Raw genomic sequence first — 67513 nt, forward strand, 5'->3', positions numbered from 1 at the left:
AATCATATCTTTAAGTGCATAGCTACTTATAGCTGTCTCAGTTCAATGTATCATCATTTAAAGTGTCAAGTTTCCTCAGGACACTTTGAAGTCCAAGCTACACTTTATAAGAGAAAAACTGGTCCCAGAAAATAAAAAACGAGCAAGCGTTTGGCAACGGTGGCAAGGTAAAACTTCCTTTTGACGGGCAGAAACCTTGAGCAAAATCGGGCTCAATGTGAAGCACAGGAGTGTTAGTTAGAACTGTAAAAACGTACTGATATCATTACCATCAAACCTAAAACATGTTTGACTTCAACTGTTTTGCAGAGTAACAGGCCTCATGGATGTTACAATAGATGCGTGTACACCTTACATGTATCCTCCATGGAAACAGATCATGAGAAAATACAAAAACCTTTGGAGAAGGGTATAAGATTGTTCTTGGGAGAAGGAGAACAGTCGCTGTAAATCGGTGACTGTCAGATCCTCCTAAATCATTAATAATATTGATCTATAACTTGACCCAAAAATGATTCTCACACTGCGATGGTGAGAATTAGGTTTCCCTGCAGATGTAGGAGACAATGGAGATAAAGTGGTGGAAGAATTGGGAATAAAACATCTAAGAGCAGAAGGCAACGTGGCCACGATGTTCGACTGCTTTTATTTGTATGGAAACAGCTGTCAGTGTGTGCGTGTGTGTGTGTGTGTGTGTGTGTAAAGGAGGGAAAACCTCAGCTCTGGCATGTGTTTCTTTGTTCTCCCAGAGCCTTAAGAATCATATTCTTGTGTTAATAGCTTCACAACATATTTGAAAACTCAACAGCCATGACAGAGCTCAGATCTGAGCTCAGAGTTCAAACAAGATCTGGCAAGGAATGTCTGATTCGTGTCTTCTCGCACCAGCCTTGATCTAACGCAAAGCCTCACATTGGCCGCCTGGAACTGGCTTGCATAGCTCTAGCCCCATCTTGTGGCTTATTGACACAACTATTTCTCAGTAAGTAAGTAAGTAATTTGTATTTGTAGAGCGCTTTTCCAGACCAGGGTCACAAAGAGCTTAAACAATCAGAACAATACTCAATAAAATATATACTTTAAAGGTCAAGCTAATACTGGGAACAACACAAGAGTTCCAGAAAATCAAGGCTGAACCATCAATAGATTCTGATCCACAGACCTCAGAGCCCGAGCTGGGGCGTAAGGCTGGATCAGATCAGTGACCTAATGTCAATTGTTTCACCGTCACCCTTTTCTGTCCAGGTAAATGAAGGTATCACTTGTTAGCATGGTTTACATTTTAAAGGTTTTGCTCACCCACAGACATGGACAAGCTACATTAAAATGGCAATGGAATATATATAACCTATTACTCCCGTTTCAATGTAATTAGTTACATTACAATATTACTGTCTTTAAATTGTTCGATGTGTTTTTTTATGACATTTGCGTTGTTTTCACAAACATATTGTTGTGGTGTTTCAACACAGCAATTTAACGGCTGTGTTTATGGCTCATTTATGAAGAAACTGTAACTATTGCTGTATAACACATTCAATCAATAGAACTACAGGTTATGAATATAATAAATATAAATATATTAACAGATGCTAAAACTCACTTCTTCCTCCTCTTCAGACTCAATGAGAAAGTCCTTGAAACATTTACCAAAGTAACTTCTTTATCTTTAACACATCCCCACTTCTCAATATTTTCACAAATTCACATTAAATAGATAAACACTCAGCAATGTTCTGTGTGTAATACATACGGATGTGAGAGAGCGGATGGCCAACATTCACATTCCACATTCGCTCAGTTCACTGTGGACGCAAAACGTGATTAAAAAATACCAAGTAGACTTCTGACCTCTCGGTGGTTTAAGTTGGAAGGTCAACTACATCATTCAAAGGGACGCAAAAGACCCTCATGTCATGGAAATAATTTCCAATTACCAAGAAAGAAATGCTAACCATATTTAATACATATTAAATAGGGGTGATGTCCATATTTCTTCTTTTGACAATTTTAAGACCCATAATCTGAACCTCTCTTCTCCCCCTATATATAGTCCACTCGGTTTTCTTTTTCATCTTTCTTTTTAACACAAAATATAGTGTACATGGCTCATTTATAATACATGCAGCGTAAAATAAACGTATTTTCGTTAAGACCAGTAAAGCAGAAAAGCGAAGAGTCTATTATTATTTATATAATTGTCCAGTTTATTCACACTGTTTTTGTTTGATGAAGCATTGTTGATGTAGGAGAAGTTGTTGTTTTGGGTGATCCCATCACCGACTCAATCCAGTTCCTGTACTGGCACAACTTGGTGAAGACGTTGGGGTTGCCTGGCTGCTCACAGCCCAGACTGAACCACTGCACACCCTGAAGCTGACCGTCACACACCAGCACAGAGCCTTGACCAGTCTGGAACAGAGACGTTTGATATTGCAGTCAGTATAGAGATAATGTTTTGGGTAGTTTTTTTTTTCCTCTCACCAAGCATGCAGTGGAGTTGAGCTGACCGGCACAGACCATGCCGGGGCTCCAGTAGATGAAGTCAGGGAAGGTTTCTTCGCAAGTGTCCCTGTCTACGACACTCATGGGCACACACTTCATCAAGCCGTTCCACTGGTCTGTCGCACAGAAGAAACAGGTGTTACACAACATGCTAACAACATGATAACTCACTCCTCTCCGTTTTAGAGTTCAAACTTTTTTTAAAAATTGCTGTCTCTTATCAACATTCATCCTGTGACAAAGCCTCCATCCCAGAATGGATGTATTACTCACCAATTTTCTGCTTTGCTACTTCCTCAACTGAGGCGAGGCTGCTAATGAAAAAAACATATCAAATGTCACTCTCCTCGTGGGAGTGAAATTAGTTTTAGCAAAGACTGCGTTTTTTTTTGCGATCACTGAATGTTTTGAAAGGTGAATTAATGTGTCTCGGAACCAGTTTAAAATAACATCCCATTATAATCCAACCATCATCCAAATAGTCTGAAAATCCAAAGGAAAAAAAATCTTCATAATGTGCAGAATCCCGTTATTTTCTTCTTGGTTTTACTCAGACTGATGAAGGAAAAAAAAAAGATGGACACTCTGGAAAGGTTGCTGGACGGACAACAACTGCAATTCCCAGTGAACTAACCAGTAGTTAGTCGTGTTCCTTATCCTTCAAATAAAAGCTGTTTATTACATTAGTAATGACAGAAACAGGGCCCAGTCTTTCAGGACACTGCACTGTAGTGAAATGTTGATTTTGCTTAATATTGTTTTCATGGTCTAGCTTTTTCAATCAGTCCTGATCACTGTCTGCAAATCTGATTACATCGACGCCTCGGATTTGTTTAAAGTGATGAACAAACATTACCGTGTTTGAACTCTGTGACCAGAATGTTGATGGGATTTGTGTCGAGTGCAAACTTGTGAGCCACTTTTGTGAGTCCAGATGCAAAGTAAGAGAAACTTTTTAACATCTGTCTAGGTCAGTTTGATCTCAAGGTACTGTGTCGATGAAGCTCCATTAAGCATTGTCCTTCTTGTCAAGGCCCACCAGAGGGCACTGTGCGAAGGTTACGGGTTTGTTTGTGAGGTCTTCCTCTGGGCACGACACTATCTTTCAACTGATTCATTTACTTTTCTGGTGCCGTGTATGCATTGGTTATACAATAGGGATCTATCAAAAATGCATTTTGCCCCTGGTGGCTGGGATACCAACTGGACCCAATGGATGGACGAATGAATGACGAGTATTCCAAATCCACCTACCTTGACTCGGGTCCGTGGAGCCCCAGCCGCTGACCACGCAGGCCTCCCCCACAAGAGGGCAGCGGCGCGGCAGAGCGATGGGCTGGACGAACTGGTTAAACCTGGCGGGTTCAGCGAGCCGGACCAGTGCGAGGCTGTGGAGCGGCGAGCGATACGGGCTGTGAGGGATGATGGCGGCGACACGGATGTGCTGCTCTGTGCCTTCGTCCATTGTCAAATCATGGTCCCCCAGAGTTGCAATTGCATTGTGGGCGCTGAGGCACAGATTAGAGGAGATTTAGACATACAGTAAATAAGCAACCGTACGTGTGCTAATATATGTTTTCGCTTTTTTTATGGAAGCCAAAAATACAAAAAAAAAAGGTTGCGTTTAGAAGCCAAGTATGTGGAAAGATTTTAACACCTTATTATTTTCTAAAACATTTATTATTAACATATCTTGATACCAACTTGACCTTTTATAAAACATGATATTTGGGGCGTCAATTATGATAAGAGATTAAAAAAAAAAAATGTAAGTCTAATTTTTTTAACCAGAACCCAGCAGTGAGTCATATATTCTAACCTGGATAAAGCAGTAAAAGCACCCGCATCCAAGAGAAATACTACAAAATGACGTCATCCTGTAGTTCATTTTCTTAAAGAAACAGCGACTCGAAAGTTACCCCTGAATTTCTATTGGTCCTACTCTGACACAAATATCATTTTATAAACGCCACGAAAGGTTTTTTCTACTTTTTAACATGTATTTGTACTCATTTTCAAAGTCTAGTTTTAATGGTTTGATACATCTTTATCTATCTTTATATATAATCTGTGTGCACCAGTAGCATCATATACATTTACATACTTCATAGCATATTCAAAGGAGGTAACAATCCACCACTGGTTGACTAAGACCCCGCTGGAGGAAACTCCATCACCGTGCAGGTAGACCTGCCAGGGCCTGGAATTAGGTTGACAGGCATCGGGGTCCTCCAGTGGATACGCTCCTGCAGAAAAACAAAATTCCTCCATTCATTTAATAGATTTTAATTTTCATGAAGAGAATATACATTTACCTGTGAGACCGATAACAGCCAGAAGAACGAGGAGACTCATGTTGTTCTCGTGTTTAAGTCTTTTGTGCACCCTTGCTTCTTTTTATACCTGAAAACACTTCCTTTTCGCCTCCTTTTTTCCCATCCATCCATTAACTTTCACAATCTTATCAGCAGTGAAATGATATGATTCAGTATGACACAACTATTGTGCGTAATTTCCAGGCTGTAACTAGGTGTGGACAAGTGACTTACATAAGTGGGCCTTTTTTGTAAGGGGCCGTCAATCCAAAAGACAAATGGAAACATTCATCCCAAACTCTGCTATTGATATACATATAAGCAGTGTGAGTTCATTGGGAGGTTAATTTTGTCAATTCAATTCAATTCAATTCAATTCAATTCAATTCAATTCAATTCAATTCAATTTTATTTAAAGTTCAATTCAATTTTATTTAAAGTGTCTTATCATAACAAAGTTATCTTAAGACACTATACAGTTGAAGTACCAGTTGAATATCTGGATGTTCTGTTCTATGTTAGTCTCTGTATCCTTTGTCTTTGTTGTTTTTCTTTTTTTTCCTTGATCTATGTTCTTTGTCTTTATCTTTAGACTTAGATTGTGTCATTTTGTTCTTTCCCTTTATGTTCTTGTTCTTATTTTATTTTTATTTATTTATTTATTTTTATTTTAAAAAAATTGCTGTATGTATTGGCTATTGGAAAAAAACAATTTTACCTTACCTTACCTTACCTTAAGTAAGACTATAGTTGATTAAGGAAAAATGGATCCCAGCAATTCAACAAAGAGCAAGAAGCGAAACAACTAACTAAATAACTATGAAGTTATTTAAAAGGTTTTAACTTGTCTAGGTACTCTGGGGTACAGGCGTGCTGATGAAGCCTCATGAAGCAGTGTCCTTTTTAGCACAGTAGGTGGCGCCATCGTTTTTTGTTTTTTTTAAAGCAATGAGGTGTAAAAGTTGGATTAACATGAAGTTATCATTTATTAACAGGATCTTGGCTCAAACCCTCAAGAAACACGTCATTCAATCAGGAGCAAACACCAGTTACACAATCGTTCCATTGATCATTTATAAAGGTACAAACTTCTCGTGACCAATAATACAGTTGAGAAGTGTTCAAAGAAGTCAGTGGCGTAACAGGTGAATGGGTCAGATGAGGTAGGTAAGCAAACGTCACAACCAGGTATAAATACTTTATTTGAAAAGGTTTCATTGATGTCTGATTCAGAATATATTTCAATCATTATAGGTTTTTCTCTTCTGTCTGTTCTGCTTCAGGTGGAAATTCCCTTTTTTTTAAGGGCGTCACATGGTGGTAATGAAGTGAGTCACGTCATGTTATTGATCCAGATGGAAAAAAAACAATCATTTAATGCTGGGAGGAGAAAATGTGGTAAATCTGGTCTTGAACGATTCCGCTGTAGGTACCCAGGACTGTGGTGGTGTCGGTGTAAAAATTCCTGCAAAGTAAATAAAGAAAAAAAACACTTTAAGATAGTGATGTTGTCCACTTGCTTGTTGTTGAACATTCCCTCATAACAATCATTCATTTTTTAAAAAAAAGGGAGACACACTGTGAACAGGTTCCAGGGCACATAAAGAGACACAACTATTCCTACACGCATCTATTAATTGTAGGAGGAAACTGGTGTACCCCGGGTAAACCATTGCAAACAAGGAGAACATACAGACTTAAACATAGTTGTAGTTAAGTAAATGTAAATCCATCCATTTAACTTGGTTGATCTGATCAAATCAGAGAGAAAACTATACTCTAAGATACAATTACTAGACATGTATTCAAGGATTGTCGACTGTTGTGAGTAACAAGTAACCACTTACTTTGCTTTCTCCTCCAGTTTCAAGCCCTTGACGCTCTCCACATACCCACTGACGGTGTCGACGGCGCTCGAGTAGTAGGACTTGACCGTGTCGGCAGCCTTCGTGAGCGTTCCCTTCTCCTCCTCCGCCTGCCTCAACACACGGAATCCCTCGGCATCTGTGACGAGATGGTTTGTTTTGTCATAAGTCGTTCACGTTCAGAGCTTCGGCTGAACTCACTGATGGCGAGGAGGGCGACCAGCACCGTGAGAACCACAAGCTTATTCATGTTGACGAAGACCTGCGGATGGTAAGGGTTGAAGGGTCACAATTGTATCCTTCTGGGGTTGAGATTCTTTTAAATCCAGGTACTTGTATATGAACACAAACATACTCACTTGCGTGTTTTTCTCTCCACAAATCAGAGGCTTGGCTGGACTGTTTATATAGATGTGTGATGTGTTGACATGTCGCTCAGGGAGCCAAAGTCTACTCTCAACTGAGATAAACATGATTGGGCTTTTTTTTACTTGTCTTTTTGATGACAGAACAACAACATGTTGAGTTGATTTTCCTCCTTTTAAACTAATTCAATTATAGTGACTGTCCAAAAGAGTTGTTTTGCTTTGACGCACTTATTGTTGCAGCGGCTTGCATAGTGGTGGTGATGCGTTCAAGACACATCACAATAGTCCTAAGTCCTCACACTCCAAGGCCGACACGTCATCTGGCTGTTTCGGGTTATGAAATATTTAGGTGACAGAGATAAGATTAATAATTCATGTGATACGTTGAATTTATGTTTGAAATGAAAAAATCTACATCGGTTGTTGATTTGGCTTTTAAAAAATGTTTTATAAACATAAATCTGGCACTGTGGCAAATATACAACACTAGAAACATCAAGTCATATTTCAGTTGAATCACAAGGTGGCAGCACTTCCCTTCAACTCCAACAACAAACGCAGGACAAACATTTAAATTAGAAAACTAAAACAAAACAAGTCCTCATCTTTTTCATTTAACATTATAAAATAATAATAGAAAAAAGAAACACGAGGAAACAAAATCACCAAATTAATTAAATTCTAACCATAATTTATCTAAGTACGTAAGATCGTAAGTAAGTAATTTTTATTTGTAAAGCGTTTTTTCGCAGACCAGGGTCACAAGACGCTTAAACAACAAAACAAAACACAGTTAAAAAACATTAGGAAAAAGCCTGCACAAATAAATGATTTCAAAAGCTTAGGAGCAACAGCCTGGAAGGATTTCTCTCCTCTGGTCCTGAACCATGTTCGACACCATCAGTAGATTCTGATCCACAGACCTCAGAGCCCGAGCTGGGGTGTAAGGCTGGATCAGATCAGTGATGTAAGGAGGAGCCTGACCATGAATAGATCTGAAAGTAAGAACCAGAATTTTAAAGTTGATCCTGAAAGAAACTGGAAGCCAGTGAAGAGTTTTAAGGATCGGAGAAATGTGAGTTCTTCTACTAGAGCGGGTCAGAATTCTCGCTGCAGAGTTTAGGACTTAACTACAGGCGAGACAGATCCTTCTTGATTAGACACAAAAATATACTGTTGCAATAGTCCAGACGAGAAGACACAAACACATGGATTACAAGCTCCAGATCATGCTGTGACAACATTTTACCAATTTTAGAGATTTTTCTCAGTTGAAGGAAACACTTTCTGGTCAGTTTTCTGCAGTGTTGAACAAGAGACATGTCTTTGTCAAATACAACACCCAGGTTTCTAAGGCTCAGTTTGACAGACTGGCCAAAGTCTCCCTCAACCCTGGAAACTTATCATCAGCAATAACCAGAGTTTTAGTTTTGTCCACATTTCGCTGCAAACGGTTTTCACTCAGCCCTTGTTTGATTTCTAACAAACAATTGACTAAGTTGCTCAGTGTCTGGGGCTCGGTTGGATTGGAAGAGCAGTAGAGCTCGATCCATGTCCATAGAAGATCCCATTTTTATCACTACTACTAAAATTCTATTTACCTATTAAGCCTTTTAAATACAGGTTAGAATCAGTGTTTAGAAAGAATCTTCAGCAAGAATGGAAAAAAACTATTTTTTCTTAATTAACCGTTCAGGATTTATTTATATGCCTTTTAAGGTAATATCTCTTACTTTATTTTAATTTAATGTATTTGTATTGTATTATTCTCTTTTTATTTCATTCTTATAATTCTGATTCTGATAATTGTAAAATATGAATTTAAATATGAAGGTATTATTCTGTTGTCTCAAATAGAAAGTATGAATAAATAAATAATTCTATACTCATTTTTTAATATTGATGAATTTGTGGCGGTGTACATATAAAAACTTGTACTCAAACTTATATAAAGGACGAGATGAGATTGAAAGGAAAGAAAAGCTGTTGCAGAAAAATCCATTGATATTTCTGGAGCAGAATAATAAATTAAATAAAAAACATTTTGCTAAAAGAGTAAACATTTTTGTTGCTTGGATCCACAATGTCATACTTTTGGTCACCTCCAACAACTAATGACAATAAGTATGTTGTTTTTTTTTCACAAATTGTCTGGACTCTCCCTTAGATATATGGTGAAAAGCACAACCATCCGACAGAGAAACCCGGTAGAGCTGCTGCTCCTCCATGTTAAGAGGAGTCTGAGGTGTCTTGGACATCAGCCTTTTAGTTTTGATTTTATAGGTAAAGACAAATAATAAGTGAATAAACGCAGATTTGTATACCATTACTGGGCTTCACTGTATTTAATCGAAAACTGTCCATGAGATGTACGATACAAAAGTTATTGATTTGACTATTGGACAGATATAAATGTCAAAAATAGATCATTCATTCTTCTTCTTATATTTCAAAAAAGCTGTTTCTTAATGTTTGGGAAAAGCTCCCATTCTACTACGTTTCGGAAGAAAAAATGTGCAATATTTCAATCAGAAGTCGAGGTAAATCGGAATACAATAAAACATCAACATACAAAAAAAGAGTCACTATTCTATATGATCTTTGTACAATAATTGCAGACTAAACTGATTTCATCTTTATAGATGAGTTTTTCTATCAATTAAAATGTTTTTGTAACTCAAAGAATACAACAAAGATAATATCACTATCAATGTCAATTTTGAAGGATTCCAAATGATTATTATTTACCAGCAAATAACGCAAACTTTGATCTTTTTCATTCAGTGACAATTTATTTGTTATTAACCATTATGAAAGTACTCTAGTATTTACCTTATTCATCAGTACTGAAATTGGTATCATCTGCAAATAATATTGGACATACAGTGTTAGAAACTTGTGCAACATCATAAATATGAACAATAGAGGTGCTAAGACAGACCCTTGTGGTACCCCACACATGTCCTGCTGATTCTAGCATCTAAAAAAAAATCAATGGAAAAGGGAGAAGACGCAGCCTCAAACTTTTGTTGTCTCTTTCCTTGGCTCTCTGTCACTTTGGTGCTACGCTGTACATTGTGGACACGCAGACCGGGATCACCTAGCAAGGGTTGTTGGTGAAACTCTAATATCATAATGTCGCAGAGTGATGATGCCTGACTTATGTTAAAGGTTAACTTCCATGTATGTAGCACACACGTCCTGGTACAGCTAATGTATGGTGAACAAACTCATAAAACTCAAATACATTTGTGTTGACATTTGTCTTCATAGTAGGGAGGAATTTAACAAAGTAGACTTCTGTTATGGCCTTGAACCCACTCTGCCTTTTTAAAACCCTCAACCTGCCAAGTAGATGTTCTAATAATCCTGTAAACAACCATGATGTGGAAATATATTCTCAGTTGTGATGCTAGCGTATCATCAGGTGAGGTTCCATAAACCGACGCAGTTGATTTTCAGTTTCTTTTATTGAACAAACTCTCTCACATGCACAAACACACACGCGCACATCGACACAAAACTAGGATTAGTTCATCAAACAATAATACTGTACATGCACATTTCTTGCATCGATGACTTGACCTTTGTTTCTCTTTTCAGGAAAGGAAGCAATAGTTTTGTGCATAGTTCTTCTCAGTGTTTTCTAGAGTTGTCAGCTATGATCTATCATCTCGTTCTACCTCGCCGACCTCGCTTGACCTTAATTAGCGGGCATGACCTTGTCCAGGATTTCTTGCATGGATTTGATGAAGGTCTCCACTCTGTCTTTTGCAACTGGGCGGATGTATTTTCCGTACAGACCCAGCGCTCCGTTACGAACTGTTTGCACTTGACCATCCATTTCTCCAGCCAACACTCTGTATCACAAGGAAATTAACACATTTTTGAGTGTTTCTATTATCAGCAGTATTTCCTGAAAACAAAGTGTTAGCACTCACGCTGCCACCTTGGCGATAGCCTTGAATTCCTCGCCCTCAACTGCTTTGTTGAGGTAACCCACGGCAACCTTGCCCTCTTCTATACCTCCCCCGGTCTGCACCACCGGAGAGCTGGAAGCGGTGTTGACCAGGTTCTTCAGCCTCGTGATGAACTTTTCTCTGAGCTGATTATATGTTTGGACCAGCTCTGCGCTCGGTTCCGGAACGTCACACAGGCTCGAAGAGACTTCGAAGAAAAGAGCAGAGGGATTCTTCAAAACCAACATATTGAAGATAAAACAGTTCGAATATTCATTTCATTTAATACAAATATGATCAGCTCTCCTCAGACTAAAATAATAATAAATGAAAAGTGAATTATAGAAAAACAAAATGTAATACAGTTAGTTTGACTTACCCTGCAGAGTAAGAATGAGGGCAACCACTAATTTTGCATTCATCTCTGCAAAGAAAAAAAAAAAAGAAATCAGCATAAAACAAGTGAATATAGCTGCATGCAATGTCCAGGATTGAATTCCAAATTCCCGAGGATTACCTGCAGTTGTGTCGGAGGTGCAGGACCCAGAAGTGACAGTCGACTCTGCAAACGAAGTGTCTGTAACTGCGAGCTCCCATCTGGACTGGATGATATAAGGGGGGACAGCAAACATACGTCACCTGATGAGCCCACGCACGCACACACACACACACACACACACACACACACACACACATAGCTTGCACGTACATACACACATATGTACACACACACAGACAAAGTCCACTGTACATGATCCTCAGTAAAATACTATATGTGGAGAGACTTTTCAGTTGTGCAATGTTGTGCAATGAATGTCTGAAGAAAATAGGTATCTTCTGGACGAGGGTCCGAGTTGGGTTTGCATGAACGCTGCAGGTAGTTGATGTTTCATAATGATACAATTGACTTGTGCACTTTTCCAGCCAGTATCACCAAAGGTCATCATAGAAAAGAGTCTAGACTTGGTGTGTTTGCTCTTTCACCTTTCACCTAATTCCTAACCATTCCCATGCACACTTGCAGACCTGGCCCGTCGATGATGTATATTGTTAAATTGAATTATTTAAAAACATCAACTCCAGACCAGTTATTATTGTGATTATAAAGAATAGCACCACCACCTTTTTAGCACTTGCAATTTATCTAATAGGAATGATCCCAATGGGACAGCAGGTGGCAGTAGTGTCCCCAAATTCTCTCGAACAGAATGCGTAGAAATCTCAAGCGTGAACCTGCCCAACCGAAAGCTGCATATCTTCAAATTAATTGTGGATCCAGATGGATTTCCTGAAGATATCACTGTATTACGATAATCGGTTTCTTAGTCGTCTGACAGAAAAACTCAATCTCTAACCCTAACCTTAACTCTAACTCTAATCCTAACCCTAACCCTAACCCTAACCCTAACTCCAACCCTAACGACAATGATTAATAGTCCAAATTTGCTTGTATATTTTGCATTGAAAAAAAGCAGCCGCTGAGGGCTGGAAGACAATTACCATTAGGGTGTGTTCTCTTTGTAAGTGTCTTTTGACACTTGGACCAAAAGCTAACCAGCAAAATTTCACACTCAGGTTATCTGCATCTCTTTAACTATCCCCACAAACAATGGCTCAAGAGCAGCACCATAAGGTTGGCCTTCACAGAGAAGCCACCTGGACAGTAGGTCCGGAAGGGCAAAAGTTACACTTGATACACAAAACTCAACCCAAAATTCAGTATATTTTTTCAGGTTGAAAAGTAAGACTTGACCATTGATTTTGTCGTGCTGCATGACCAGGTAGAGAAAGACCAGATTTGAAATTAGGAAATTGAGTTTTAGTCCAATATAAAGCATCGGCGAAGAGATTACACATTGTTTGTCTCTTGAGCTCCAGTCACTAGACCTATATAAAAGTCAAACCTTATATTAAAGAAGATCAGTGGATCACCATCCTTCAGCGATGGTACGTGATGGTCTGATTTTGTACTTTGAGGATGGATTTTTTCTTGACATGTGGAGCCAAAGCTTTTACAAGGTCATTTTCCTGCCACTTTTACCTCTGCTAGCTCCGGTTTCCTCCCACGGTTCAGAACATACATAAATATTTAAGGCTAACTTTTATTTGTGGATAGTTGCCAATGTGGTTTTACTGACTGATAGTAGTCTAAATGTGTAAGCTGACAAACTTTTAAGACTGTTTCCCATCTGCCACCCTAGCTGGGATAGACTTCAGCCCCCCATGTACAGTATACGTCTTTCATAAGTTTCGAGTGAAAGTATTTTGACCCTTAGTTGTATTTGTAATGTCATTTTGAAATGATCAAGGGGTTCAATACTCGTGGGTGAGCATGTTCCCCGTGTGTGGGCATTGTCTGCAAATAAGTGAAATCAATTACATTAATGATTAACCATATGTCGAATCTTCACATCCGGACCCGACCCCTGAAAATGAGTATTATGTCATAAGTCGTCTCAACAGTTTGTCACTGGCCACATCAGCTGGCTATCCTGTGGCAATTTTCTGCAACAACAAAAAAAGATATTGAAAAAAATAAAATAAAATTGAATTGGTGTTCCTTAAAGGTTGTTAAAGATCGTCATGAAACATTTTCCCCAGAGACGAGGGATGTCAGAAGATTAACCCATGAAATCATTTTATTAACGTCCAATTCAACAGATTTAATTCAACTGGTCATGTGACTTGGTATGTCACAGTCATTGCGGAAAAGGGTTCCCATTTTGCTTTTGTGATAAAATAAGGAAATTTCGTAAAGAAGAAATTTACTCCTTAATGGGTTTTTCATTCTGGTGTTTTTCATTGCACTTTTCAAGGGTAGGGTGAGTTTTGGTTTAAATGCATCTGTAGAACTGCTCATATTTTGGGCACCAATGAACTCATGAATTCAACTAAACAAAACTAAACTAAATATTTATTTTAAAAGTACAAAGTATTTATAATAGTAGGTTGATAAAGTTGTCTCAAGTATTCAAGTAGTGGTATTCCATTAAAGAATAGATGCAACAGATGCTTCAGATGTTTTATAGTAAAAAGAAAGATGAACATGTTATTGTTAAAGGGTTAAATCCTAGACATTTATTTGAATAAAATAATCTTCAGTGCAGCAAATGTTGAGGTAATCAAAGGCAATTGTCCGGTAATTGTGGCGAGTAAGATTTTAAATACTGCTCTAGATCAAAACTAGCTGAGTTGACGTTCCAGATGCACTTTGAAACTGGGATCTTGTTCCTCTTTATCTCCCATATGTATACAGGCCAGTCAAAGTCTCAGTTCCAGTAAGAGAGATATGGGTTTTTAGGATCGGAGGAAGGTCAATTAGATAAACAGAATCAGGGGAGGACAAAAAAGTAATTTGGACAAAGTTCATTGGAAAATCAATTACATTTAATGAAAAACCAAAAGGATTCAGTCACATGCAGCTTTATTTTCTGAACCTAGTAGAGAGAAGATTCAATTTCTGTTTTTATTATTTTAATGTTTGTTCGTACGGAGGGACGCCGAGGTCGCGTCATTAAGCCATTACACAAACCTCTTCTCTGGCCTCAGAATGTTTTTTTTTAATTGTAAATGTCACTTCCCTTTGACACCAATGTTCTCAAAACAAACACGGCATACCAGGTTCTCCTGCTTCCTGCTGATCACAGATGCTCTCAGCCTTGTTTGCACGATCCCTGCAAACTTAAACTCATTCGTCTTGACAGCGCCTCCATATTTTAGACCCACATCTGAGACTACAACACAACCCTTTCCCTGGTCAAAATGTTACTTCTTTCTTGTATTTGACAAATATTACATTGGAATTCTTTCTGAAAGAAATGTGTCTGTACTTTTTGTTGCTTTCCTTTCTTTTTAATCATTTATTTTTTTTAAATGTTGCCTCTTTTTTGTCCATTGTCTCCAACAAAGCTTGAACGTTTTATACAATTTTCTTGAAATTTATGTTTGATTTAAGTGTGTTTCAACATATGTGCTGGAGAATTCTGCCCAGGCCCATGTTATTCAGTTATTTAACCCTTTTTATGTTTGTTTATTTTCTTTCTACAGTATACTTTATCTTTAGGTACATTTTTTATCTATGTACAAAATAACCTCCATTGGAATCGTCATTTTTTTCTTCCTTTGTTTGATTTAAGACAACTATACTCAGTTTATAAACATTTTTAACGTCCTGGTTTGAAAAAGAGTAATCTAGGAGAGACTCAAAGTAGAGCTGTACTTCCTGTGTGTGGAGAGAGTGAAGGATTCTCAGGTGTTTTGTCATCGGTGAGAGAGGAGTCTCTTTACCTGAGTCGTGCCTTTGAACCATATCCAATAATTTAAAGAGATGCACAAATTATATCAGCCAAAAATTAAGCTTTCGTTATTGTTTCATGTATATGTATATGTATTAATGTGGTACTTGTTAAATATTTTTCGTGATTAAAGTACTTTGAGCGCCGTGTCACTGAAAATAAACATTTTTTCAGCTCAACTTGAAGTGGATCATTAAACAGAAATAAAACATGACTTTAGCCCGGAAGTTGTGAAACATACCTGACAGCTGCCATGTTGCCAACTGCCCTTTGGGACTATTGACACAGAGAATCAATGGGTGGCATGATGAGGTTCCAGAGCGGGTCAAGGTACTTTCCAGTCAACTTAATGATCTACTGGAGTCTCTCTTGTCTGTGTTTGGATCACATTATTCCCATTTTAAATGGATAAAAAAGTTTTTAAAAATTGCTTTAAAGAAGCTTTTGTTCTCATTCATGTGATCAAGATGTTACATTGTTTGTAGTTATTTGGTTTGTTGATCAAACCTTCTTGTTGAATAAACTTCAGAGCCATGATTCACACACCACAGGAGGTTTTATTCACATTTAAACATTCCAGACAAGCAGACAACAGTAGTTTCACAAACACGTAAATAAAATGATTTAACTCTTCACAGTCCACATGAGGAACGAGATGTGTGGGCAGCTTGGGGTTGAAGTTTACTGTCCCTGGAGCTTCTCCTTGATCTTTGCAAAGTTTTCATTGAACCAGTTCCTGTGGTAGAGAGAGAGAGAGAGAGTTAGAGAAGAAGTGCACTGGTGTCGTCGTGTGGAAGAACAGAACGCACTTGACGTCAGTTGGGAAGTTGCTGTTCTGAATGGTCTGAAAGTGGTTTTTTGCCTTCTCTGCAATAGTCTGGCTCAGGTCAGAAAACTGCTGGCGGATTTCATCAAATTTCTGCTCCATTTCCTGAGCGTCTGTGGTGCCAAAAAAAAAAAGTTAAGTTATTTGAAATGTTGGCAGAGTCACAAGTTCAGGGCAACTTGCCTGTGTAGGCCACGAGGGCCAGCAGCAACACGGCGACTGCGATGTAAAGTTTCATCTTGGCTCTGAGGAGAAAACACATATTCAACACATCTATTCAGTGGAATTGAAATGAACAACATACCCTTTATTGTGTCTCGGACAGAGAACAAAAGTCGAGTGTGTTTTTTGTGGGTCCACGTGTGGCTTTTTATAAAGCGCCTCCAGGAGGAGGATTACGCAAACAACAACATTTACATGCAACAGCCCCCCCACCCGGAGCTACGCTCAGCAGAAACGACCTGCTGATTAGAACAATTGAGACAGAGCTCAAGTCAGAGTCGCTTTGCATCATCATTACCAGGTAGAGTCGAAGAATTGTCCGGCACCTAACAGGCACAGCAGGGAATGATCCTGGAGTTGAAAACACAACACAGTTTTTTATATTCACTTGTGTTTTGTGAACACGAAGGCTACGTTCTTTTTTTCTGTAAACTATTTTCACTATTTCACACAACTGTTTTTCCCCTGCATCCTAAAGTATCTTGTCAAAAACTGGTGCAAATAACAATAATATTTATTTAAAAACATGATTTAAATTAATCCTTTTTTTTTTACCTTAAATCAAAGAGCTAACGTGAGATCCAACAGTGCTTTCAAAATAATAATCGTCTTTATCTAATTCATATTATTTGAATATGAAATCTAGAAATATAAACATAACTCAGTTTTTATTTACTTTTTTATTATGATGGTGTCGTATGAAAAAAAAAGAAGTGTTTATATAGTCGTTTATTATTTTTAACAAATGCTGTTCTGGTCGTTTTCATTCTGCTGTATTTGAGACTCAAACTGTTGTAACCTTTAGTTTCACCAGCAGCTGAATATTGAAACAAAGAAGAGCAAGAAAGTGATTTTACAAAAAAAAATCACATGCGAACATAAACAGTAAAACAAGAGAGATTGATTTATAGATTATATTATATTTATTAACACATTTTAAATATTCTGCAACATTTTTCAAGAGGCATTAAGGGTAGTATATACATTAAAAAAACAACTAACTTTTGTGCACTGATTTGATCTCATTCATACAAATATTAGGATTGAATCCTTCAGCCATGACATACTCGTCTCTTTACTGTTAACTAACTAATAACAACTTTGACAACCTTTAAGGACACATCTGGTCACAAGGTGTTAAATCATGACTGGATTACTTTAACATCAAAGCTTGTACAAGCCTTCTTTAATAGACAGATTATTTTTCTTTTTTAATCTGATCAATCCAAGTTTTGTGGCGAATTAAGTGACATGTTAAGTGCAAACATTTTATACAAGAAACCTTAAATAACCCTCAAGGACTTTTTTTTGTTGTAGTTATTTTCCCTCGAAAAGACAAACATGAGTGTAGAACCTTTGACCATTTCTTGTGGATTCCTGTCTCTCTCAGCCCGATCATGTGACCTGATCAGTGCAACACCAGTGAGTGATCAGCAGTAACTTCATCACACGGACGGTGATGAATAAACAGGCTTCAGTGTTGAACCGAACTTTATATTCATTGACGATGTTCTTTTGTCGTTCATGAGGTTACATTTCTGTGGAGATACGACTTGTGTGTCTTCATCAGTATCAACGCAACACAAGATAAACACAATCAATAGATAAAGTGAGCTGAGATAGACATGTGGAGGATCCTTTGGACCTGGGGAGTCTTGTTTAAGTACTTGAGTACTCATACGCACAAAAAAACACGTTCCTGTTAAAGGTACTAGGACTGGAGTAGTATCTCTGATATGACTTTATTTCGACAAGAACCTGACATAAACCAAAATAATTCTCGACATATCAAGTCAAAATAGCCAGAATAAACAACAAGAGGATCAATTTCAGTTAATATTTAGGATTTTTCTGTTGATACAAAAGCATGTGACCTTACAGAACGTTTCATTCTTGTTACCATCATCGATTTGTCTTTCATCAGCAGAATGTTCTGTTCAGCTCTGGTGTATTTTTACTTGAACTCCTTCGTTGCCACATCCTTCACACTTTCACTGATTTAAAAAAGGAGAAATAAGGCAGACAAACGTGTGACCAGAAGGTTCTGAGAAAGAGACAGGAAGTCTGCGACACCATCTGACGCTTCTGCTTTCACACCCTCACAGCCAACAATGGCGGCCATTTGCCGTTAACGACTCGACTTGGATTGGGTTATGAATATCGGGCCATACATGCCCCGGCAGGAGCACATTTACCTATCAAAGGGTGACTTTCCATCTCTTTGCGACCGGCTTTATGTATGAGCCGAGGCTTGCGTGCCTGTAAGCTGCTCTTGAATGATTGCAGGAAGCACGGGGCGTGAAAGTGCACGTCCCGCCTGCTCTTAATTCGAAATAACAAGCCCTGAAAAAATTATGTTTTTGTGTTTGGCTCAAGGGTCCCCGCGGTGGCAAGAACCGGAGTCGAAAACCCCTTCAGGGGTCCTTGATTGCGGGTTACTCTGTGTCAATTTGCACACACCTGCTTTCACAGTTATTTGGTCGAAGCGAGAGGCGAGATCCTGCAGAAGTGCTGATCCTGCAGGATTATCAAGTGAGAGTGTGATTCATGTAGAGGGAGACTGAACTGGGCTTCTTGAAAACAAGCCCTTTCAGACTCTGAGTCATTCTTTCATTGTGCTCTTTGACTTGGTAAACATGTTTTTCATTCCCTTGCATCATCAGCTTGTTTTTGTACAAAGGACCAAAATTCACTGGATCAGAAAACAGATCCTAAAATGTTAATTTACTTAAAAATGGTGCTGCAAGTAAATGTTACAATTCTGAAAATATCTTTTTTTTAAATATATATACATATGTTTTAGCTATAATACAGTTTTTGTATTACTGTATTTTATATGCAGCTGGAAGATAATAAATCAATTTAATTAACAGTAATATATTTATTTACAATATCATTTTACAGAATAAAAAACACAATTATTTCTGATGAGATCAATGATACGTTGCAGTGCCTTATGGGACTTGGAAAGCCGAGAGTGCCTCTTAACAACTGGTCATGCAGTAGATTTAAACAAAAGTATTTTCTCAGGCTATAAAATAAATACAAGTTTTGATGTTTTCCATACTTTTAAATCGAGTGAATAAATACATAGTTCTATGTACTTAAACATTGTGTAACGTAATGCTACTCAAGGAAACTTTAATCTTGGATAATGGATCTGATCCCAGCTGCTAATGTTCAAGACCATAAGAGTTAAGACATACGTTTTTGTTTTCTTTCATCACAGGACTGCACTTAATCCAAAAGAAAAGAAAACACAGCTGCATCATCACTGCCGCCCGGACCCCAATGGTGGGACACCGAGCAAATGGTGTCCCCTACTGGCCTCTGTTCTGCACTTCAAAGTGAAGTTGAGTTCAGTCACAGCTCACTTCCAACAACAACAACAACCACGACTTTCTCAACTTGTCTTTTGTTTTTTTAATTATTATGTCATTTACACAATAAAGGCTTTTAAACACTCTAGGTCCGGAGAGGATCCAGATGTCGCATGACTGGTAGGACACCAGGTCACGATTAATGGGTAGGAAACAGCAGCAATTTTTATTAAATATATAAAATAGATTTTTATTTTAAAAATTAATTGTGAGCTGATAAAAAACTGAGGTTCCACCTACTGTATGTCTGCAGCCATCATAACATGTAGTGGTTGAGGTTTTTTCCCAAAAGGATCTCTAAGCTCTTCAGAGCTACTTTGTTATTTCTGACAACCAAAGCTTTCAGGTGAGATGAAATAAAATAAATCTGGAAGCAGATCTAGGCGAGTCTGGACGTGAGTTAAAGGTGGGCGGTTGCATGGCAGCAACAGTAGGAACATGGTTCGGATATCATTCATGAGTCACCTAATAAATGAAGTCCTGGGAACGAGGAGATGTTTTCCAACTATTAAAATAACTTTTTCTACAGAAACGCTTTCTTTCACAATCCTAGATAAAGACTAATATGACTTGTTCACGTCTTAATTGAACCTCAATCATAGTGTGTGTGGGTTTTATCAGACATTTTCAACCGAATCTTTAGGAGGAAATAAAAGTGCAAAGACCACTATGTATTTTCTTTTAAAGTTAAACATTTTGAGGTGGAAGTTCTTTACACTGACTTAAATTCCAATATATTCATTGGTATGATTCATGACCCTTCTCACCAACACAGAAATATTTCAACCAGTAGCTCTTATGATTGAAAGAAAAACACTCAAACACAAACAAATGTATTTTCCTGTAGTTCTTTATTTGTACTGCACTGTTGAGTGCGTGTTGAAAAGCAGCATGGTGGGAGAAACACAGCAGACACTGGAGTTTGACCGACACAAGTCACATGAACCCCCCCCCCCACCCCACTTCTGAATCAGAAAAGGAGTGAATGTACAGAGAGATGAAACTTCAGCCGTTCATTGACATGATCTCGGGCGTGAGTGATTTGATGACGTTTTTACAGCCAAACATAGTCTGGACGCAGAAGCCGGGGTAGGACAGTGAGAGCAGCTAACATTGAGGAGCTAAAAGGTTACAAGTAAAAGCTGATGTTGTCACCAAACCACTTGTCCTCATCTCCAGAGCTCCCAGAGGAAGACCGGATCAGTAACTGAAAAACCTAGAACGCCTGCAGAGTCTTTAGGCGGAGGCATCCTTCACCTTCTCCACAATGGTCTCGAAGTTCTCCTTGATCTTGGCGGCATACGGGGAGAACGCCTCAGTCAGCTCCTCCATTTTCCCCTCCAGGGAGGTGCGCAGCTCCTGAGCGGTGGCCTCCAGCTGGGTCTTCAGGTCCTGGGCTTGGCTCTCCAGCTGCTGGCCCAGGCCCTCGGCCTGAGAGATGATCATGCTGGACAGGTCGCCGATCTTCTTGGTGGCGGTTCCATGTGCCTGCGACACGTATGGCTCGACCTTCTCCTTCACGCTCTCCATGTTCTGGGTGGCACGGGACTGGATCTCACCCAAGTAGGTGGAAACAGTGCTGGGAGCAGGAAGAAAAACATTTAGACACTGCAACAAAGATCCACGAAACCTTCATCGAGGACTTACTTGCGGATCTCCTCTGTGTCCTTGTTCAGGCGTTTCTTCAGCTTGTGGGTGTAGGTGTTGACGCGTGTGCGGACATCGTCGGTGTTCTGATCCATCATGGTCTTCAGCTCCCCCAGGTACTCGGTGCTGCGGTCCTTGGCGTCCAGCATGTCGTTCTGGAGCTTGTTGGCCAAGAGCTGCAGGTCAGAGGACAGCTGGCCAGTGGAGGCGTCAGTGTAGGGCTTGATCTTGGTCTGGATGTCTTCCTTGTACTTGGCCAACTCATCCATGGTGTCAGTGATCAAAGTACTAGAGGGAACATTAGAATACGTTAAAATCTTTCATACGTTTTCAGAATGTCCTCTTCTCACTTACTCAAGCTCCCTGCTGAGCTGTGTGGCCTTCAGGTTGTCCAGAACTCCAGCGGCGTTCATGTTCAGCTGAGAGACCTGCTGCCAGAAACGCTCCACGTTGTCCTCCCAGCCGCTGGCTGAGGGCACGGCACGGGCATTGCAGCCTGATGAGCAGACGTGATGTTATGAGTAAAGATACAGCGATAAATGAAGTTGAAAGTTCAGAAAACTGACCGGTGAAAACGGCCAAAACGAGGATCAGAGCCACAGACTTCATGGTTGTTGTTTGGACAGATTCACCTGAGGAGAAATATTTGGTAAATAAAAAAAACCCCAAAAGCAAATGGAGCTTCAACTTGAGAAGGTTCCTTCCACTCACCTGGGGGTTGTTGAGCTTCTCCGTGATAACTGGAACCCTGGCAGGGTTTTTATAACCGCTAACTGAGAGAAGGGCGGGAGGAGGGGTGAGAAGGGGGAGGAAGGGGGAGGACAATCACAATCACTCGCAAAGGAGCCGAGGAGTCTCTGCCAACGTCACAGTCGCGTGTCCGAAGTTCTCGCGTCTTATTTAATCGATTGATTGTGAAATAGTCAACCTCTGTCTCCAGGAGCTGATCTCATCTGTTATTTATACACTTGAAGTGATAAACAAAGAGAACATAAAATAGTCAATACAGTATAAATATATATTCATTAAAATGCATCTTTTTCCACTAAAATGTATACAAAACACAGCTACTAGATAGAAAAATGAAGATTCCACATAATGAATAACTTTTTTTCTCTTTACTTTAACTTAATCTTACAGGTTTGCAGTCAACAAAGTCTTCTCTGTCGTCACTGCATCTTTTATTTCTTCCCAGCAGGATGAGTCAAGTTTGCTTGAATGTAAGTTACCCCCCCCCTAACAAACACACACACAACCCCCCTCTCAAGCATTTTCACACAAATGAATTGTTTTTCATTCTCCTCTACTGTCTTTACAAATCTTTGTGTTCTTTAAAAGTCTTATTATGAACCTTTCAATCCTTCAAAAACAATCCTCACAATAGTATTAAAAGTTAAATCCTCAATTTAATTTAGTTGAGAAAAACAAAATAGATGTTCCAACCATCAATGACACTCATGAGATCTAATGCTATCACTTCTTTGTATAACTTGAAACAGCTTTATAGAAATAAAACTATTTTTTCGGGGTAATTTCCCTCTAAAATGATTTAACAATTTACCAAAAGTTGAATATTGTAGCGTAATTATTGCGCAATTTGCTGCATCTTGACAATCGCAAAGCAATACATTTTATTGTAATATGAATTATGTATTGATTTAGAGAAGAAACCCATGAAAAAAATAATCCTACATTTAAGCACAATGGCAAGATTTAGATAAATAATCGTAACACGTTTATTTTCCATAATCGTTCAGCACTAAAATGAATTAAAATGTGAGGAAAATAATAAAAGAGCAGCTCTTTTAATAAATAAAACATGAAAATTATAAATATATATATAAAATAAATATTAACGAATGTACAGACAGATAAAAATGTCTGTGATTGATCACAGCTAACGTGTCATGACCTTTGTCTTCAAGAATGTACTCACAAGACGTCATCACACAGGAACAAAGTTTGCTAGAGACTGTTGGGTCAAGATGTTGGCGTCAGATAACACGGTGACGCGTGTGAGCTGGGGGGGTGGGGGGGGTAGTTACAGGCCAATTTCTTTACGACTTGATGCCACTTTCATGCAAACCACAATTCTTTGTATCGGAAAATCAAACAGTCATAATTCATTGATGTATTTGATGCATCTTATTATAGGGGTCGAGGCCCTGGATGAGAGTCTGTTGGAAGACTCATGCCTGCAGACAATTTTCCCAAGTTTCAAATCAACCTGTATGTTTTTGCTGTGTGGGAGGAATACAGAGTGCCCGGAGTAAACCCATGGGGAGAACACAGGGAGAAAATACAAACTCCTCACAGACTTTAGAAGGAAAGGTAGTGACTCTAGTTGCTGGTAATGGCCAGAATCTTTTAAAAAGCAGATGCTGTCCATAAGTTCTGCCGATAGTTCTAAACTATGATTGGGAGTGTGTCTTTAAACATCCTGATGAAGGTACAATTTTTAACCCAAACCTTGACCATGTGTTAAGAACATGCAAACTGTTAAAACCTCAGCCACATAGAAGGTATACAGTAATATTTTCCAACTAAATGTCTCTTCCTCAAATTATGGTGTTAGTATATAGCGTCCAACCACTCATTGCGTCCATAAATATTGTTAAAAATAGAGTAATTTCCATTGTGTTAAGTTAAATTGTATCACGTTTTGTTTGTTTATTAGAAAATAAACCTTCCAATGAAGTGAAACAATCTCTACAGGAAGAATTTCTAGATTGTTCAAAGTACAGTGAGCTGGAAAAAGTCCCTTGTTTGTAACTTTATAAGTGTGTCAGAGGTTTCACACGCGAGTCACCCCGCGCTCGCCAGACTGATGATGTTGTTGTTTCTTTTCAATTATAACACCTGTTGAGACGAGTCAGCACATTTAACTTCTCTAACTTTTATATTCACAAGTTGTTTTTTTTCACATCCTCAGCACTTCTTTTGTTTAGCCAGATGTCAAATGTCGTCACTTGGGTTGAGTAACTAATTACGTACGAAAAACCCGCCTGACTTGGGGCACACAAAGACACACAGCCATCCACACACACACACACCCACACACAAACACACACACGTCAAGAACACAAGTCCGAAATCAACCAAATCGTTTTGACCCGGAGTAAACCCACACAAACATGAAGAGAAACAAAAATAAAAACGATTCAAGCTAGCAACCACTGTGTGCCCCCACATGTACTTAATCGAGTAATTACGATGACATTTCTAGAAGGACATCCATTGTAATCCATGCGTTTGTGTATTCTCGCCTGGACTACTGCAGTTTGTTTTCATGTCTTAACAAGAAGGATCTGTCTCGCCTGCAGTTGATTCAGAACTCTGCAGCGAGAATTCTGACCCGCTCTAGTAGAAGAACTCGCATTTCTCCGATCCTTCTTCCTCTTCACTGGCTTCCAGTTTCTTTCAGGATCAACTTTAAAATTCTGGTTCTTACTTTCAGATCTATTCATGGTCAGACTCCTCCTTACATCACTGATCTGATCCAGCCTTACACCCCAGCTCGGGCTCTGAGGTCTGTGGATCAGAATCTACTGATGGTTCTTCGCACACGGTTCAGGACCAGAGGAGAGAAATCCATAACGAAGCTGGCGGTTGCTCAACTAGCTCCGGTGTATTTAGAGTTTTCTTGAATGAATCATTTATAACTGACTTAAGCCTCCGCCACGTTGTTGGAAGAAGAAGAGAAAAAGTCAAAGTTGACTTGAGTTCAGTAAACATGAGATGAGCTCATCTCCAAGAGCAGAGCATCAGAGTGAAAGAAGAAGTTTTCAGATGAGATTTAAACATCACGGAGGGTTTCAAAGTTGAACATACAGTATATGGTTGTATACAAGTGTTCATTGGATTCATTTGTCAAACTAAAATAATTGAACAGTGCCCTAAATGAAAAATATGGTAAAAAAGGTTATCCCATTAAAACATACAAAGATTTTTTTTCCCATTTGACTTCACATAAATTGTTCACTTGTGCTTTGAATGTGTTTCCATAGTAACAGGACTAATATGTTCTGCCAGTATTATTTTTTTTACCACGGCCCTTAATCATTAGCTTGAGTTAAAAGTAGGTAAGTTAAGTGGTTTTGATCAGGAGTATCATAACAACTGTGTGAAGCCTGTAAACGACATCTCGTACAAGTGTGATTTTTCTTCAGCCTTTGTTTTGGTTCACACATGCAAAACCTGTGTCTTTTGCTTGTGTCAGCCAGAATTGGCACCGAAGGCCAAGCTGTTGCTGGTTCAAATGTTCTGAAGACAAAATAAACAGCTAAAATCTGCTCCTTCTGTTTTAACTGTTTAGTGTAAACTGCCCCCTCGCTCTCCTGAACGGTTGCATCCTGACTCTCTGGTGCGGCTCATTCTGGACACACAGACCGGGGTCACCTGGCTCAGTTTGGAGGTGAACCACTCATAATGCAACTTATTAGCTGATGTAGATTTGAGTGTTGACCTAGAACAGGGGACGTCCAAGCTTGATTTTGAGGAGGGCCACATTAGATGAAGAGAAACTGAGACGTGACATATCACCAAGAGAGTTATGTCGTTTGGAAGTTGAAAATCAAATCCAAAACCATCCACCCTATCAACAAAAAATGGCAAACTTTTTACTCACTTTAAGTTTTATTTTAAAAAAAACTTTAAACCCTCTGGTTGTATAATAGAGTTTATGCTGGCATCGTGTAGACTGTTGTTTTTTATCTATTTTTTTTTATGTCTTTATCACTGTCATGTGCAGTAATTTTGCACTTACTGCATTGACATCTGTTTTTTAATCTTGTTGTACTTGTTGCAATGACAATAAAACACTGAATTGAACTGAATAATGGACCTAGTGGGCCACATGAAATCTGCTGAAGGGCCTGACTTTGGACATAGCGGAACACGAGTTACAGTACAGGTTGAGCTATTTCAAAAATAACTGACTTATTCTGTTTTCATTGACATTAAAAATAAACAGTCTTCGCTTTAACATTTGCAACTGTGGCAAAACATCTTTGAACACACGCAGAAAGACAAGAGCTCTGAGCAGCAGCGTCTGACAGCCTGGACTTATATTTGCTTTTTTACATTTATTTGCCACTAAAGATCGAACAAAAATGTTTTCTGGATCAAATATTGTATTATATTTTTTTTATGTTGTGCGTCTACAATTATTTGTGTCACATGACAGCTTTTACTTTTTTTTTTCAAGTTTACACTAAATTAAATTTTTATATACTAATAAATTGTACCGATTTCATTCAGATTACAATATTATAGTTTTCTTTTCAGACAAATCATCAACTTTTTGTGTCATTTAGTGAAGTCGTTCAATTTTCTGGAGATGGACAAAATGTGGTGAACTTATCTTTAGCACAAAAGTTCTGGCTAAGTGTATCTTAGAGCAACTTTACTTAAAAACCTTAGTTAAAAAATTAAATAATCCAGCTGTGTTTTTACACTCAATTATGTCATAAAATGCTCTTCCCTGCCCTTTTGTTAAACCATTTTTCAAAGGAAAAAAACCTCCTAAAATAGTCTAATTTCTCTTGTTTTCCAGTTCAGGTCAGGATCAGATAAAGGAGCAGCAGAATGATAAGAGCATTGTTAACTGTTGCGTAACGCTCTCCAGTGATCCTGGAGGGTACGCGAGGATCAGCTGGGGGCAGATGCGAAGAATGTTGTTTGCTCATTGGGTGTCTCGGCATGGGAGCAGATGGCAGCACCAACGGCAGCAGAGAGGAAGCAAAACAAAGCGGCATCAGAATGTTATTGTCAGGTTACAGGCGTGCAGAGACACACTCTGAACGTGTCGGGTCCAGCAGCATCATTAATAAAAACACAACAAAACAAACCAGAGATTTATCAAGTCAACCTTCTTCTTGTAAGCACAATTTAAAAAGTAATGTAGTTTTTGAAACACTAAGTGAAAACAGCCTTTAAATTATGTTTTTATACCATTTCTTTGTTATAAAATGAATAAAATTCAAGATTTTTTCAAGTGAAAAAATAGAAATACATGATTAAAAATGTGAATATCTATAGAGAAAATGATTGAGATTGTTATATATCTATGTATGTATTTAATATAGACACCATGTTAATAATTTAATTTAATTAATTTTTACTTGAACATTGATTTTTAATTTGTTGTTTTTAACCGTAAGAACTCGAGGTTTTCCAGATATTTTTCTCTCAAATAATGTTTAATCAGGATAATATGTTTTGCATCTGGAGCTCGTCCATTTGAACTTGTTGACCACAGAAAAGGAAATAGAGACAGAAACGTAGTTTCACTTTGAAAGTGTTTATTTAAATAATTTGGAGAACATTGGAGTCCAGAGAACCCGAGAGGTCAGTCTGAATTACATGGAGTTGACAAAGGACTCATAGAGGCTGTCGAGACGGGCGCGGAGGTCCTCGGTGTAGGGGTTCAGCTTCTCCTTCAGGTCAGCGACGTATGGGGAGGCCATCTCCTTCACCTGCTGGGCTCTCTGGGTCAGCTCGCTCTGGACCTGCTCGGTCATGGGGGCGATGTTGGCCTTGAAGTCCTGCACGTGCTGGTCCACCTTCATCTTCAGGTCGCCGGTGTAGGGTCCCAGCTGGGCCTGCAGGTCCTTGATGCTCTGGTCCAGGGTGATCTTCAGCTCCTCGGTCTTCTGCATGACGGCGGCCCTCATGGCATCGGAGTCCACGGAGTCGGCGTAGGAGGCGATCTCCTGCTTCATCTGGTCCACCTTCAGCTGGATCTTGACCTTCATGTCCTCGGTGTAGGGCTCCAGCTTCTCCTTGGCAGCCATCATCTCCACGTTCACGCGCTCTCTCAGCATGTCGGCCTCGGTGCTCACCTTGACGATGAGTTCCTTGGCGCTGGGAGGAAGCTGCTCCTGAAGGGAGACGGCGTACCTGCTGGCCATATCAGTGCTGTCAGCCAGACGAGAGCTGCGGGAGAACACAAGTTAGCGCCACCTTCTTCTAACAACCGCTCGGATCTCTCGGCACTCACTTCATCTCCTGTCCGAACTCAGACTTGCGGATCATGTCCAGGGTGTCACTGGCGGTACCAGTGATTTTGGCAACATGATCCCAGAGGGCGTCAGTGAGCACCTCCATCTGAGGCTTGGGGGCATCAGCGTGGAAGAGGTTGGCATTGCAACCTGGCAACAGAGAAGACAATAAACACAAACTTAGATTTAATTCAACTGCATATTTCTCTAATTACACAGTTACTTATTTCAATTTTCTGCCAAAAAAACAGTTTTTCTTTGAAATATTTCATTTTTTAAGTTAGAATATACAATAGTTTAACTCAAAGTTGAACTGAATATTTGTTTGAGGTAACCCTTGTGTTTCCTCTTGACTCGGGGACAACACAAGGGTTAACAAAATGTACTTGTTTAAAACTTTCAAGTGTATATTTGAGTATAGATGTTTAATATCAGACATTGTGCCTCATTAAAAACCAAAATCACTTGAAAAAATAAATATCCAAAAATAGTTTACATCAAATAATCATTATTATGTTGAGCTTTTTTTTTCATCTAGTAGTTTAAAACCAAAGAAAACTTCAATCTTCGAGAGACTCACCGCTGAAAACAGCCAGGACGAGCAAAGCAAGGACCTTCATGACAGCTCTCTGATCTGTGAACAGACACAAGGCTCTTCAGAAGGAGCAGCAAGCATTGGATTCCCACCGTAGTCCTGATCCCGCTCTTACCTGTGCAGGTGTGAGTGTCTCTTCTAGTCCACTTGACAGTGCTTGTGCTCTTCTGCTATAATTCCGCTGCTTTTATAGGCAGTCGGGATGTAAAGATTCCAAAGTCCAAAGTGTTAATGCCTCGCTGTCACCCTGCTATCATCGGTGACATCTTGTACTAGGTGCGAGCAACACTCACTGACTAGTAGATGTCGTTAATCATCGGGTTTATTACGTCTGATTGAAGGTTTGTCGTCTGACCTCCTGTTCCTGGACAGAGATAACTGGGCCAAGAAGATGTTTGATTGCTTCAGCCCATGTTCGACGTCACTGAAACATTTCATATCCCGGAGCGCCAGGAGTTCCTGATGTGTCAGTCTGGTCGAAGGTCGGCAGACTCCGTGGATCCTGCGACCTCTGCAACGTAGTGATCGAGTCATTTCACTTGAGACCTATGACAAAGTCCAATAATCAATGTTGCGTGGACGAATACAAACTTACAGTCACATTTACAGGTAATAACTTGTGAACAATATTTCAATTGAATGTGTGTCTCTATGTCTGGTCTGTCTGACAGTTTTTAGTAACATAACAGATGAAAGTTTGAAAAATTGTGGATGATTGGAACAGTTGATTAGATTTTGGTGGAGACCATATTTGACTACACACAACGGTGATGTCCAAGAATCCTCAGAAAACATTAATTAAATAAAGACTTACCTCTTCCATAAAATATACTTTTTTTTGTCTTTATTCTGTTTTTTTCCCTTATTTAAGATGATCAATTATTTTGCTTGATTTACTTTGATTGGAATGTTTGGAACGATTGATTGATATTTCTCTTTATATTTACATTTAAATGTCATTATATTGTCTGATAATTTTGGACATTTTATATATAAATGAGAATGAAGCTGATCACGCGTTTCACAAAATGTGGTAAACCTTGTTGTCTTTGTTTCAGCAAAGCCCTCGTGAAGATCACGATAATTTTGACATTTAAAATGACGAAACATGTGAACATTTGAACATGTATGATACATGTGTGAAACCATATAATGCACTTCTGTGTCTATTACATGAGTCAACCACAGGGTGGCGCCTGATCATCCCACAAAGGCATGATCATGGTTATTATGATAAAGTAATACGTGAGTAAGCAAGTAATATTTGTAGAGCGCTTGATGCTTTTATAGTGATCTTCTACTTTAATGAAAAAAAGAAAAAACTAAAACATAATATTATTACACTGGTTTAGATTAATTTGATAAATACACGTACACTTTAAACTTTCTGATACAGCTGACTTTTATCCGATAATCAGAAACATGGAATGATACATTTAAAGAGAAAGAGTTAAAACGTGATCTTGTTAAGTGAACTAGTAACGTAAAGACAGTTATTTTGATGTAAAATATGGTTTCAGTTTCAGCGAAATACCACACAGTGATGTCAGAGGTCATGATGGATAAGAAAGAAATGGAATTTAAGCTAGATGAAATCAAAGCACTGGTTTGCATATTATCAGGTTTCAGGTTGAAAACAAGCTCAACAGAGCTTCTGTCATCTGAATGTCAACAATTTTGATTTTCTTAAATTGAATTCTGGCTTATTAGGAGCCTTTATTTTTTTTATATTTTTTCTAGCAACCCCCACAACAGTGCAATTGTCTTGAAAACTGAAATGTCTCCATTCACAGCCAACATATGTATTTGGTTACTTCTATCTATCTTCTACCGTTTATCCCCAGAAATAACTTCTGCTTAAGGAGTAAGTATTCCTGGAGTATGTCAGTTTTTAAATGAAGAGCCGCTTCAATCGGCTTCTCTCGATGGAGGAACATCAGTCCTACTCTGAGTCCCTCCCGAATGAATGAGCAAAAAACCTCATCTGCAACGTCCAACTTTGAATATCTTTCTTCACCACAGCAGCTGATACCTCAATTTTGAGCAAGACCCTTATATACTTGAACTCTTCCATCTGAGGAAGGATCTCTCCTCCAACCTGCACCGGGGGGGGATCCTTTTGCAACGGAGGATTTAGATCTAGATCTAGATAAGCGGATTTTAATACAAAACAAGCCGAAGGGACTTTTGGTGTGAGATCCCTTCCGGGAAGTTTTAAAACTTTCTTTCAGTACTTCAGGCATTGTAGAGATGAGAGGTCACCATCTCAGATCCACTCCTGTTAAACTGATAGTTCACCCAAAATTTTAAATTTCACTCATTTTCTGCTCACCCTTATGTCGAAAAAGCATTGGGATTATTTTCAGAGTATATATATAGTATATATATATTATATATAGAATATTATAGGAAAAATGTGTGTTCATTTTAACGTAGCGACTGATGCTCACTTGTCTTCACCTTCATTTCTGTTCAAAAAAGACAAAGTTGAAAACATCCAAATACCTCCATGGTGTTCGTCTGTAATGTTCCTCTTGTATTGAAGTCTCGACATGAGGTATTGTTTTGAAAAATACTTACTTAATTCTCAGTCTTTAGGTATGTTTGTAGCAGAAGCTCCAGGCTACAAGCTTATGCTTATTTAATCACATTGCAAATGTCAGTGCGCAAGATTTACTCTGATGGCCTGGTAGCTTCCACTATAAACAACCTTAAAATATAGACTTCTTTAAGTTCGTCTGAACAATTCAACAATGTTGAGGATTCAATACAAGATGGACATTACAAGATGGGGGTATTTGGATGTTTTAAAATGAAGACAAAGACAACTGAGAATAATTTGCTTCACTCAAATGGACTTCCATTATTACCTGTAACTCTAAAGAGTGGAAAGATTACTCTGAAAATAATCCCAACTCTTAGTCGGTGAGTAGAAAATGAGGTCAGTAATTTGAATGAACTTAACCTTTAAGCAGTCCGGTCACCGAGGAAGAGTTGTGTAACAAAGATGCATGTGATACTGCGCGAGTCACAATTTAATCGTCAAGGAAAAGACTTTCTAACATGTCAAAATGAAACGAAAGGCCCCTAGCTTGTTTCTTATCTTGAACTCTATGGATCATCATCAGTAATCTCTAAATGTTCTTGTTGAAAAACATCAGAGAAATTCTTACAGGTTTTGCTCTCATGCATATTTTCCGCTGTCGACACGTCATGTGGCCGCAACACAACCGTGACAACATGGCAGGGACCTGTGGACTTTGGCCGTGGACTACAACTGTCATCACTGCCCCGTATATATACACACCCATGATAAGGTGCAGACTCACACACCCACACTACTTCAGAGAAGGTGAAAGAAAGAAAAAAGAAGTAAAACAAAAACAAGCAGGTGAGAATTTGTAGATTAAAAAAAAAATTTGTTGGCGGATGTTGACACTATGACTGTCTTTCAGACATGAAGGTGTTTGTGGTTCTGGCTGTCGCGCTCCTGTCGGGTGAGTTTCTCTCAAGGTGTTGATCTCAGGTGTGCGACTCACACACCGTGGAGCGACTGATCAAAGAATGGAGTCGAGGAAACTGATCATGTTTAAGTTGATTTTCATCAACAGCTCCAACTGTGGGAGTGTTTTTAACAGACGTGGCTAATGATCTCTCGCATCGTGGTGATTTTAAAATCTTTTCTGACCATCAATATCTAGCAAGAATAGTAACAGTTCATTTTATTTAAGGCACCTTACCAAAAAAAAAGGACAGGAACTTGAAACGTTCAACACTGTAAAGTCTTTTTAAGAAAAAGCTACTAAAGATAAAAACTATAAAACGAGATGAACAGTGTTTACAGAGTCAGTCAAGCTGTGGACGGTCAATAAGTGACAGGGAAAATAGCCTAGAAGTGTGTGTCATCTTTGTATAAATCACTTCAAGATATCCAGACCTTATAATCGCGTTGATTCTTAAAGCACTCATTTCTAATTTCACCTTTTTTTGTATTTCTTTAATAAACACAGCAAACAATCAACTAAATATATGATATTTGTTGACTCGCAGTGAACAATAAAAAAAACAAGTTCTCTTCGTGATTTATTCAATATTTAGTTATTGAACCAATTGTATTTAGTGTATTAGAGTCATTGCTAGTTCTTAACAAACAACTCCAGAACAAAAACAAATATATTATCATTATAGGTCAGAATATTCAGAACCAATCCTGGTACAAGACACTTTAATCATGGTCTTGGCCAATAGCAGCAAAAAAACAAACAAACTTGAACCTCAGCTGAAGGATAAAAATTTGCCACAATAAAATTAAAGTTGATTTATTTTAGGGGTTTGGTTGTTCGAAAGAGAACCAGCAGCAGTTAACAGCCATACAAGTGAACCCTGCAAAATTAATTCCTGATGGAACTACAAAACGTCAATCCAAAACTCTGGATGCAAAAACAAACCAGAGTAAAGTAGTAAACTTAGTTTAACTGACTTCCCTGTCTCTACTCACAGGTTGCCATGCCAACCTCTTCCATGCTGACGCCCCGAAGCCACAGATGGAAGCACTCACCGATGCATTTTGGGATCACGTGGCCAAAGTGTCCGAGACCGCTGAGGAGACTCTGCAGATGATCCGGAAATCACACATCGGAGAGCAAGTCAAGTGAGTTCAATAGAAATCGAAGACAAACTCCTTTCTAAATCTGATAGTTAAGATCCGATCTTGCCCCCGCAGTGCTCACCTGGCAGAGAGCGCCGACATGGCCGGTAAGTACGCCGTCACCCTGCAGGAGCAGCTTCCACCTGCGGCCCAGGATCTCGTGACCAAAATCAGCAGCGAGGCGGGAACCCTGAGAAACGTTCTCACTCAGGAGCTGAGCTCGGTCACAGAGGACATGAAGACCCAGATACAGCAGAGGGTGGACCAGCTCAAGCTGGAGGTGGCCACATACGCCGACTCCCTGGATTCTGAGGCCCTGAAGGGCCTGCTGATGCAGAGAAGCGAGGAGCTGAGGTCCGGCCTGGAGCAGAGCGTGAAGGACTTCCAGGCCCAGTTGGAGCCCTACACGGAGGACCTGAAGCAGCAGGTGGACCTGCACCTGAAGGATTTGCAGAACTCAGTTTCCCCCATGACCAAGAAGGTCCAGGGTGAGCTGAGCCAGAGAGCCAATTTGGTGAAGCAGATCATGGCCCCGTATGCTGAAGACCTGAAGGACAAACTAGACCCCTACACCCAGGACTTTCAAACCCAGATCATGTCCCTCTATCAGTCCTTTGTCAGTGAAGACTAGGCAACTTTCATATATATATATATTTTAATAACTTATATTTTTATAAATTAATTTGTATTGGGTGTGAAATGAAAACTACATTATTTTTGTAACATGAAAATAAAATATGTGAATAAAAAAATGTATGTGCATTTGTGCCAACTAAAAAACTAGAGCCAGGACACGCACAGTTGACAGTTTTACAGCCTGGAAAACCACAGAGAACACGGGATGTTAACAGGTCACAGCATGTCTGGTTCAGGTAAAGTTTCCACTTATTTACTTTAAGATGGATTTGATAATTCGTGTCTATGCTTGTTGTCGTCCTTTCACAAAAACCTTTGACTGGAAAAGTAAAAGAAACAAAATGTAAAAAAAAAGTAAAAGGGCGAGTCACCTTAATTGAATGTTGCTGTTTTTTTGATGGATGGATGGATGGACGGACGGACGGACGGACGGACGGACGGACGGACGGACGGATGGATGGATGGATGGACGGACGGACGGATGGATGGAAAAATGGAAAGATAGATCGACGGAAGATAGATGCATCGATTAATGGATGGATGTACTGATGCATGGTTGGACGATGAGCAAATGGAAGGGTATATGGAAGGATGCTTTAATGGGTTGATGGATGTAACCATTTAATTAATCATTTTTGTGTTTCCTTCTACTGTATTTTGAACACTTCACTGACTGGTTTATTGATCTTATCAGTGTCCAACGTGGAGGTCAGAGTCCAAAAGACACACACACACCTACACACAAGAGAGTAAACCAGGCTAACACAGATAAACACATCACGTGCTTTTAATCATCACATGTGTCTTTTAGTTTGTGTACGTTATTAAATCAAAGGATTCAAGAAAGTAATGAAACATTTACGTATACATAAATACATATATAATGTAGTTTTGCTTATGAATAGATGAGTCAAAAATAGCATAATAAATATAATTCAGGTGATCAATTATATCATTACTCCTCGATCAATAGTGTGTCCCACTCACAGTAAAATATATCATCATTTTAAATACAATACTTAACAAATCTTCATTTGACTAAAGAAGATAAAAAAGATTTTTATATCTAAAAATCAGAAAAACAAAAAGGGTTAAAAAAAAAAGTTATAATTAAAATATTAAACCATTAGCATCTATGATTAAGTCACCAAAACCTAATACCGTTTAAATCACAACAAAATATTTTAATATGTATAAAATGGTAATTTCGAGAAAATTTAGGGTAAAAATATTCTTTCTTTCTTGCTTCAGCTCTAACATTTGTTATTGACCTGAAATATAAAATACTTGTAGTTACATCTTTACAGGACAGTAATTGCTTCCATTATTTTAAAAAAAACCTTCATTTTGGCAAATTAAATAATCCAAGAAAGTCTTCTAAACTTCGTATCCACTGTATGTTAATCTGTGTTAAACATGTTGTTTATTTAATCCTGATCGCACGGGTGAGTCCAGGGGGGAGATTATGTGAAGATAAAGAGTTAACAGAGAAACTGATGCTCCATGATAACAGGAATTCTTTCTTTCGACTCCATCCTGTTGTTTTTCAAAGCAGCAGCACAGAGCCGGGCTGGTTTTGTGTGGAGATTAGGCATTGTCAGAAAACATCAGGGTTCCAGATTAGCTCTCTGATTACGATGCTAATCTCTGAAGGTTCGTGCTCCAACTCATCGGACCGTTTTTTTTTTAGAGCGAGTCGATCCCATTCGGCAGCTTTGATATGACTTTATATCACAGGTATCAGACGTACATACGTGTGAAACGTTCATTTATCACTGATGCTAATCTAGATTAACAAGGAAATAGGCCAGAGGTTTTGAGATATTGCTCACACGATTAATTAGTATCAGATTACCCCTGAAACAAAAACACGTTGTTAAATGTGTTTTGAATGGTTTATAAGTTTGTTTTAAAAGTTGTGAATTTGTTTAAAGTTCCGTAAATTTGATTCAACATGATGAACATTTATTATAAATGTTTTTTGTTGTTTTACAACAGTTTGTTATTTTTGTTTGTTAATTTGTTTAAATATTTTGTAAATCTGATTTTAATTTGTTCACTTATTATCTAGTAAATCTGACTCAATAGTTCATTTTTTTCAATTATGTACATTTGTTTATATAGATTTGTAAATAGTTGAAGTGCAATTTTTGCTTTTTTTTTTCCAATAGTTTGTGAATTTGATTCAAAATTATATATTTTTATTTATTTATATTTTTTAATGTGTTATGTAATCATTTGAAGATTGTATTCAATGATTTGTAATTTTGTTGCAATAGTCTGTACATTCGTTTACATTTTTTCAATATTATGAAACTTTTTTTTAAAGGTTGTTAATTTGTTCTGACCTTAAGCGAAAACTCTTTTTTGGATACTTTTTAGTAGTGATGGTCTGATGAAGCTTCATGAAACAGTGTCATGTTGTTTAGAGGTAAGTAGGTGGCGCCATCACAAAATATGATGTTTAATTAGAACAGTTGTTCAAACTAAAGAAAAATGGTTCAGAGTCCGCCATCTAGTGGACTCTGAAAATAATGAGACTGCTTTGTGAAGCTTCATCAGATCACTGGCCCTAAATCCTCATCTGTATGAGAAACACAAACATTTTTTAGTTTTTTTTAAATATTCAGTTCTTTTTGGGTTTTATATACAGTGGCAGCCAACATTCAAAGCAAAAATAAAACATACATATGAACAAGTGATGATTCATCAGTTATTTTTCCACTGAAGCTGATAAAATAAAACATCAACTTTAACTCAGACGCCTGCAGACCATGTGACGCTTTACTGACATCTTGTGGTGAAAACTGTCGCTAGTTTAAAATCTCTATAAAATAATAGTTCTGGTTGGTTTATTGTATTTGTGTCTGGCAGTGACGTCATATTTCTAAAGCAATATTTGATTAAAATTGATTTAAGTAAGTAAGTAAATAGTTTATATTTATATAGCGCTTTTCTAGACCAGGGTCACAAAGCGCTTAAACAATCAAAACAATATTCAATAAAATATATACTTTAAAGGTCAAGATAACATAGAGACGAACACAGGAGTTCCAGAAAATCAAGGAAAAGTCTGAACAAATAAAAACGTCTTAAGATGTTTCTTGAAGGAGTCAGTAGATCCATCAAACACAAAGAGGAAGATCGTTCCAAAGCTTAGGAGCAACAGCCTGGAAGGATTTCTCTCCTCTGGTCCTGAACCGTGTGCGAGGAACCATCAGTAGATTCTGATCCACAGACCTCAGAGCCCGAGCTGGGGTGTAAGGCTGGATCAGATCAGTGATGTAAGGAGGAGTCTGACCATCAATAGATCTGAAAGTAAGAACCAGAACTTTAAAGTTGATCCTGAAAGAAACTGGAAGCCAGTGAAGAGTTTTAAGGATCGGAGAAATGTGAGTTCTTCTACTAGAGCAGGTGATCTAGTAGAATAATTCATAAATAAATACATTTAATACATTTTCATTAATATACACATTTTTGTTCTTACAAATGTTGTTTGTTAAGTTATCGAGTCAAATCACGTGTTCACGGCAGCTCCTGTAAGAATGACACGTGGGACAACTATTTTTTAAAAAGTAAGACTTGTGAAATGACGAAAAACCAGTTATTTGTCAAACCAGAAAAACATCATTATCTTCTTCACTGACGGGTCTGTTGTCTCTTGCGTGGGATCATTTTTGTAGAACATGAATTCACTTCAGGTGTGGTATATGTACAATTAGCGTCTAATACATGTTTGGTTTTTTTATTAAAAATGGTTAAATACAGAGATTTAAACTAGCGACAGTTTTCATCACAAAATGTCAGTGAAGCGTCACATGGTCTGCAGGTATCTGTTGACGTTTGATTTTATCAGCTTCAGTGGAAAAAGAACTGATGAATCGTCACTTGTTCATATGTTTTTGGGTTTTTTTTGCTTTGAATGTTGGCTGCCACTGTTTGTAAAACCCAAAAAAACAGATAAATATTTATAAAACCTCTGAAACCTCACCAGCTACTTAATAGATACTACTAAGACATTTGTTTTTGGGCATTCGGGTCACCTTGACCCAATGATAACACAACACAATTTTTTTTTTTTTAACATTTCTAGGATAAGAAATACTCACAAATAGAAAATAAAAAAGTTCCACTTGGAGTTGAAGTAATAACTAATTATACAAATCAGTATAAATGAAGAATGTTTGTCAGCCGTGAGAAACAAGGGCATCATAAAGTGTGTGTGTGATCACATCTCCATTCATTCCAATCAGAGGAAATGCCAATTAAATCCCAGTCAAATATTTGGCTATGGGAGGAAACAGTAGTCCTGGAATATTGCTCACATCCTCAGTGAGCAGTTGCATTTTAGTTTTATGTCAAAATATGTCAAACTACATTAATCCTAATCTAGATTTGCAAGGAAATAGTCCTGAGGTTTTGAGAGTTAAAACCAAACGTATTGATCACTTGATTAGTTAGTTTCACTCCAATACAGAGGCAATCGTTTGTTAATGTGTTCAATTGTTTTTAAAATGAGTTTCAACAGTTTGTAAATTTGTTTCAACATTTTGTATTTTTTTTAAGTTTGTAAATGTGTTGTTTAAGTTTGTAAATATGTTGTAAACGTTTGTAAATTTGTTTAAACAGTTTGTAAATTTGTTTTAAAAGTATGTAAATTTGTTGTTAAAGTTTGTAAATTTGTTGTAAAAGATTGGAAATATGTTGTAAAAGCTTTTTAATTTGTTGTAACAGTTTGTAAATTTGTTTTAAAAGTTCGTAAATTTGCTGTAAACGTTTGTAAATTTGTTTTAAAAGTTTGTAAATTTGTTGTTTAAGTTTGGAAATATGTTGTAAACGTTCGTAAATTTGCTGTAAAAGTTTGTAAATTTGTTTTAAAAGTTTGTAAATTTGTTGTTAAAGTTTGTACATTTTTTTGTGAAAGTTTGGAAATATGTTGTAAACGTTTGTGAATTTGCTGTAAACGTTTGTGAATTTGTTGTTAAAGTTTGTAAATTTGTTGTAAAAGTTTGTAAATGTGTTTCAACAGTTTGTAAATGTGTTTTAGAAGTTTCTAAATGTGTTGTTAAAGTTTGTAAATTTGTTTTAAAAGTTTCTAAATGTGTTGTAAAAGTTTGGTTCGGTTCGGCAAAGCTCCGTGAAGTGATGATTATGTCACATATGTATTTTTGGAAGACCCTGATGGAGGCATGGTGGTACATCACTAACGAACACACTAAATCATCTGAAGAACAAAACTTGTCACGCTGACAATAGGAGGTCCTGATACACATCTGACATTTACACAAACAAGCTTTGTTTGTTGCATTGATCTCTGTGAAAAGACATCATCAATCATCAAATGTAGATAAGAACATTTTTGTTTGGAACAGAACCAAGATTGTTTGTCAAATGACTGACTAAAAAAAAAAAACTCTAAAAAAAAGTTGAAACTTCCTCTTTATTTTGTGAACGTAAAGAAATTCACAGAAGATTTTGCATGAAAACGAAACATTTCTCATTTCATATTTAGCCGGAAATATTTTTCTACGTCTGAGCGTAGTGAGACTATAAAACCGATGCTTTTGACTCATTTATTTTAATTATATTAATGCAATCTTTATTTTAGAACTTTAGTTTGACTTCCTTCAGTATTTTCTGTCCCTCACAATACACTGAAGGAAAAGAATATGAATAAAACAATATATATTGAATACAAATAAAAATAATAAAGTTTACATGATATTTAAATTGAGTCCAAAGTTGATTTTATAATTTACATTGAACATACGAATGATAATAATAATGTAAAAATTAGTATTTTACATTTAAATTCTTCTTGAACTTTTACTCAAACTTACACAAATCTCTACAATGTAATAAACTTTGACCAAAAGGCAACACAAGGGATACCTCAAATACATTTTTTTTTTCTCATGCCACCGGGTCACCTTGACCCAGAGATTATGCAAGGGTAAAAAAAAAAACCGAGTTTCAAGACTTAAATTAGCGGAAGATATAAGTGAGGCAATAATGGTGCTGGTCCAAATGTTTTTTAATTTTCTTTCGATGTGTGTACATTTTGCAGATTTTATTTAAGAGTTTCTAAAATGATGTCGAGATTTTCCTTTCAGAGTTAGAAAAATTGCTTGTTTCCTGAAAATTGTAATTTTTGATTCGGAATTTCATTTGCACCTAAAACTGCAGTTTTTAATGCATCATATCTGAGATTCTTTGCCTCCAACATAACGTGCTGCTGCAGCAGATCTTTGCATCAGATCATTTCAACACATTGACACAACATCACAACAGTTTCTGCTGAAATCACAAAAAGAAAAGACAAACATCAAGACTCTGATGAAAGATGTCCCTCATGGTGATGCAGCGAAAATATTTGTTGGTTGGCAAAAACCTGTTTTATTGTTTTTTTTGCGTCTGACGTGTTGGCTTAAAAAGTGACCAGTTGTCATGAGAACCAGAACGTGTCGAGCAGAGATCCGAGCATCACCTGCGGCTTCAAGGTATGTGAGTCTTCACGTCTCAGATGATCGAGAGATGTTTTTAAGTAAAAGACTAACTTGTTTCTTCATCGTATCCATTGGAAGGATGGAGGGCTTCAGATTGTGGCTGTTGTTGCTGTTGATGGTTTCAACAGCATCGTCATTCAAAAGAGTAAGACTTGAATTCAATGACTTTACGTTTCATTTCAAGTTGTTTGTATCAGATTAACACTAAAAATCATGTTTCATTTGCTACAGCCTTTAGAAGTCGACGTCGTGGGTAAGTCAAATCATCAAAGTTCCAAATTAAATCAGTCAAACTCATTTAAAAATCTTGACCACAGACATTGATGAAGAGAAAGACATTACGCAAGTCAACGCAAGTAAGTTTTCATCAGCCAAGATTATATTTTACAATAAAACTGGTTCATGTTTACTAATATATTTAGTTTTGTCTAAAAGATCATGCAGGGGACGACATTCTGGAGGTGAGTTTTATTTTTACTCGCACCACATCTTTAATACCTGAAGTATTTTAAAGTCATGATCAAAGGAAATAATTGATAATAATTTTGCTATATATAAAACTGATGATCGCAAAATCTTGTATTTTTTTTATTTCCAAATGATGAACAGGCCCCCGAGACGCACAGAAGTTCCATCACAAATCGAGATGAACTGTGGACATCACCAGTTCCATATGTTTTTCATGAAGGCCTTGGTAAAAAGAAACAATAAAATTATAACCATGACTGAGACTAAAATGTTAAATTATTTTTTCAAAACAAGAGTTGAATGCCAAGGGAGTCATCCTGAGAGCCTTTGATCAGTTCAGGTTGAAGACGTGCATCGATTTTTCACCCCGAGATGCAGAAGACTTTTTCATCCATGTGGAAAAACAGGGCGGGTGAGTGAAGAGAGATCCTTTCATCAATTCATGTTCACTTCTTGGCCGTTTGCTGAGAATCACAGAAGAGCTAATATTGTGCGGGGAATAAATAGAAAAAGCAAAAAAAATGACGAGTTTTAGTCCAGGATCTCTTAAGGACCAGAGAGCTGAGATGTAACCGTTCAGGAGATCGAGGAGGCAGCACAGTTCAAGCAGAAGGCCAGAAGCAACAACTAGACTTTAATCTATTTATTTTGTCTTTTAAAAAACTTGAACCAGCAACAACTTCAACGTGGAAATCTTGTGAGAACAGATCCACGATGTTACTCACCTGGACTTATCTTAACTCACACAAGCAAAAACAGTTCATATATGCGTTGCCGTGGCAATGATCTAGCTAGAATGTGTGTCAGTACGACTTTAATTTGAACAAGACTAAACAACAAAACAATTTTCTTTTTTAATCTAATAATATGAATTTGAATTGGGTTTCATCTCACATTATTCAGAAACGTGTAATACATTGTAAAGAGTAAACAAAAATACAATTTGAACTAATAATAAAATATACAATGTTTGAGCTAAAATGAATTATAAATAACTTCATTCTATAAAACTTTATATAGCAATAGTATGTTGCATTGAAGAGATAGTAGAGCAACAAAGAAGAGCCGTCTAAAAAGAAAGAAACATGATAAAACAAACCAGTTAAGGTTTAAGTAATTATACTTAAAACAAAATCTGCTTTTTAACTGTTTAATAACAGTTTATTTTTCAATGAGTGGAAGGAGAATTACAAGTGTCTGGAAAGTGTCTAAAACTTTCAGGATGTGAGAAAGAAAATCATATATTTGAAACATTGTCCTCCGAAGGTGCTACTCTTACATCGGGCAGCTGAGCTGGACAGGTGGACAAACTCTCTCCATTGGTCAATACTGCGATGGGATCTCAACAGTGGAGCACGAGTTCCTTCACGCTCTTGGCTTCTTCCACGAACAATCCCGCCCGGACAGAAATGAATTTATAAGCATTGCTTATGAAAACATAATATCGGGTACAACTTCTCTCGCAACAAACTCCCTACGAAAGTATTGATGATGTTTTTTAAGGAGCAATAACTGAGTCAACTGCTTCCAGGACGGGAAAACAACTTCAGAATTGCTGAAGACAGCAGCTCTCAAGGAGTGCCGTACGACTACTGGTCGGTGATGCATTACGGTAAAAATGCATTTACTAATGGAAACGGTTCCACCATCGTCACCAAAGACCCGAAGTACCAAGACGTGATCGGTCAAAGACAGGACATGAGTCCCAGTGATGTGGAGGAGATCAACCTTCTCTACAAATGCAGTGAGTTCATAACATTCCATGTTCTTTATAGTCAACCGTTCATAGTCACGTTATAATCACAGATTAAAGTCACTTGAAATTGATCATTCTGAGATTAAAGTGAGACTTTAAAGTAAGGATTCTGAGATTCAAATCACTTATAAGTGAAGATTCTGAGATTAAAGAGATAATTGTGAGATAAAAGTAATTTAAAAGTCAGAATTTTTTTAATTAAGGTAATTTGAAGGTGAGATTTCGGAGATTAAAGTCACTTTAATTTAATTAAATTGTAAGATTAAGGTAATTTGAAAGTGAGGATTCTGAGATTTAAGGACTTAATGTTGAGAATAAAGTAATTTAAAAGTGAGGATTATAAAATTAAGTTAATTTGAAAGTGAGAATTCTGAGATTAATGAGATCATTCTGTGATTAGAGTCACTTGAAAGTGAGGATGCTGAGATTAAACTAAGATTCTTAGGTGAGAAATCTGCCATTAAAGTTTTTTTTAATCGTTTTTATTAGTGGCCCTCAACCTCGTCCGTATCTTCTAGTGTTCAGTAGTCTTAGTCCAACTAGCCAATCTAGCTACTTCCTGTAGTCACAGAAAAACTCCATCCTTTAGTTCCATTAAAGCTCCTACACCCACTAGCAACACATAAAGATAGCAGTGATGAATGTTCTGAGGGACTTTAATGCATCATCATCAATGAAATATGGTGAGAATATTGAGACTGATTCGATGTTTTGAATCAATCTTGGATTAGATACAGTGATAATGTTTTAGGGATTAGTGTCTTTAAGACTTCATGTTATATCCTAAATAAGTGAATAAACGCTAAACTAATATTTTATTCACTCAACATATAGGTAGAACTGATTGTTTTATCAACAGAACTAATCAATGGAAAACTTTCAGTTGTATGTGTCCAGAGTTTAACACACGAACAAAGTAAGTTAGTAAGCAAGTAATTTTTATTTGTATAGCGCTTTTCCAGACCAGGGTCACAAAGCGCTTAAACAATCAAAACAATATTCAATAAAGTATATACTTTAAAGGTCAATATAAAACTGATAACACAACAGGAGTTCCAGAAAATCAAGGAAAAGCCTCAACAAATAAAAAGGTTCAAGTCATTACATCCGTATCTTAGAAACTATTTTCAACTGCATTTTCCACCAACATTCTTTTATTTCTGTGGACCACTGTAGACTCCAGCATCGCTTTCAAGCTCTACTGTGACTTTTCCGAAGAAGCCATGTGTCAAATGACTCACTGCTCTCGTGGGAGCACCATGTGGAGAAGAGTGACTCGGGCTGAGGGCGGACCGAGCTCGGACCACACCACTCTGCCCAGTGTCACCGCTGAGGAAGGTGTGTTCATTTGAAAAAAATAATGTTCAACTTGATTTCTTAACCGTTTATCAAATAGTTAAATAAGATGAACATAAAATATTGTGTCCCCACAGCAGGCCCAACTGGACCCTCAAATGGTGAATACAATTTTATCTCTAAATAAAAAAAAAAATTACTTTCAAGATGGAGATATTGATGCTGTTGTGGTGCAGGTCACTTCATGCACGTAAGCACGGTATCGGGTAAATCCGGGGACTCCGCCTGGCTGGAGACCCCCAGAGTAATACCCTCGAGGATGGGCCACCTTCAGTGTCTGCAGTTCTACTACTTCCACAACGGAAGCGCGGACGACCAACTGAACGTTTGGATCAGAGAGTTCGCTGACGTAAAAGACACAACAGGAATTGTGCGTCAGATGGATCAAGTCACAGGTGAGTAGTGGGAGTCACGAGTCAGAAATAAAAGTTCAGTCAAAGACTCTTTTGAGTCAAAGTTGTTCTTAAAGATGACCGGATTTGAATGAGGAAGATCTGTAGTCCGTTCTACCTTTCATCGACCGAGGTTTTATTAAATACTTTTGACACACACGCTTTGACATGAACTTAGTCAGAGATCTGTTTCATTGAGGCCTTAACTTTATTACATTTTTTCATTACATCATCGGACTGACCAAGTTTGTCTAACTATAAAAAATATGTTTTATACGTTTCCGTAATATTTTACAGTCTTAGCAGTGTGAACCAGAAAATGCATTCATTCATTTTATTAACTGGAATCTGTCCCAGCTACTTTGGGCAACAGGCGGTGGACACCCACACACCTGAACATACCATTTGAACCGGACCTGAACCTCCCTTCCTCTCTCCCAGGTCCGCCAACATCCCACTGGAGGCTTCGCCATGTATCCCTGGATCCTAAGAGAGAATTCCAAGTGGAATTTGAAGTTCAAAAGGGAGACGAAAGCTCTTCAGGGGGCATCTCCATTGATGACATTAACCTCTCAGAAGTTCAATGCCCTCACGTGACTTTACAGGTGGACGATTTCGAGGAGGTCATGAGCACAAGCTCGTACAACACATACATCTACAGCCCACGGCATTACTCAGTTGACGGGTACGCGTATCGCTTCGCCGTAGAAATGAAAAAACATTACTTCGGCTTGCGTGTGCAACTTTTGTCTGGCGAATTCGACGGCGGCCTTGTGTGGCCTTGTCTGAACCGACAAATGACATTCCAAGCCGTAGACCAGAACCCACATGTCCAGCAACATATGTCCAAACAAAGAAGCATGACCTCTGGCACTGACATAACCACAGAGGATGGTGAGTGTTGATCAACTTAATCATAACAGGCGTATTGAGGTATGTTAAATAAGTTATTTTACCAAAACAGGGACAAGTGTTTGGGACAACCCCCGCAAGTTTGACAACCAAGTCGAGATCGATGATGGCGAGACGGTCTTCGCCGGTCCTCTGGTTGGAATTGGATTTTTCTGGTATTTGAATGACCTGAAGTCCCAAAACTTTCTTAAGGGAGGAAGCGCTGTTTTTGTTTTTGACTTCGAAGGTAAGCCATCGTTCTTGACTGCTACCAGAAATGTTGAACACGTTTGATTTGTCAACTGTGCTGCTTGCAGATATCACACCGCTGATCACGGAAAGTACACTTCCAATCCCCAAACTTAAACCCAAGATATTCAAACTCCCTCCACAAAACCCAAGGACTGACTTGTGCAGCGGACGGTATTTAAAGTTGTTTTCATCATCCTCAGTGAAACAATATAAACTTATACTGTGATTTAATTTTTCATAGCAGTCTGACAACAGTGCATCCAACAACTGACAAAAGGTAAACAAGGACAAGTATTTGGGACATTTATCCTCAGATGTGCAACACCAGACAGACATGAACTTATGCTGTGATTTATTTTCTAATTTTTTACAGGAGTACGGCACATCCAACAACTCACAAAAGGTAACACATTTGGTGTATGTTTCAGTAAAATCACCCAAAAAATATGTTAAATCAGATTCTGATGATTTAAATCACTTATGAATAACGAAATATAATTTATCGTATAGCCTTCAATGTAGCCACTAGCTCACTTGTAAGCAACCCTCTCTTCATACTTCTGGTGCACCAGTAGTAGATCGAGTTATATCCATGTGAAATGGAAAATGATCACTCAAAAGTCCATCTTAAAATATATGTGACAGCAAAGGATACACATTAAGACCTTATTCTGCTACTTCTTTTTTTGTTGTTATAGGAGTACGGTGCATCCAATGACTAACAAAAGGTAAAACATTTGATTGTTGCATTAAAATCAAACCATTCTAATGAAGACATTTAACTTAAAGTAATCAACACATCTATACATTTATAGTGTTTTTCCCTTAACACAGTCATAATCCTTTCTGGCCAACCTTTTTAAAAAGTCAAATGAAAGGCGTGAGGGAAAAATCCAGCCCATCAACTAATTGAATGCGGCCGAAAAAGATTAAGATAAATATGTTGGGAAAAATGTGTATTTAAAGTTCATCAAAATCTTCTGAACTATGTTGATATCGTAACCCAGAAAAATTACAGGCTTCAAGCGTTAACGTTCTAGATCCTGTTTTCTAGAAAGTGATGATCTTAAATGTCCTAAATTAATCCAGAAGCTCTCAAAAACACAAAAACTGATTCATGCGACAAATAGTATGTTAAATAGGTCAAACTATTTTACAAAACAAGTATTTGTTACAATCCTCGAAAGTTAGACACACATTTATCCTCACAGGTGCAGCAGCAGACTGACATTATGAACTTAAACTGTGATTTTTATTTGATTTTTACAGGAGTACGGCACATCCATTAACTGACAAAAGGTAACACATTCGGTGTATGTTTCAGTAAAATCACCATAAAAATATGTCACATCAGATTCTGATAATTCAAATCACTTGGAATATTATTTATTGTATAGTTGACAATGTAGCCACTAGCTCACGTAAGCTACCCTCTCTTCATACTTCTGGTGCACCAGTAGTAGATCGAGTTATATCCATGTGAAATGGAAAATGATCACTCAAAAGTCCATCTTAAAATATTTGTGACAGCAACGGATACACAAACCTTATACTGTGACTTTTTTTTTTTTGTTATAGGAGTACGGTGCATCCAATGACTAACAAAAGGTAAAACATTTGATCGTTGCAGTAAAATCAAACCATTCTAATGAAGACATTTAACTTAAAGTAATCAACACATCTATACATTTATAGTGTTTTTTCCTGAACATAGTCATAATCCTTTCTGGCCAACCTTTTTAAAAAGTCAAATGAAAGGCGTGAGGGAAAAATCCAGCCCATCAACTAATTGAATGCGGCCGAAAAAGATTAAGATAAATATGTTGGGAAAAATGTGTATTTAAAGTTCATCAAAATCTTCTGAACTATGTTGATATCGTAACCCAGAAAAATTACAGGCTTCAAGCGTTAACGTTCTAGATCCTGTTTTCTAGAAAGTGATGATCTTAAATGTCCTAAATTAATCCAGAAGCTCTCAAAAACACAAAAACTAATTCATGCGACAAATAGTATGTTAAATAGGTCAAACTATTTTACAAAAACAAGTATTTGTTACAATCCTCGAAAGTTAGACACACATTTATCCTCACAGGTGCAGCAGCAGACTGACATTATGAACTTAAACTGTGATTTTTATTTGATTTTTACAGGAGTACGGCACATCCATTAACTGACAAAAGGTAACACATTCGGTGTATGTTTCAGTAAAATCACCATAAAAATATGTCACATCAGATTCTGATAATTCAAATCACTTGGAATATTATTTATTGTATAGTTGACAATGTAGCCACTAGCTCACGTAAGCTACCCTCTCTTCATACTTCTGGTGCACCAGTAGTAGATCGAGTTATATCCATGTGAAATGGAAAATGATCACTCAAAAGTCCATCTTAAAATATTTGTGACAGCAACGGATACACAAACCTTATACTGTGACTTTTTTTTTTTTGTTATAGGAGTACGGTGCATCCAATGACTAACAAAAGGTAAAACATTTGATCGTTGCAGTAAAATCAAACCATTCTAATGAAGACATTTAACTTAAAGTAATCAACACATCTATACATTTATAGTGTTTTTTCCTGAACATAGTCATAATCCTTTCTGGCCAACCTTTTTAAAAAGTCAAATGAAAGGCGTGAGGGAAAAATCCAGCCCATCAACTAATTGAATGCGGCCGAAAAAGATTAAGATAAATATGTTGGGAAAAATGTGTATTTAAAGTTCATCAAAATCTTCTGAACTATGTTGATATCGTAACCCAGAAAAATTACAGGCTTCAAGCGTTAACGTTCTAGATCCTGTTTTCTAGAAAGTGATGATCTTAAATGTCCTAAATTAATCCAGAAGCTCTCAAAAACACAAAAACTAATTCATGCGACAAATAGTATGTTAAATAGGTCAAACTATTTTACAAAAACAAGTATTTGTTACAATCCTCGAAAGTTAGACACACATTTATCCTCACAGGTGCAGCAGCAGACTGACATTATGAACTTAAACTGTGATTTTTATTTGATTTTTACAGGAGTACGGCACATCCATTAACTGACAAAAGGTAACACATTCGGTGTATGTTTCAGTAAAATCACCATAAAAATATGTCACATCAGATTCTGATAATTCAAATCACTTGGAATATTATTTATTGTATAGTTGACAATGTAGCCACTAGCTCACGTAAGCTACCCTCTCTTCATACTTCTGGTGCACCAGTAGTAGATCGAGTTATATCCATGTGAAATGGAAAATGATCACTCAAAAGTCCATCTTAAAATATTTGTGACAGCAACGGATACACAAACCTTATACTGTGACTTCTTTTTTTTTGTTATAGGAGTACGGTGCATCCAATGACTAACAAAAGGTAAAACATTTGATCGTTGCAGTAAAATCAAACCATTCTAATGAAGACATTTAACTTAAAGTAATCAACACATCTATACATTATAGTGTTTTTCCCTTAACACAGTCATAATCCTTTCTGGCCAACCTTTTTAAAAAGTCAAATGAAAGGCGTGAGGAACAAATCCAGCCCATCAACTAATTGAATGCGGCCGAAAAAGGATTAAAATACATGTTTGTTTCTAATGGTGTAAATAACTTGGGGGTTGAGTCTACAATGTAGCCTCTAGCCCACTTGTTAGCAACCCTCTCTCCATACCTCTGGTGCGACATTAATATCTCTATCCATTCATTAATTCACTTTCTACCGCTTTATCCCTTACCGGGGAAGCGGGGAGACTGGAGCCTGTCCCAGTATCATAGGGCGAGAGGCAGGGGACAGCCTGATCAGGACGCCAGTCTGTCGCTGGGCACACAAAGACAGACAACCAAACACACACACTCTCATACCTATGGATAATTTTCCAAAGTTCTCAATCAATCTCTATCCATGTTAAACAAAAAAATGGTCACTCTTAAAAAAAAGTCCACGGATGTGACGGATATTAAGACCAGGATACAATTGAAAGTATGAGAAAAAAAAGTCAAATTGTTTTAAAAAAAACAAGGAAATAAGTTTTGGGGACAATCCTCGGATGTTAGACACACATTTATCCTCAGACTGACATTATGATTTTTTTTTTTTTATAGGAGTACGGCGCATCCAACAACCGACGAAAGGTAATACATTTGGTGTATGTTTCAGTAAAATCAACCATTCTAAAGAAGACATATGCGAGTAAAAGTAACTAATAAATCTTAAATTTATGCTGTTTTTCACTTAGCAAAATCATAATCTTTTTGGCCAAACTCTAAAATGTTTAACTGAAGGCACGGGGTCGAACTACAGCCTAATTATCCATTTAAAGTGCATCAAAAACTGCAGATCTATGTTGACTTGACCTTAAGCGTGAAAAAGGTCACCTTGAACCAGAGATAACACAAGAGTTAAATGTCATAAATTAATTCATAAGCTTTTATAAAGACAACATTTGATACAGGTAACAAATATAAAAAGAAGGGAGTCGCAAGGAGGACAATTTATGAATAACAAGCACAAACCATCCATTGCTTTTATGCTACGACTAGCACAGATGGTCTGGTGGGAAATTTTATTCAGTCTGAACTTGCTCTTTGTCTAACATTTTTAAGCCCTTGTTGTCGTCTTCATGAGACGTGAGGACATCCTAACATCTTATCTTTCTAATAGGAGGGTGCAAACCATCATCCATAAGACTACGGACCACAGGTAGGAGATGTTACTGTTACAATAACTGGATTATATTAACCTTATATCAACCTTTGTCCAAACTTACTTACACTTCAAAATGACACAATTGCATTCTCCTTTTTAATTGAAGTTAAAGTGCTCATTTAAAGACGCAGAATTGTTTAATACATGCACCCAAGTGGAATATCTTGTTTTATATATTTTTCTTTTTAACTCAAAATTAAAACTTCACATTGCATCGGCTGTTCTGTCAGACCACAGATTCCATCATTGTGATTACAGCTGGCTGAAGGAGTGAAGATTATTTTTACATCATAAGGGTCTTCGTTCTCGTAACCTCTCATGCGCCGAGATTTCAGACGACCAAATCAGGGTTACCAGGGTTCTAAATGGAAAGATATGTCAAGTTTTGCACTGGTTAACTGGAGACAATCCACTACTACATTGAAAAACTAGAAGTCCATTTAAATTGGGTTCTAAAGAGACACTTTGCATGCCTTAACTGGTTTACTTCTTTGGATTACTATCATTATAATGAAGTGATGAAGGACAGAAGATCTGAGACTCTGGGGGTTTATATCGCGAGGACAGGTATTTTTATTTTATTTTATACAGCGCAAGGCTAAATTTTTTGTATATATCTACTTTATCAACACTTGAACAAATCAAGTGCAAAACGTTTTTTTCTGTAAGGATCAGGATAATCCAGTTTTTTTTTTTATTAAAGTTTCCAGATCCTACTGAGACACAAACTGAAGGTTCAGGATAGAATGAATCCAGGATCGGAAAACACGATCTAATCAGATTTCCGAATCCTTCTTTCCCTTTTCCAACAGTGCTTAATATTTTTCATATTTGATTCTATCTGACAACCGAAACCTGGAGATGACCCTTGATTTTGATTGACATGTGATAGTTTTCGTGAGCTTTTAAAGTGATGTCACATAGTCCTAGAATGGCTGATTTGCATACACCTTGGAAAACTGACAAACAGGTATTTCTAGTCAGATCTCATAAAGTGCACATTTGAAGCAGAAGCCAGAATAAAATAAAAAAAAACAGTTTTTTGTTTGTTTTTTTTACATGATACTGTTTAGTGAGAAGGGAGAGTCAACCACATCTGTTTATCTACTATTATTTCTGCAGCATTTTTGGCTTCTCTCCCGTGATGATGTCGTCCCCCATCCTCATCCTCATCCTGTCTGCGATCCTGCCCTGGCTAGCCTGAGAACAGCGATGAACTTGTGGAAATAAATGCATTTTGTGGTGGTGGGTTGAGTTACACTCGTTTATTTTGTGATTTCTTTTCATACCACACCATCTATCAAAGGTGTGGTTCCTCAAATCAAATAAATATGGCTGCGCACAAACAGGTGTTCTGTTTCTTTCATCACATTTGGTTTGAGAAACGCACAAATTAGATCAACATGTGAACATTTCAGCTTCATTTTCTCTTTTTCTTGAACTTTAAAAATGTACAGAAATATGAATTAAAAGAAAAATAAGTTGTTTTTTAGAAAAGAAAATAGACAAAAATATTCTCTTCAATCCAGAAGTATAAGTAAACACAAAAGCTATTAAAAACTAAAGCCGAATGAAGGGGCGCCATCTTTCATTCTTATCTGACGCGTAGAATGTTGAAGACTTGATTCTTGAGTATTTGTCTTTTTACAACCACCACCCCATAATCATCATCATCAACAATTTGCACTTTTTTTTACATCCCTGGCTCAACATCGTGCATAAATCCTAATCATGACACCAATAAAACAAAGACTTATCTCGTCTGTGTGATTTGGCGTCTGCCACAATTATTTCACGTAAAATGTCAACGATTTTCTTTTGTTCCAATGTTCAAGTTGAACCTCACTGGCCAGTGAAACAACATTTTAAAAGTAGTCAAAAAGAATGTAGTCAAGACCGGTATTTTTTAAAATTTCAGAAATGTTCCAAGTGAACAAAAATACATATTTGGGAGGTAACAGGCTGAAAATAAACCCCGCCCTGTTAAAAATCTCCCCCTCAAATAACGATGCTAATGAAACAAGTTTATTCTTCCTCCTGGACAACTAAGGTAAAAAGTCAATTTTGATTTCTGTTTTCTTTCATATGCTGCTAATTGATTTATGTGTTGACATTCAAACAGATGGTGAAGGTTGTCGTTTGCTTGCTGGTGAATCTGGCTGTTGCCTCAGCTTTTCGTTTTCATGTGAGCGTGAACTTTCTGGTTCTTTTTGATTAAATGTGTTTTTCTCAAGTTGAGACGAAACAAAAGTTACTTTTGTCGATGAGGACTTATTGTGTTTCATTATACGACTGCAGGATTCTCATCTTAATTCTGACGTTGCTTAACACAAGTGATGTATATAAATGCTATATTTAGTCAAAATCTGCAATCTTGGTAAACACCATTCTATAATGAATCTAGCCATCAACAATTTGTTGTTTCTGTTAAAACCTACCAGGTAACTACTTCCATCATTCCATCATAATTTTATATACATTAACTTCCATTTTAAAAAAAACAAGATGTTTAGACCTAAAATATTGAATAAACAATTTAGTGCTGTATACAATGATATTATTTATTGCATTTGGTGCATGGTTTGTATGGTTTATTCCTGTTAGAATTGACCAATTTATTCACTTTAAAATTATGTTTTTAATCCTAGGGTGGACGAAATGTTGCTGCACACGCCAGGCCATGTTCGTAACCAATGTTTTGTTCATTCAAGTGTTTGGGTGAGATTTAACACTATTCTTTTTTATTTTAGCCACGAAAGATCAGACACTAACCCTAGCGAGGGGCCCAAGAGAAGGTTTGTTTTCTCATTTTCCCAGCGGAATGATTTCTTCATGATAACTATATATTCTTATCTGATATAGATTTGCTGCTCGATGACATCCGCGAGGTACGACTTGTTAAACATTTTCACGTTTTTTTTTTTTACTGTTGGCCCTTTTTTTTTAATTCACAGGCACCATTGTCCAAGGATGTACAGAATAGTGGCATCAGTGACAGCCGCTTCCTCTGGTCTCATCCAGTTCCTTATGCATTTGATCCTGAACTGTGCAAGTATATTTGTTTTTAACCCAAATAGAAAGGTTTGTAAGGAATTCAGGAATGTTCCTTCACAATTCCCTTACGTCGAGTCACTATGTTTTTCTCTTGACTTTCTTGCTGCGAGCGTTTGAATGTTGAACCGGTACATGCAAAAAAAAGGCGAATACTTCCAGCACTGAAGAACAACACGTACAATTGTTAAAGAACAGCTTACCAAAAAATAAACAATTCAACATACAAAATGATATGATATATGAACTTTTCTTTCTTTTACATTGTACAGCTTTGACGGCTAAAGCTGTCATCGTGAAGTCACTGCAGGACTTCATGTTAAAAACCTGCATCACCTTTAAACCGAGGGAAGAAGAAGACGAGTACTACATTCATTTCCAGGAAACAGAAGGGTATGTAGTATCCACGTTTAAGTGAAATTTGCCAGCGCAACCTTTTTAAAAATGCACCATTTTCAGGGTATTTGTAAAATGAAAATATATGTTTTCTCTCAGCTCTCAGTGCAGACGTCTGTCAGGCCAATGTTATCAGCTATTGCCCTGCAGTTACAGAACTCACTTGCACAACAACACAATGATCTCTCGGTACAGCTTGTTCTGGGACACATAATAAATGAGCATTTGAACAAAAAGGGCATTTTAATCCATGAAAGAAAATAAAATTAGAATAGTATTTAATTCTAGTGTCGAGAAAAAATTTGACGAATTTCTGAGAAATCTGCAAATCAAATGAGAAAATCCTTTTTGTTTAGTTGCTTGTATTAATACATTTCTCTTTCATTTTCTTTCAGATATTTCATAAAGACTTTTGTCCTCAATAGCAGATTTTCTGTCTTATTATTACTTTTTACTGTAGTTGTCAGGTGGATGTAGCTCAGCATTGAGTAAAAAAGAGATTATTTACTGCAAATAAGAAAAACCAACATGTCTATAATCAAAACATGTATAAAAAAAAAACATTCAAAAAAAGCGTTTGCTCGCCAGGAAGTCATGAAACTGTATTCATTTGTGTGCCACAAGCTGAGCTAAAGTAGAGGCTTGTTTAAGTTATTCGCTTTTGTATGTCTGTCATTTACAGGTGCTGGTCTTACGTCGGGAATTCCTACATTGGAAAACAACCTCTTTCCATCGGCCCGGGCTGTGATCAGGCTTACATCGTGAAGCACGAGGTTCTCCATGCGCTGGGCTTTTTTCACGAGCAGTCCAGAAGTGACAGAGATGATTACTTGTCTGTCATCATCGACAACGTCGTTGGTGAATCTTGCTTATATATAACCTTTTTCAAATGATTGTTCCAGTAACATGATGATGATGTTCTGGAAACCTGTGATGGATGTCTGGTTACATTTGATGATGTAATTATTGATTTTTGTTTGATCAGAGGGAAGGGTGTCAAACTTCCAGAAAGTCCCAAAGAGTGAAACAACAACTAACGGAGTCCCATACGACTACTTGTCTGTGATGCATTACAATCAATATGCATTCGCTAAAGAATTTGCTCCAACTATTACGACCAAAAACCCAGAATTCCAAAATCTTATTGGAACGTATACCGAGATGAGTCCCGCAGACGTCCTGGAGCTGAACCTGCTATACCAGTGCGGTGAGTGAGGCTCCGCTATTTGAAGCCTTCTCGGAGACAGTTAATGCTCTTCCTGTTTTGAAAAATGTATGTTATGTGTCTTATTTGAAATCCCTTGTTTAACATTATAAGCACAACACAAATAGATAAAACAATTACCGAGGGCTCATACGTCCGACCAACAAATATCGTTTCCCAAAACTTGTTTCAAAAATATAATTTTATACTTTTTGTAACAATATAGATGACATTAGATTAGTTGACATTAGCGGTATGTTCATGATTGTGCTCTATCTATTTCAATCGACTCTCTATATTACACTTTATTTCTATATGATAAATGTTTATTCAAATAATAATAATATTACATTAGAATATAGACTAATTAAGCTAAATCATCAGGTATTTCTAAAGGAGATGTTTATTCAATAATACAAGCAACGCTCTCGTCAACAGGAGATATTTTGAGAGATCACTCATGCTGTGACTGAGCTTTTCTTTTGTGCTTATTTTCCTCTGGTTCAATGTCAAATCATTTACTTTTATAGTTAAAAGGATGTTAAACATTCCCTCCGGAACCATCCGAGTCTTTGTCCGATACGAGCCTCAAGCTAGTCAGCCATCACGGCTGGTCCAACTTCCAAAAACCTCTTTAGCTACAGCGTAAGTAGCGATGACACTGCTTCATGAAGCTTCATCAGACCTTCAATAGTGAACATCCCTGTCCAGGGTCAATCTTTAGAGGCACAGTGTTGAACCGGTCAAGGACCCAATAATGAATCATGAAAACCTACTAAAAGAATTACCAAAATATAGTTTTGACAGTTGCAAATTTGAAAGACGAGGCTTCAACCGACATAAAACTTAAATTAACTATGGTTCTACAAGGAAGATCTCCTGTCGGCATCAACTTCAGTGGGCAGGGTAAACAATAAGAGTGGACGAGAGCATATCATTCAGAAAACAAAGAATTGGTTTAGAATCTCATTTCCTGCTACAAATCTATCAATAGAAATGTACAAAAAGATAAATTAAATGTTATTGTTTTTAAAAACTTGTAGCCCATTGCATTTTTGCTGAAATGCGCTTTTCTTTATTTCCGTCAACAGAACGTCCAGTGGCAAATAGCATCCAATGCACCTTTGAGGCAAAATTCCCATGTCAGATGGAAGTCTGCGAATTCAACAAATTAAAGTGGTCATTGCAGCAGAAGCTGGAGGGGCATCAATCATCGGACCACACCAATCTGCCCATTGGGTTACCTAGCGACAGTAAGATGTCTTTCTCATATCTTAACGCCTGTTACATTGAATAACGATAATTTTCCTTTTTTTTTGATTAGCAGTCAAACCACCACCAGTGCCAGGTGAGTTACTAAGTCGGCCATTAGGTCTAGAATAGGTGGCGCCGCTTTAACTTGCAATGCAGCAGGTTTTTCTGCCACTAATACCAACAAAACCTTTTCTCTGGTTGCATTGCTTTGATCATAATTCATTTTTTCCTCAATAAAGTAACAAAGTTTGAGGAAATAAATTTGGATCCATGATGAGGACTAGCAGGGACTAACTAGAGAGTGGCACTATTAACCCTTTAGTCGTCTCTGGGTCGAAAAAAAAATGTGTTTGAGGTATCCCTTGTGTTTGTGTCCAGGGGCCACATGCTGCCCATCTGATCTAAGCGGCCCGCATGAGGTCAAAATAACGCTATAATAAAACCTTTTTTGGTGACTAACACATTTTAAGATCTTTGAAGCTTCTTTAGTTTCTTGTTAGTACTACTAATTCAACTATTATTGGCTACTCCTGCTAAATATTCTGTCTAATATTCAATTCATACTACAACATGTACAAGTACTATTGCTGATATTGCTACAAGTAGTTAAACTGTTACAATTACATTCACTACTTCTATTGCTATACAGTGGCATGAACAATTCTATTTTTTGCATGTTATATATTTTATTTTTAATTTTAAAATATATCACAAATGTTTTTTTTTCCCTTTAGAATCTTTAAAGAAAATAACAAAACCGATATAATAAAGAATACTCAAGGTTAAGACTAAGGTTATGTATGAATGTCCTTTTACTTATTCATTATTTGAAGCTTTTTGTCTCTTCTTCATATAATGTGGCCCATGAGGAAATTTAATTGCCTGAACTTGTGTTATGACCCCCACCACTGCATGCCGTATGTATTTCCAGGGAGGTCGTTCACCTTGACCCGGAGACTACACAAGGGATACCTTAAACACATTTGTTTTCGGGGTCACCTTGACCCAGAGATAACACATGGGTCAGGGCAGCAAGTTGGGATTGAAATTGTGATGGAATTCTCGTGGTAACACTTTGAACGTCCGCCCTTCAGGAACCTTCGGGCATTTCAGCACATCCTCGTGTCATGAGGGGGACACCGGCTGGGTAGCGACCCCAATTGTGACTCCTAGTTTGGAGTGTAAAAGACAGTGTTTGCAGTTCTACTACTACCACAGTGGGGCCGAGGACGACATCATGAATATCTGGATAAGGGAGTTTAGGGACTACAAGGATCACAAAGGAAAACGTCGCCTTGTTGGACAAGTTACAGGTAAAACCACGAATATGATTTGTTTTTTGGTGCCATTATCGTACTCACTCGCTCCTCCAGGTCCTCCGACGGGTTTCTGGAAGCTTCACCACGTCTCCTTAGATGGCAGGAAGCACTTCCGGGTGGAGTTCGAAGCTCGCAAAGGACAAGGCGACTCAACGGGCGGCATATCAATCGACGACATCAACATTTCTGAAACCATGTGTCCGACACTGACGTTACATGTCAATGACTTTGTCAACATGGGTTACGTGGAGTCAGAGTTGGTGTATTCTTCATCAGGGTACCGCTACATCGCTGGGTTTAAGAGGGAAGGACCAATTTTTCGTCTATTTGTATCACTGGCTTCTGGGGAAAATGATGAAACATTAGAATGGCCGATTAAAAACCACCGCATTGCGTTTACGCTGCTGGATCAGAATCCTACTTATCAAGATCGGATGTCGTTTGTCAACGAGAGGACTGTCGATCCAGGGCTGACCGTCGACAAAGGCGAGTTTGACCGTTAGAAATGAGAAATACAGCTGATGTGTAACACGTTTGTCCTTCACAGACCTCGTCTGGGGTAATCCCAGAACGAATTCAAAGAGAGAAATCAAACGAGGAGAGGAAACGATCTACATCGGTCAGGAATATTTCACCAACACAGGCTACGCTCTGTTGGAGAGGCTGCAGCTTGTCAAAGGAGGAAGCGCTGCTTTCTTCATCGAGTTAGAAGGCAATCCAACATTCTTGTTTTCCTTCTATTCATGTTGCATAATCTACATTACACTCATGCTTATTTTTGTCTCGATCAGATGTAAGTCCCTACAGACACACCGACTCTCTGCCGTGTCCTCCGTTGAAACGATTTGAAGGCGGTCATGGGACTGGACATCATACGGACGAGGACTGCTTTTCCAAAATGTAACTTGAATTTGTTACATTAAGACATATGATATAATCTTCCCCTCTCTTTGCGCTTGATGGATCTACTGACTCCTTTAAGAAACATCTTAAGACGCTTTTATTTGTTCAGGCTTTTCCTTGATTTTCTGGAACTCCTGTTGTGTTATCAGTTTTATCTTGACCTTTAAAGTATATACTTTATTGAATATTGTTTTGATTGTTTAAGCGCTTTGTGACCCTGGTCTGGAAAAGCGCTATACAAATAAGAATTACTTACTTACATGCTCTCTTGATTTTTTTTCTTCAGGAAACCAGTGACCAAAGTTCCACCTCCGATGCACACCGACGACAAAAGGTAAAAGGGTTTTTACTTTTTAAAATGTTGGAACTTAAATTATTTGTAAATACATATTACTGCATTTTATTTAAGGAATCTCTTTTTATTCCATTAATGTTATTTCATTTTGATATTCAGTAATGCCATTACAAGAAACATCTTAAGACGTTTTTATTTGTTCAGGCTTTTCCTTTTTTTTTGGAACTCCTGTTGTGTTATCAGTTTTATCTTGAACTTTAAAGTATATACTTTATTGAATATTGTTTTGATTGTTTAAGCGCTTTGTGACCCTGGTCTAGAAAAGCGCTATACAAATAAAAATTACTTACTACAAATTCCAGCGTTTACAACTCTGGCAACGAAGTTTTCCGATTCTGATTCACACTTTAAAAGATCATTTAGGATTGATTATTAAAAACGACATTTGACTTGATATTGGGGATGTTTCACAGGTTCATATTATTTAATTTTTACACTTTACCCGCTCCGTTAAAAATAGAAAACTCTTTATTAAATAAAGAATATCATTAATTCGCTCAAATACCTCAACGTTCATGTCACTGTTGTGGCAACAGGTTTAAGATTTGGTAGATAAAAATGTTGGATCTTTGCAGCTTAAAACACAACAGAGGCAACTGTCCATCGGTCCAAACACAAGAGTAATACGTTCAATTGGAACGTTGTTTCTTGCTCCCCCAGTGTCTGAACAGTGTAACTGCAGTGCTGTAGAATACATGTTTGCCACACACTTTACAAAACAATTACTTGTTTTATCTTCTGGTCATACAAGTGAAAATTTGAAATAATTACATTCATTCGGCAACAACGATTCTGAAAGCTGCAAGTGTGAGTATATGGTCATGAATAATTTTGAATCCTTAAAATAACCAATGAATTACAAAGCTTTTGACTTTGCTTCTCTCTGTTGTAGCGTTTTCGGCTTCTGTCCTGCCATGGTGGCTTCTCCGGTCCTCGTTCTCTCGGCCGGGCTGCTGATGCTGATGCCCTGATCAGTTTAAGGCCAATTGATTGATTTGTTTAAGAGAAGAATTAAAGGGGAAGTTGGGTTAATCTTATAAATTACTGTTTAACTTTGGGTGGATCATTAAAAGATTTTTGAATTTAAATTTTAATAATGAAAATGTTTTCTGTGATTTTAAGAGGGTTTTCTGCGGGATAAAAATAAATAAATAAATCACTTATTGCGTATATTAAAGTGTGTTTGCAGACTGACTACATAACATTTTGTGAAATAAATTGATTTGTTGAAATTCAAGAAATCCATCAGTGTGATATCCTCGACAAGACATGAGATAAAAACAATGTTGTAGCGTGTTACACACTTTGTTTCTAGGCCATTCACCATCTCATGATATTGGTTTTAATTGTGAAAAATAGTGATTCTGTATAAAACCATCCAAAACTAGATTGGTTAAAAAAGAAAGAAGAAAAAGAGGAGAGCTTCATTCACAGAAAGTTTGATTTGTTGTTGATATTGTTGAAAATGACCTCGAAGAACCAAAAGTAAACAAGGCATTTTAGGTGCCAAAGAAGAAACTATTTAGTAGAAAAAAAGAGTAATCTGTTCATTGATCAGAGATATCTGCATGTTTACATTTTTTTCACATTTTCTACTCTAGTATAAATGCTCAGCAGATTTACATTCGTGTTTCATTCAATTGTTTGTAATAGGTCTGTTATGTAGTGCTTTGTTTCCTTCTCTGAGCCATTTAAGTCAATAAAAAACATATACTTACAAGGCTTGAAGTCAAATTTCTGCCACAATCAAGGTTTTTCTTTTGACAATTCAAGGGTTAAACATAGGGTTTTCATCAATCTATCCATCAACTTTTGATCAGCATTTGTAGGCCTTGCCTTAACAGCAGCTTTACTACATGTCATTCACAACACTGACCACTAGGTGGAGGCAAAAGAGAATTGATTCATTGTAAAAAGCTTCACACCATTGAAAGGCAGTGAGTGAATCGGACTGTCACTCAGTTAAAGGAATTTATTATTCAATAATGAAACTATGAATTCCATAACCTGCCTTTTCTACTTAATCATAATCAAAGATATACATTGTTCTGTGGTGGAGAACAGAAAATCAAGTGGTTCAGGGTCTATTAAGTCACAATAATTAACTTTCCTGAATCTAAATTTAGTGATAGTCATGTTAGGTTTATTACTGTAAAACTGTGTGGAAATCATATCCAATATCCTGGCATTTATCCAAAGGTATTGTAACAGTCCTTATAGTCCTGCACTGAAGTTTGAGAAGATAGTGTTTTGATTTGACAGGTGACATCAGACAATCTTCATATGCTAGTATATACGGACGCAGGAAGTCAGTAACTTTGAGCCAGTGGTTTAATAACCGACTAGAAGGACCATCTTAGAAAACGTAATCACATTTATTAATCCATCACACATGACCACCATATATTACGTCTAACAACGGACTTTTGATTTTCACAGCGGGACCCCATGCATCAACCGGTTCAATATAGATCGCTTTTGGCCTGTTGGTTAAGTTTTTTTTCAGAACAGCGTTAAGTGAAGACATGTGTGCTACATAATGTAGGCATGGCTTGGCCAGTCCTGGCTCCTTAGTCGTTCTCCCGTCTGCCACAGACATCACAGTACTGAGAGAGTCTCTGAATTCAACGTTTTAAAACTCAGTCCAGGTCCCCTGTGTGTCTTTTGTACCAGTCCAAACTGTGGCATGTGGACTGACGGCTGCAGCTCCTTTAGCCGATGGTGACTCCGAACCCACACTGGAACTTGTTTTTGCGATGGTTGAGAAAAGCCCCCAGGGCCAACGTGAGAGGCAGTGGAGGGAGTTTCTTTTCGAGTGTCGCCCCAACTACCCAATTACTGTCAATGGTGCCTGAAGACAGAGTGAAAACCTTATTAATAATTTCTATTTTTAATTCAATCACCAATCTTCTGATTCATGACCAACAGAGCGGTCAGAGTCTGCCCTGCAAGAACACCCTTTGCCTGGTCAATCTAGTGCTGTGTCTCAAATCTCATACTTGCATACTCAAAGTTAGTATTTTTAGTGCGCAAGTGTGTCTCAATTCTTAGTATGCGAAATTTAGTGCGCCTTGCACACTAAATTGTCACTAAAACGCCCACAAAACTGTAAACGGAAGTTACGTCATATATATATATATATATATATATATAATATATATTATACATATAATATATATATATATATACACACATACATACATATACTTACAGGTGTATTTTCAGCAGCAGTAGGAGGATGACACGTCTTCGGTGCTGATACCAGCTTAAATATTAAAATATTTCGATTCTCATATTTTTTCTTTATTTCTTTTTCCAAACGTGCTGCCAACAGGTGGCGATAGCATTCAAACAGCTGGTTGAAACCATCGTTAAATAGTAGTAGAAGAAAAAGCTGTCGCGTCATTTCAGGTTAGTGTGTAGCAGCAGTGTTTGATTTGAAACATACTGTCGAGAATTTGCGTACTAGTTAGTATGTACACTATCCTGATGCATACTAACTTCTAGTATACTAAGAGAAGTATGTGATTTGAGAGACAGCATAAGTCCTAAGTCAACCATGACAAAGTTTTCTACTGTACAAAAGATAAGAGACGAGTTGATTTTAAAGAAATCTAAACAAACTACTCACAAACATTTTTTTTCCATTTTAATCAGAGGCTACCCTGATCTGTCCACCAGCAACTCTGGGAGAGTTGTTTTTTTTAATCAAATAAAGGGCAGTAAAAATAAAAATAGATGTAGTTTGCTTGTTTTAACCAGAAGGTTGAGTCCAGCTCAATCACATCCTGACAACACACTTTTGTAAAAAGCGAGATGTTATATAATAGTATACATCATTTAAATAGTTATACAAGTACCATGTAACAAATGCCATCCTGATGTTGAAGCAGGGTCAAGTTTGATAGCTTTTCTTTGTAGTAAAGAAAGAAGCTGTGTATATATGTGATGGTTGTAAATACAGTATATCCGATCGGTTAAATGGTTTAATTTAGTATTAGTGTAAACATTCTCCAAAAGATTTAGAAATGAAAGACAATATAAATAAGTCTGAAATCATTATTAACTCTGGACATATTTGTTAATGTTCATTGTGAACAAGGGAATCATTAAATCCAAGTTTTAATAAAATATCCCTTTATTCTATGTTCTATTCTATTGTTACAGAAAATGATTCTTTAGAGTTATAATCATGTGACTGAACAATAACCGTAATACACCACAATTGCACATAAATTAGATTATTTAAATGTCATATATATATATATATATATAAAGGATTTACCTTTAAATACGAAGTCAGCCTTTGGTAGATCCAGCTGGTAACCAAACGACGTTGTGGTGTCCTGCATTCTTGTACTGGCTTCAAATTCAACCCCTAGCTGTAGCTGTAAGAAAAAAAATAAAAATAAAAAAAGATTACATCATTGGCAAAAAACAAAATGTTGAAAAAAAGCTAAGATTATGCAATCCTGACGAGGTGCGTTTTTAAGCCTGAAGGTTCAAGGACCTCTGCGTTTTGACTACAAGGCAAATTTTCAAATTATTCAATTTGAGATAGAAGGATGTGAATGGTTTGCCTCGTGCAGCGGTTATGCTCATGTGCAGCTTGATCAAATTTCAGGAAGTAAACAGGCCTCGGGATATTCACTGAGCTCCAAAATGGAAACCGAGTTGTTTTGAAAATTTCCCCACATTAACGGTGATCTGCATCCAAGAAAAAAAACACAATCTCCCAGCACACCCAAATAATCCAATGAAACGTCAAGGAGATTAACTGGTAATTCTGTAGCAGCAGACCATCACACACCTCGTCATTGGCCTTGTGATAGTATGTGGCGTGGGCTCCCGCGCCTCCTAAAGTGAGCGTTGCCACAAAGTTGTCACCTGATAAAGTGAAAAAAGATATCATACAAAGTCAAAGATCGTGGCATTCAATTCTAGAAATTACACAAAAACAATTCCAAATACATTTGATTGTGTGTACAATGTTCCACATACCATTGTATCGCCCCAAGAGGGAGGTGACCGTCCCTTCTTCTCCGGGCCTTCTATGGTAAACAAGCTCACCGCCCAAAGCCAGCGCCGGTGTTATAGACTGGAGATAGTGAGCCACCAAAATGCCTAGAAGAATAGAAATAGGACATGTTTAGCTTCAATTACAACTCTAACTACTAAGCATGAGAAAAAAAAAAATCTTACCAGATCCAACGAGAAGATCTGGGTTTCCTAGTGTAACTGCCCATGTGAAGTCTTTGCCACGGTACTCCATGTCACACTGCCAATTCACAAACTTGTGCTGTTGAGTCTGAAGGAGGAAAAAGGGAAGAAAATTAAATCTATATGCATATATTTCTGATACTGGGCTCATGGAGCATTACAATGTAATCACAATATCAAGCTGCATGCTTGAAACAATATAAAACCTTCTCAAAGTATTCTGCTGGTTAAAAGCGGGAGTACCTGGATGGCCACTTTTGATCGCACCACAGACGTAAGCTGATGGATGATCTGAGCATTCAAACTGCCTGTATTGTCCATATCACCAACAATAACTGGGAATGACTGAAAGAAAATGTTAAATTAGAATTCTCTTACACTTGTCAATGAAAGTAAAAATGACAGATACCTCTGCCGGTGCAGTTTGTTTACTTCCAACATAGGTGGAGCCGAATCGATAACCCGAGTCTCCAACTGTGCTCAGATTAATCGTATGGCTGACTTGGAAATGGTCACTGATGCCCTTGTTCACCATCAATCGTAAACCTTCCATCTGCATAGGGAACACCTCTGAAATAAAATAAAAACACATCAGTTAGTCGTTATTGTGATCAGCATGCCTCAAACATTGATTCAATGTATTTGTTTCAAACTTAACTTATCCTTTAATTTGACTGCAATCAAACATATCCAGCTGTAACCAAATTTTCAGCAACCAACAACATTTATTATCCGTATCCATACATATACACTGTAATAAAACACATTTCAGCAGATCAGAAAAGATGGTAAGTGTATAGAATACATTTCAAGCCACCAAGACCATGAATTTTATCATCAACATCCAAAAGGGCCAGTCTTTTTAAATAAATAAAAAAAGGGGGGGGGGAAGCCAGCCTACCTTTACACTTGCGGTGACATTCTTCATACGTCCCTGGGTTGGTATTGACAGAGACAGCATTGGCTGTCTGTTGGTCCAATGCAGGAGTGAGGGAAGACACCGGGGGCATGGTAAAGCCTGGGGGGACGGAACCCATGCCTGGCATCCCAAGTCCACCACCGGTTGGAGCCGGTGTTGGACTTGGTGAGGAAGCAGCCAAAACACTACCCATACTAAAAGAAGAGAAGAGACGAGATTAAAGTCAAACAGCTAATATCATCCCTGTTGACTTCAATGCTTGAAACATAAATGAGATTGAAAGGCAATTGTGTGAGGTTGGGTAAAGCAACATGAAATCCAGGATATGGTAGGTGACCATCAGGTGTGGTTCAAATGTATGAATGTGGTTCAAGTTATTGAATTATTAAAAATTATTCCAGGACTTGTAAGTGAGTCATAAATAGCACAAATGCAATACCTTATCTGTATCAATACCGAGGGCGACTCTAGTAAGATTGAACAAGAAGGAGAAGAGTCAAAATGTTCACTGTATATTAAATAAAAATCCAAGCTACAAATGTTAGCACTAGCTTTAGTACTTCTACAACAAGAGGCCTGTCAAAGTCGAACTCAACAAAAAGCCCCAATACAAACTAAAGCAATAAATACAGTTAGTTGCCCTTAGAAGATACATTTACTATTTTAAGAAATAGTAGCACGAGTGAGTCAAGGCTTAAGAATTACACTCGAAATCGCCCCAGCAACTGCTATACATTAGCGGCTAACCAGATGGCTAGCTGTTAGCCGGTTAGCTTTTTCAGGGGTAGCCATGTGGAGTGGACCACGAGACCCGCCTGGCTTTTACAATGACGATGCATTCATCCCCGCGGTGGGAACCACGTCGTTATTTACACAAACACGCAGTCATAGGAGGGTCGCTCGGGTCTTTGTGCGGCGGATACTCACGCTGGCAGATCGTCCGGCAGCGATTCAATACCGGCAAAGTTCACTACAACCTCCGTGACCGAGCTCGCGAGCCGCCCCGCCCACTTTCCGTGACCCCTGGGTCTATTGGCTGCCGACAGCGAGTCGACGGAGCTCATTGGTGGAAGGTGAGGATGGTTCCGCCCCCTTTTGTCGTAACGTGACCATCGGAGTCTTTACGTTGGTTCCTACAATTGAATGACATTCCAAGGGTATTTTGAATTCGCCCTTTAAGTCCTCATTATATAAACATATTGGCATCGCTGGAGTGACAGTTTCAGTTAATGCTTGGAGATGGTTACCAGGAGAGACAAAAGCTAACTTTGTGATTGCTCCTGATGATAAGGTTCCAGGGTTGAGTCAGTACTTGGGTGACCTAGGTCAGTCTGTCAAACTGAGCCTGAGAAACCTGGGTGTTGTATTTGATAAAGACATGTCTCTAGTTCAACACTGCAGGAAACTGACCAGAAACTGTTTCCTTCAACTGAGTAAAATCTCTAAACTTAGGAAAATGTTGTCACAACATGATCTGGAGCTTGTAATCCATGCGTTTGTGTCTTCTCGTCTGGACTATTGTAACAGTTTGTTTTCATGTCTTAAGAAGGATCTGTCTCGCCTGCAGTTGATTCAGAACTCTGCAGCGACAATTCTGACTCAAATAGAAGAACTTACATTTCTCCGATCCTTAAAACTCTTCACTCGCTTCCAGTTTCTTTCAGGATCAACTTTAAAATTCTGGTTCTTACTTTCAGATCTATTCATGGTCAGGCTCCTCCTTACATCACTGATCTGATCCAGCCTTACACCCCAGCTCGGGCTCTGAGGTCTGTGGATCAGAATCTACTGATGGTTCCACGCACACGCTTCTGGACCAGAGGAGAGAAATCCTTCCAGGCTGTTGCTCCTAAGCTTTGGGACGATCTTCCTCTCTCTTTGTGTTTGATGGATCTACTGACTGCTTCCTATCTTGACCTTTAAAGTATATACTTTATTGAATATTGTTTTGATTGTTTAAGCGCTTTGTGACCCTGGTCTGGAAAAGCGCTATACAAATAAAAATTACTTACAAAAGCTAACTTCACAGGGTTGAAGGTTATGACAAACTTCGGTTTCTTGCACAGTAAATAATTGTCGCCACACCTCACTACAGAAAGGTTCCATGACCTACCAAAGTTACCTTCATCCCACCCATTGACACAAGGCAGTAAAAACCCCATTGACTCGTGTCTCATGATCCATCTCGACAATTATAGACGACACAAAAACAAAAATTAATGTCAGGCATTTTTATTTATTTTTCCAGCAGTGTCAAACACAAGTTACAAAAAATTTCACAAAAAACGTTGAGTTTCAAGTGTATTG

General features: G+C 37.8%; 11 protein-coding genes across 34 annotated transcripts in view; 3 read left to right on the plus strand and 8 right to left on the minus strand.

Annotated features, from left to right (window-relative positions):
* Positions 1 to 2211: 2211 nt before the first annotated feature.
* LOC148067618 (trypsinogen-like protein 3) lies at positions 2212 to 4860 on the minus strand. The gene is made up of 5 exons (XM_087806406.1): positions 4821 to 4860; positions 4610 to 4751; positions 3760 to 4013; positions 2485 to 2621; positions 2212 to 2412 (listed from the first exon to the last, which is right to left on the minus strand). The coding sequence occupies exons 1-5, from the start codon at positions 4858 to 4860 to the stop codon at positions 2212 to 2214; spliced, it is 774 nt and encodes a 257-aa protein (XP_087662532.1).
* Positions 4861 to 6005: 1145 nt separating this feature from the next.
* On the minus strand, positions 6006 to 6994 carry apoc2 (apolipoprotein C2). The gene is made up of 3 exons (XM_087806175.1): positions 6887 to 6994; positions 6668 to 6824; positions 6006 to 6285 (listed from the first exon to the last, which is right to left on the minus strand). The coding sequence occupies exons 1-3, from the start codon at positions 6933 to 6935 to the stop codon at positions 6195 to 6197; spliced, it is 297 nt and encodes a 98-aa protein (XP_087662301.1). The 5' UTR covers positions 6936 to 6994; the 3' UTR covers positions 6006 to 6194.
* A 3510-nt stretch (positions 6995 to 10504) lies between these two features.
* On the minus strand, positions 10505 to 11655 carry apoa2 (apolipoprotein A-II). Its single transcript, XM_087805749.1, has 4 exons — positions 11530 to 11655; positions 11392 to 11436; positions 10995 to 11220; positions 10505 to 10913 (listed from the first exon to the last, which is right to left on the minus strand). The coding sequence occupies exons 1-4, from the start codon at positions 11642 to 11644 to the stop codon at positions 10757 to 10759; spliced, it is 543 nt and encodes a 180-aa protein (XP_087661875.1). The 5' UTR covers positions 11645 to 11655; the 3' UTR covers positions 10505 to 10756.
* A 4189-nt stretch (positions 11656 to 15844) lies between these two features.
* On the minus strand, positions 15845 to 16505 carry apoc1 (apolipoprotein C1). The gene is made up of 4 exons (XM_087806176.1): positions 16438 to 16505; positions 16317 to 16378; positions 16117 to 16246; positions 15845 to 16043 (listed from the first exon to the last, which is right to left on the minus strand). The coding sequence occupies exons 2-4, from the start codon at positions 16369 to 16371 to the stop codon at positions 15989 to 15991; spliced, it is 240 nt and encodes a 79-aa protein (XP_087662302.1). The 5' UTR covers positions 16372 to 16378; positions 16438 to 16505; the 3' UTR covers positions 15845 to 15988.
* A 4062-nt stretch (positions 16506 to 20567) lies between these two features.
* apoeb (apolipoprotein Eb) lies at positions 20568 to 22169 on the minus strand. Its single transcript, XM_087804980.1, has 5 exons — positions 22094 to 22169; positions 21949 to 22014; positions 21737 to 21878; positions 21383 to 21670; positions 20568 to 21314 (listed from the first exon to the last, which is right to left on the minus strand). The coding sequence occupies exons 2-5, from the start codon at positions 21989 to 21991 to the stop codon at positions 20972 to 20974; spliced, it is 816 nt and encodes a 271-aa protein (XP_087661106.1). The 5' UTR covers positions 21992 to 22014; positions 22094 to 22169; the 3' UTR covers positions 20568 to 20971.
* A 5572-nt stretch (positions 22170 to 27741) lies between these two features.
* Positions 27742 to 29014, minus strand: apoa4b.2 (apolipoprotein A4 b, tandem duplicate 2). The gene is made up of 3 exons (XM_087806407.1): positions 28964 to 29014; positions 28383 to 28533; positions 27742 to 28318 (listed from the first exon to the last, which is right to left on the minus strand). The coding sequence occupies exons 1-3, from the start codon at positions 29001 to 29003 to the stop codon at positions 27742 to 27744; spliced, it is 768 nt and encodes a 255-aa protein (XP_087662533.1). The 5' UTR covers positions 29004 to 29014.
* Positions 29015 to 32269: 3255 nt separating this feature from the next.
* LOC148067624 (uncharacterized) lies at positions 32270 to 34340 on the plus strand. The gene is made up of 4 exons (XM_087805154.1): positions 32270 to 32369; positions 32434 to 32475; positions 33479 to 33629; positions 33702 to 34340. Exons 1-4 carry the CDS (start codon positions 32288 to 32290, stop codon positions 34255 to 34257), a joined length of 831 nt encoding a protein of 276 aa, XP_087661280.1. The 5' UTR covers positions 32270 to 32287; the 3' UTR covers positions 34258 to 34340.
* A 6343-nt stretch (positions 34341 to 40683) lies between these two features.
* LOC148067625 (meprin A subunit beta-like) lies at positions 40684 to 51931 on the plus strand. 23 transcript variants are annotated; one of them, XM_087804945.1, is made up of 27 exons: positions 40684 to 40762; positions 40847 to 40913; positions 41000 to 41021; positions 41086 to 41124; positions 41204 to 41229; positions 41378 to 41462; positions 41531 to 41648; positions 42503 to 42684; positions 42768 to 42980; positions 44169 to 44330; positions 44426 to 44449; positions 44525 to 44743; positions 45182 to 45634; positions 45705 to 45878; positions 45949 to 46054; positions 46125 to 46160; positions 46257 to 46286; positions 46582 to 46611; positions 47153 to 47182; positions 47462 to 47491; positions 48034 to 48063; positions 48343 to 48372; positions 48915 to 48944; positions 49224 to 49253; positions 49982 to 50011; positions 50541 to 50579; positions 51708 to 51931. In XM_087804945.1, exons 1-27 carry the CDS (start codon positions 40710 to 40712, stop codon positions 51787 to 51789), a joined length of 2370 nt encoding a protein of 789 aa, XP_087661071.1. In that variant the 5' UTR covers positions 40684 to 40709; the 3' UTR covers positions 51790 to 51931. The 23 variants fall into 23 exon arrangements, with proteins under 23 accessions (XP_087661071.1, XP_087661072.1, XP_087661073.1 ...); XM_087804946.1 differs by having other exon boundaries at positions 46128 to 46160; XM_087804947.1 differs by lacking the exon at positions 48034 to 48063.
* Positions 51932 to 52600: 669 nt separating this feature from the next.
* LOC148067626 (meprin A subunit beta-like) lies at positions 52601 to 60728 on the plus strand. 2 transcript variants are annotated; one of them, XM_087805648.1, is made up of 17 exons: positions 52601 to 52635; positions 52708 to 52770; positions 53234 to 53267; positions 53336 to 53380; positions 53448 to 53473; positions 53540 to 53633; positions 53909 to 54029; positions 54715 to 54890; positions 55018 to 55239; positions 56328 to 56489; positions 56564 to 56584; positions 57585 to 57803; positions 57864 to 58295; positions 58357 to 58521; positions 58601 to 58709; positions 58999 to 59046; positions 59960 to 60728. In XM_087805648.1, exons 2-17 carry the CDS (start codon positions 52708 to 52710, stop codon positions 60036 to 60038), a joined length of 2016 nt encoding a protein of 671 aa, XP_087661774.1. In that variant the 5' UTR covers positions 52601 to 52635; the 3' UTR covers positions 60039 to 60728. The 2 variants fall into 2 exon arrangements, with proteins under 2 accessions (XP_087661774.1, XP_087661773.1); XM_087805647.1 differs by having other exon boundaries at positions 56561 to 56584; positions 59960 to 60726.
* Positions 60729 to 61423: 695 nt separating this feature from the next.
* Positions 61424 to 66198, minus strand: tomm40 (translocase of outer mitochondrial membrane 40 homolog (yeast)). The gene is made up of 9 exons (XM_087806214.1): positions 66134 to 66198; positions 65189 to 65400; positions 64697 to 64857; positions 64531 to 64632; positions 64270 to 64375; positions 64069 to 64191; positions 63878 to 63954; positions 63353 to 63455; positions 61424 to 61918 (listed from the first exon to the last, which is right to left on the minus strand). The coding sequence occupies exons 2-9, from the start codon at positions 65397 to 65399 to the stop codon at positions 61779 to 61781; spliced, it is 1023 nt and encodes a 340-aa protein (XP_087662340.1). The 5' UTR covers position 65400; positions 66134 to 66198; the 3' UTR covers positions 61424 to 61778.
* A 1224-nt stretch (positions 66199 to 67422) lies between these two features.
* Positions 67423 to 67513, minus strand: part of ddx61 (DEAD (Asp-Glu-Ala-Asp) box helicase 61) — an 8473-nt gene continuing 8382 nt past the window's right edge. The window contains exon 13 of the mRNA XM_087805148.1: positions 67423 to 67513. This exon is cut by the window's right edge and continues 609 nt beyond it. The gene's annotated coding sequence lies outside the window, so the exon portion shown is untranslated.

The sequence above is a fragment of the Callionymus lyra genome, chromosome 13 (assembly GCF_982586985.1).
Source record: "Callionymus lyra chromosome 13, fCalLyr1.hap1.1, whole genome shotgun sequence".
Lineage (NCBI taxonomy): Eukaryota > Metazoa > Chordata > Actinopteri > Syngnathiformes > Callionymidae > Callionymus > Callionymus lyra.

Bases quoted from the DNA above. Each gene is read 5' to 3' on its own strand.
- LOC148067618 (XM_087806406.1), bottom strand. From the start codon at position 4,860: ATGAGTCTCCTCGTTCTTCTGGCTGTTATCGGTCTCACAG. The intron at 4,752-4,820 runs GTAAATGTATAT...GTTTTTCTGCAG, and splicing joins GGCTGTTATCGGTCTCACAG to GAGCGTATCCACTGGAGGAC. The intron at 2,622-3,759 runs GTAGGTGGATTT...TCTGTGCGACAG, and splicing joins CTCCACGGACCCGAGTCAAG to ACCAGTGGAACGGCTTGATG.
- apoc2 (XM_087806175.1), bottom strand. From the start codon at position 6,935: ATGAATAAGCTTGTGGTTCTCACGGTGCTGGTCGCCCTCCTCGCCATC. The intron at 6,825-6,886 runs GTGAGTTCAGCC...ATCTCGTCACAG, and splicing joins GGTCGCCCTCCTCGCCATCA to ATGCCGAGGGATTCCGTGTG. The intron at 6,286-6,667 runs GTAAGTGGTTAC...TTTACTTTGCAG, and splicing joins AAACTGGAGGAGAAAGCAAA to GAATTTTTACACCGACACCA.
- apoa2 (XM_087805749.1), bottom strand. From the start codon at position 11,644: ATGTTTGCTGTCCCCCCTTATATCATCCAGTCCAGATGGGAGCTCGCA. The intron at 11,437-11,529 runs GTAATCCTCGGG...TTTTCTTTGCAG, and splicing joins CACCTCCGACACAACTGCAG to AGATGAATGCAAAATTAGTG. The intron at 11,221-11,391 runs GTAAGTCAAACT...TTTTCTTCGAAG, and splicing joins CCTCATTCTTACTCTGCAGG to TCTCTTCGAGCCTGTGTGAC.
- apoc1 (XM_087806176.1), bottom strand. From the start codon at position 16,371: ATGAAACTTTACATCGCAGTCGCCGTGTTGCTGCTGGCCCTCGTGGCC. The intron at 16,247-16,316 runs GCAAGTTGCCCT...TTGGCACCACAG, and splicing joins GGCCCTCGTGGCCTACACAG to ACGCTCAGGAAATGGAGCAG. The intron at 16,044-16,116 runs GTGCGTTCTGTT...TCTCTACCACAG, and splicing joins AACTTCCCAACTGACGTCAA to GAACTGGTTCAATGAAAACT.
- apoeb (XM_087804980.1), bottom strand. From the start codon at position 21,991: ATGAAGTCTGTGGCTCTGATCCTCGTTTTGGCCGTTTTCACCG. The intron at 21,671-21,736 runs GTAAGTGAGAAG...TGTTCCCTCTAG, and splicing joins CAGCTCAGCAGGGAGCTTGA to TACTTTGATCACTGACACCA. The intron at 21,315-21,382 runs GTAAGTCCTCGA...TCCTGCTCCCAG, and splicing joins GACACAGAGGAGATCCGCAA to CACTGTTTCCACCTACTTGG.
- apoa4b.2 (XM_087806407.1), bottom strand. From the start codon at position 29,003: ATGAAGGTCCTTGCTTTGCTCGTCCTGGCTGTTTTCAGCG. The intron at 28,534-28,963 runs GTGAGTCTCTCG...CTCTGTTGCCAG, and splicing joins CGTCCTGGCTGTTTTCAGCG to GTTGCAATGCCAACCTCTTC. The intron at 28,319-28,382 runs GTGAGTGCCGAG...GTTCTCCCGCAG, and splicing joins GAGTTCGGACAGGAGATGAA to CTCTCGTCTGGCTGACAGCA.
- LOC148067624 (XM_087805154.1), top strand. From the start codon at position 32,288: ATGATAAGGTGCAGACTCACACACCCACACTACTTCAGAGAAGGTGAA. The intron at 32,370-32,433 runs GTGAGAATTTGT...ACTGTCTTTCAG, and splicing joins AGTAAAACAAAAACAAGCAG to ACATGAAGGTGTTTGTGGTT. The intron at 32,476-33,478 runs GTGAGTTTCTCT...CTCTACTCACAG, and splicing joins GGCTGTCGCGCTCCTGTCGG to GTTGCCATGCCAACCTCTTC.
- LOC148067625 (XM_087804945.1), top strand. From the start codon at position 40,710: ATGAGAACCAGAACGTGTCGAGCAGAGATCCGAGCATCACCTGCGGCT. The intron at 50,012-50,540 runs GTAATACATTTG...TCTTTCTAATAG, and splicing joins CATCCAACAACCGACGAAAG to GAGGGTGCAAACCATCATCC. The intron at 50,580-51,707 runs GTAGGAGATGTT...TTATTTCTGCAG, and splicing joins CATAAGACTACGGACCACAG to CATTTTTGGCTTCTCTCCCG.
- LOC148067626 (XM_087805647.1), top strand. From the start codon at position 52,708: ATGGTGAAGGTTGTCGTTTGCTTGCTGGTGAATCTGGCTGTTGCCTCA. The intron at 53,474-53,539 runs GTACGACTTGTT...TTTAATTCACAG, and splicing joins TGCTCGATGACATCCGCGAG to GCACCATTGTCCAAGGATGT. The intron at 55,240-56,327 runs GTGAGTGAGGCT...TTCCGTCAACAG, and splicing joins GAACCTGCTATACCAGTGCG to AACGTCCAGTGGCAAATAGC.
- tomm40 (XM_087806214.1), bottom strand. From the start codon at position 65,399: ATGGGTAGTGTTTTGGCTGCTTCCTCACCAAGTCCAACACCGGCTCCA. The intron at 63,955-64,068 runs GTATGTGGAACA...TCACTTTATCAG, and splicing joins CCTCTTGGGGCGATACAATG to GTGACAACTTTGTGGCAACG. The intron at 63,456-63,877 runs GTGTGTGATGGT...TTTTTCTTACAG, and splicing joins ATCACAAGGCCAATGACGAG to CTACAGCTAGGGGTTGAATT.